General features: G+C 46.5%; 1 protein-coding gene and 1 long non-coding RNA gene across 5 annotated transcripts in view; one reads left to right on the plus strand and one right to left on the minus strand.

The window, feature by feature from the left end:
* Positions 1-15,512, plus strand: part of LOC117889523 — a 29,835-nt gene extending 14,323 nt beyond the window's left edge. Inside the window, exon 2 of the long non-coding RNA XR_004648504.1 lies at positions 13,276-15,512. This is a non-coding gene — a long non-coding RNA (uncharacterized LOC117889523). The remainder of the gene's footprint in view (positions 1-13,275) is intronic.
* Positions 15,513-20,604: 5,092 nt separating this feature from the next.
* Positions 20,605-48,435, minus strand: AKAP8 (A-kinase anchoring protein 8). 4 transcript variants are annotated; one of them, XR_004648456.1, is made up of 15 exons: positions 48,294-48,435; positions 42,376-42,414; positions 41,217-41,249; positions 39,324-39,627; positions 37,518-38,103; positions 36,017-36,158; positions 35,557-35,603; positions 34,793-34,829; positions 32,050-32,146; positions 31,230-31,371; positions 30,307-30,400; positions 28,546-28,676; positions 25,411-25,506; positions 23,722-23,916; positions 21,916-22,050 (listed from the first exon to the last, which is right to left on the minus strand). XR_004648456.1 is itself a non-coding variant. In XM_034793387.1 (14 exons), exons 1-14 carry the CDS (start codon positions 48,310-48,312, stop codon positions 21,532-21,534), a joined length of 2,250 nt encoding a protein of 749 aa, XP_034649278.1. In that variant the 5' UTR covers positions 48,313-48,434; the 3' UTR covers positions 20,605-21,531. The 4 variants fall into 4 exon arrangements, 3 of the variants coding, with proteins under 3 accessions (XP_034649278.1, XP_034649277.1, XP_034649279.1); XM_034793387.1 differs by lacking the exon at positions 23,722-23,916 and having other exon boundaries at positions 20,605-22,050; positions 37,554-38,103; positions 48,294-48,434; XM_034793386.1 differs by lacking the exon at positions 23,722-23,916 and having other exon boundaries at positions 20,605-22,050; positions 48,294-48,434.
* Between the last annotated feature and the right edge of the window lie 10,226 nt (positions 48,436-58,661).

The raw sequence follows: 58,661 nt of genomic DNA on the forward strand, positions 1-58,661 counted from the left end.
TCATAGAATCATAGAAGATCAGGGTTGGAAGAGACCTCAGGAGGTCATCTAGTTCAACCCGCTGCTCAAAGCAGGACCAATTCCCAACTAAATCATCCCAGCCGGGGCTTTGTCAAGCCGGGCCTTAAAAACCTCCAAGGAAGGAGATTCCACCACCTCCCTAGGTAACGCATTCCAGTGCTTCACCACCCTCCTAGTGAAATAGTGTTTCCTAATATCCAACCTAGACCTCCGCCACTGCAACTTGAGACCATTGCTCCTTGTTCTGTCATCTGCCACCACTGAGAACAGCCGAGCTCCATCCTCTTTGGAACCCCCCTTCAGGTAGTTGAAGGCTGCTATCAAATCCCCCCTCACTCTTCTCTTCTGCAGACTAAATAACCCCAGTTCCCTCAGCCTCTCCTCATAAGTCATGTGCCCCAGCTCCCTAATCATTTTCGTTGCCCTCCGCTGGACTCTCTCCAATTTGTCCACATCCTTTCTGTAGTGGGGGGCCTCAAAACTGGACGCAATACTCCAGATGTGGCCTAACCGGTGCCGAATACAGGGGAATAATCACTTCCCTCGATCTGCTGGCAATGCTCCTACGAATGCAGCCCAATATGCTGTTAGCCTTCTTGGCAACAAGGACACACTGCTGACTCATATCCAGCTTCTCATCCACTATAATCCCCAGGTCCTTTTCTGCAGAACTGCTGCTTAGGCAGTCGGTCCCCATTCTTCCATCCCAAGTGCAGGACTCCGTACTTGTCCTTGTTGAACCTCATCAGATTTCTTTTGGCCCAATCCTCTAATTTGTCTAGGTCACTCTGGACCCTATCCCTACCCTCCAGCAAATCTACCTCTTCCCCCAGCTTAGTGTTATCCGCGAACTTGCTGAGGGTGCCATCTATCCCATCATCCAGATTATTAATAAAGATGTTGAACAAAACCAGCCCCAGGACCGACCTCTGGGGCAAGCCGTTTGATACCAGCTGCCAAACTAGACATGGAGCCATTGATCACTACCTGTTGAGTCCAACAATCTAGCCAGCTTTCTATCCACCTTATAGTCCATTCATCCAATCCATACTTTTTTAACTTGCTGGCAAGAACACTGTGGGAGACCGTATCAAAAGCTCTGCTAAAATCAAGGTATATCACGTCTACCGCTTTCCCCATATCCACAGAGACAATTATCTCATCATAGAAGGCAATCAGGTTGGTCAGACATGACTTGCCCTTGGTGAATCCATTTGACTGTTCCTGATCACCTTCCTCTCCTCCAAGTGCTTTAAAATGGTTTCCTTGTGGACCTGCTCCTTGATTTTTCCAGGGACGGAGGTGAGGCTGACCAGTCTGTAGTCCCCCGGGTTCTCCTTCTTCCCTTTTTTAAAGATGGGCACTATATTTGCCTTTTTCCAGTCATCCGGGACCTCCCCCGATCACCAGGAGTTTTCAAAGATAATGGCCAATGGCTCTGCAATCACATCAGCCAATTCCCTCAGCACCCTTGGATGCATTAGATCTGGACCCATGGACTTGTGCCTGTTCAGCTTTTCTAAATAGTCCTTAACCTGTTCTTTCACCACTGAGGGCTCCTCACCTCCTCCCCAGACTGTGTGTCCCAGGCGAGCAGTGTGGGAGCTGCCCTTGTCTGTGAAGATCGAGGCAAAAAAAGCATTGACTACGTCAGCTCTTTCCACATCATCTGTCACTAGGTTGCCTCCCCCATTCATTAAGAGTCCCACACTTTCCCTGACCTTTTTCTTGTTGCTAACTGTAGAAACCCTTTTTGTTACCCTTCACATCCCTTGCTAGCTGGAATTCCTGTTGTGTTTTGGCCTTCATGCTCTCTGAGCTGTTCTGTCCTTGTTATATCACTTAGTCTCATATTAATTTAAGTGAAAGTCTTCAAGTTAGAGCAGGTGAATATTCCGGAGAACTTCCCATCTGATGCAGAATTTGGGACCTTGGATGAGCATTTAGACCCCCACCAGCCACAGAATTCAATGTGCTTGGAATCTGGTCACATTGTCTGAAGATTGGGGAAATTAATCCATTTCCTTTGGGTTGTGGAATTCAAACTCTGCTCCAGTGAAGACAATGAGTCTACATAAGTGTTAGAGTCTGGTTGATTCATAGATTTATAGGGCAAGAAGGAACCATTGTGATCAGCCAGTCTGATCTCCTGCACAGCTCAGGCCATCACTTCTAGCTGAACTGGAGCATTTCCTTGAGAAAGAGACAGCCAATCATGATTTAAAGACTCCGGCTGACCGAAGAATCACCACATCCCTGGGTCAGTTGTTCCAATGGTTAATTACTCTAGCTGTGAAATAAACATTGGCATTTTTCTTTCCACTTCAGATATGTCTCGCTTCACCTTCAGTTAAAAGAGGTCAGATGGTCTAGGCCATAGTGCATTAGCCTGGGGCTGAAGAGACCCAGATTTCCTTCCCTGCTCTGCCCCTGGCTTCCTGTGTGACCATAGGCAAGCAACAGATTTTCCAAGATTCCCATCTGAAAGCAATGGGAGGCAGGCAGGCAGAGACTTTTCTGAAAAATCCCTGTAGGCTTCTAGCTGCATCATTTGGCACTTAAATACCTTTGAAAATCTGAGTCTCTGTGTGCCTCAGTTCCCAATTTGTACACTGGGGATAACAGCCCTTCCCTGCCTCCCACAGGGTGGGTGTGAAGATAGGTACATTAACGATTGTGAGGTGCTCAGACACTACGGTAATGGGGCCAAATAAGTACCTAGGATAGATGGCCACTGGATCTTGTTCTGCCTTTGTCTGCTAAATTAAAAAGCCCTCTAGCATCTGCTATCTTCTCCTAAATGAAGCTACTTCTAGACCAGGACCAAGTCACTTTTTAATCTTCACTTGGATGAACACAAGAGACTGAACACTCTAAAATAGCTTTTCCTCAAGTCTTTTCTTGTGGCTCCTTTCGGACCCCTTTCCAATTTGTCAACCTCCTTTTTGAAGTATGACCACCACAACTGGACCTGGTATCAAGGACTGGCCGCTCTACATAGCACGATTAGGTCATTCTTCCTCTCTACTCTAAGCAGCTATTCCCATTTATAAATCCAATGGTCACATTCACTCCCGTAGCTATAGCACTGCACGGGGAGCTCATAGAATCATAGGATTAGAAGGAACCACACGTGGCATCTAGTCTAACCCCCTGCCAAGATACAGGATTTGTTGTGTCTAAACCATCCCAGACAGGAGGCTCTTCAGCCTCCTTTTGAAAACCTCCAATGAAGAAGCTTCCACAACTTCCCAAGGCGTTTGTGCCATTGTCCTACTGTTCTTACAATTAGGAAGTTTTCCCTGAGATTTAATCTAAATCTGCTGTGCTGTAGTTTGAACCCATTGTCTCTTGTCCTGCCTTCTGTGGCAAAAGAGAACTTTTCTCCATCTTTTTTATGGCAGTCTTTCAAGTATCTAACATATACCGCCTTAATCTTCTCTTTTCCAAATGAAACATACCCAGTTCCTTCCGTTTGTGCTCAGATGGCTTCTGTTTCATCCCTCTGATCATCTTTGTCGCTCACCTCTGGATCCTTTCCAGTTTCTCTACATCCTTACTACACACAGGTGACCAAAACTGGACCCAGTACTCCAGCTGAAGCAAACCAGCGCCGAGTAGAGCAGTACTATCACCTCCCATGAATTGCATGCTATATCTCTGTTAATGCAACCAAAAACTGCATTTGCTTTTTTTGCAACAGCAGCGCATTGCTGACTCATGTTGAGGATGTGAGCCACCACAACTCCCAGATCCTTCTCAGCAGTGCGGCTGCCAAACCAGTTTTCCTCATTCTGTATTTGCGCGTTTGGTTTTTCTTCCTTAAGGGTAGCACCTTACCTTTGTTTTTGTTGAATTTCAGTTTGGTGCCTATAGCCCCATTCTTCAATTTATCAAGAGCCCTCTGAATTTTAGCTTTATCCTCCGAAGTATTGGCCCCGCCCCACCCCCAGCTTTGTGTCATCTGCACACTTGATCAGTATGCTCTCTATTCCTACAGCCAGATGATTAATAAAGATGTTGGCCACCACCAGATCCCTGTGGAACCCTGACTTGAGACCTCTGTGACATTCTGTACCTCATGGGAACACCCTACACCCCCATGTTCATCCTTATAATATGATTGTGTGGTATCTAATGCAAAGTTTGTCATGTCGGATGTCTTCAGAAGGCTCATGATATACTGAGCATTGTTGTTCTAGTAATCGTTGTTCTAGTAATGTTTGTTATAGGTTGTAATTTCATGTATACTTATGAGGCTGAAAATGTTTCCTCGTGGCTTAAAGCAAGCCCAGGCAAAAACTCTCCAGAAGCAGAGGGGAAGTTCACACCTCATCAGGGCACGTATGGGACAAACCCAGCCCAGCCTCATAGAAACAAAGGACACTGGCTTAGGCAACAAAGGATCTATTGGACTCGCCAGTAAGTCACCCCCCTGGTCTGTTTGGGACTGCGATGAGGTAATGCTCACCTGACTCTGAAGAGGGGGGGGGCAAAGCCAAGAGGGAAGAAAGGACATGATAAAAGGGAGAGACACCTTTGCCTGCTCTTCCTCTCTCTTCCACCTACATCTACAGACACCACACCAAGCAACTGAAGCACTAAACAAAGGGGAGAGCCTGATTGAAGGGCAAGCAGCCAGCTTGTGGTGAGAAGCATCTAAGTTTGTAAGGGCATTGAAAGTGTTAAGAGCAGCTTAGAATGCGCGTTGCTTTTATTTCATTTGACCAAATCTGACTTGTTATGCTTTGACTTATAATCACTTAAAATCTACAGTTAATAAATCACTCTAAAGTTAATAAATAAAGCAGTGTGTTTGGTTTGAAGCATGTCAGACTCCACTTGGGATAACAAGCCTGGTACATATCAATTTCTTTGTTAAATTGACAAACTCATTTAGCTTGCAACGTCCAATGGGCATAACTGGACACTGCAAGACAGCGGTTCCTAGGGCTGCATCTGGGACCAGAGATATTGGCTAGTGTCATTCCATTGCAAGTAGCTAGGAGCAGCTTACATGCCAGAGGCTGTGGGTGAACAGCCCCGGAGTGGGGGTTCTCACAGCAGAGCAGGGTGAGGCTGGCTCCCAGAGTCTAAGATTGGAGTGACCTAGCAGAGCACCAGTCTGGATAACACCAGAGGGGAACATCACAACCTCCCTCCAATCTGACATCATTCCATTAATAGTTACTCTTTGTTTGCAGTTAACTAATGGTTTTAAGGTATCAGCGGGGTAGCCGTGTTAGTCTGGATCTGTAAAAAGCAATAGAGTCTCCTGTGGCACCTCTGTTCCGTTAGTCTTAAAGGTGCCACAGGACTCTCTATTGCTTTTAACTAATGGTTGTTCTGTTTAGCCTGCATTTCTCCAGCTTACTTATGAGAATGTCAGTTGGGACTGTGGCAAAAGCCTTGCTGAAGTCCAGGTATATTTTGTCCACCACATTCCCCTGATCCACCGAATCAGTTACCCTGTCAAAGGAGGAAATTAATCCGGTTTGGCATGATTTGTTCTTGGTAAATCCACACTGACTGCTAATGATTGCCCCTTTATCCTCCAGGTCTTCTCAAACTGAATGTTTTATACATTGCTCTAGTGACTTTCCAGGTGTCAAAGTCAGGCTGACTAGTCTATAGTTCCCCAGCTCATCCTTTCCCCCCTTTTTAAAGCTGGGCACTACACTAGCCCATCTCCGCTCTTCTGGGACCTCTCCCGTCATCCATGAGTTTGAAAATATTATTGCCAGTGGCTCCAAGATTTTTTCAGCTAATTCCTTCAGCACCCTCAGGTGAATAGCATCCAGCCCCACTGATTTGAATTAATTCAAGTTGGTCAGAAAATTTCTGACATGTTCATACTTATCCCAATCTGCATAGGGGGAGGGATAGCTCAGTGGTTTGAGCATTGGCCTGCTAAACCAGGGGTCTCAAACACGCGGGCCGCAGGCCGCATGCAGCCCATGGGGTGATTTTCTGCGGCCCGCGAGCCCCTCGCAGCCCCCCCCCCCCCGCTCCCCCAGTGTTTACCAGAGCTCCCTGCCTGCCTACCCTGCACAGCTCCGGGAAGAAGCTGGAACCTGGGGAAGCTGGGGCGGAGGGACTGTGTGTGGCTGTTACTTCAGGCAGCGCCCCCAGCAGCTCCCATTGGCCGGAAACAGGGAACCACGGCCAATGGGAGCTGCTGGAGGCAGTGCCTCAAGCAACAGAAATGCACAACCCCTCCGCCCCCCCTTCCCCACGTTCCAGCCTCTTGTGGGGGCAGGGCAGGCTCCCTGCCTGCCTGTCTGCCCTGCCCCCGGTACGTGCCGGGCCAGATCCTGCTTGCCAAACCCCCTGCCCTGAGCCCCCTGCCGCACCCTGCACCCCAACCCCCTGCCTCACCCCGCACCCCTCCTGCATCCCAACCCACTGCCCTGAGCCCCATGCCACACCCCTCCTGTGCCCCGACCCCCTGCCGTACCCTGCACCCCTCCTGCACTCTGACCCCTGCCCTGAGCCCCTTGCCGCACCCTGCACCCCGACCCCCTGCCTCACCCCGCACGCCTACTGCACCCTGACCCCCTGCCCTGAACCCCCTGCCACACCCTGCACCCCTCTTGCATCGCAACCCACTGCCCTGAGCCCCATGCCACAGCCCCCCTGCCCCCTCCCTCACCCCCCTCCTGCACCCCACACCCCAACTCCCTGCCCTGAGCCCCCACCACACCCCACCTGCATCCCCTGGGGGGGCAGAGTTGGGGTGGAGATTTTGGGGAAGGAGTGGGGCCTCATGGAAGGGGTGGAGTGGGGGCGGGGGGGAGGTGTCAGTAATGCGGCCCTTGGGCCAATGTACTAGTCCTCACATGGCCCTCATGGTCATTTGAGTTTGAGACCCCTGTGCTAAGCCCATGGTTGCGAGTTCAATCCTTGAGGGGGCCTTTAGGGATCTGGTGCAAAAATCCTGTCTGGGGATTGGTCCTGCTTTGAGCAGGTGGTTGGACTAGATGACCTCCTAAGGTCTCTTCCAACCCGGATATTCTATGATATAGTCCCCTTTATTGTCTATAGTAACTTCACTAGTCATTCAGTAGTGTTATATTTTGTGAGCAGACTGAAGCAAAGTAGGCATTGAACAGTTCTGCCTTCCTATCATCTTCGGTTACCAGTTCACCTTCTCCATTGAGCAGAGGACTCACAGTATCCTTGATCTTTCTTTTTTGTCTGACATAGTTGAAGAACCCCTTCATGTTATTTCTAACATTTCTTACCAGCTGTAACTCATTCTTTGCCTTGGCTTTCCTGATTTTGACCCTACATGCTCGCACTATTCCAGGGGTGGGCAAACTTTTTGGCCCAAGGGCCATCTCTGGGTGTAGAAATTATATGGCGGGCCATGAATGCTCACAAAATTGGGGTTGGAGTGTGGGAGGGGGTGCAGGCTCCGGGGTGGGGCCAGAAATGAGGAGTTCAGGGTGCAGGAGGGGGCTTCAGGATGGGGCAGGGGTGGTTGGGGTGCGAGGATGGTATGTGAGGGCTCCGGCTGAGGGTGTAGGCTGTGGGGTGGGGCTTGGGATGATGAGTTTGGGGTGTAGGCGGGTGCTCTGGGCTGGGAGCCAGGGGTAGGGAGGGGGATCAGGGCTAGGGCAGGGGTGAGGGCTCCGGCTGAGGAGGAGGGGTTTGGGGTGTAGGAGAGGGCTCTGGGCTGGGATCTAGGAGTTTAGAGGGCAGGAGGAGGATCAGGGCTGGGCAGGGGGTTGGGGCATGGGGGGAGGCTCAGGGGTGCAGGTTCCAGGCAGTGCTTACCTTGAGCGATTCCCAGAAGCAGCCGCATCTCCCCCCTCCAGCTCCTACGCAGGTGTAATTGCTAGGTGTAAATTAATTAGGGTAGTGGGATATAATTGGTTAGAGAATTATGTTACAATATGTTAGGATTGGTTAGTTAAATTTCAGTAAAATGATTGGTTAAGATATAGCTGAAAATATTACTATATAAACTGGAGGCAAACAGGAAGTGGGAGGAAGGGAAATTGGAATCACGTTTGCTACGTGTGGGGGGGGACGGGGAACAGGGACAGAGGCAAGGCTCTGCGGAGTCAGAGCTGGGAAGAGGGACAGGGGTAAATGCTCTGTGGCATCAGAGCTGGGAAGGGAACACTGGGGAACAGACTATCATTGTATAGGGATAAGCCTGACTGATGTGAAGGGCTTTGGAAGATGCTTGCTTGGAAACCAACCCCAATAAACATCACATTGTCTGCACTTCGGCCTTCTGCTGTCTGTGTGACAAGAACCAGGGAAGTGGGAGGGTTGAGGGAAAGCCCTCTAACAATGCCCCTCCTTCCATTTCCTATATGTATCCCTTTTGGTTTTTAGATCGATAAAAAGTTCCTTGTGCAGCCACATTGACCACCAGTGGCTCTTATCTTTCCTCTGCATTGGAATAACTTGATGTTGAGTCTCCAGTATTACATCTTTTAAGAACGGCCAGTCCCCTTCAACTCCTTTTCTTCCTAATTGGTCTTTCCCTGGGACCTTGTCTACTGTTTCTCTGGCCTGGTCCCCACTAAGTCCCTACTTTGGACTAAGGTACGCAAATTCAGCTACGTTAATAACGTAGCTGAATTCGAAGTACCTTAGTCCGAACTTACCGCGGTCCAGACGCGTCAGGGAGGCTCCCCCCGTCGATGCCGCGTACTCCTCTCGGCGAGCTGGAGTACCGGCGCCGACTACGAGCACTTCCGGGATCGATCCCAGAACATCGATTGCGTGCCGCCGGACCCTCCGGTAAGTGAAGACAAGGCCTCTGAGTCAGCTGAAATCTGCCTTTCTGAAGTCTAGTGTCCTTGTTTTGCTGTCCTCCTTTCCATAGGATCTTGAATTCTATCATGGTCAGTTGGTTTCCATCACAACCTCCAGGTCTGTTTCAGAGTCACTACTTTCCAGTATACAGTTCCCCCTCCCATAAGAATGACCTAGTTTTTGTTCCTAGATGTATAACCATGCATGTAGGTGTATTTAAATGTATACTGTTTGTACCCAAGCTTACCCACTCTGTATTGATGACTTGTTCTTATTTGCCTAATTCACCAGTTTGGCACATGCAAACTTTACCAGCAATGACTTTATGCTTTCTTTCAGTTCACTGATGATTGATCAAGAGAGTCACTTTGATGAAGATTATTAACAGTTACATTTTGAAATTCATTCTGACACAATAAAAGTAGTCATCTTAATTTCCTCTCTTGAACTTGTGTATGATGTACAATAGCTGCTCTGCTCTACTACAAGGGTGGCTGGATTGGTCCCTCTGTGTATACCAGCTTGTTAGATTTGTAAAAGCTCTGGGGGAAGAAAGCAGCTACAGAAAGTGCATACCTGAAGTATCTGATTCTGTAATGATTGGCAATGATTGTTCAGAGCTGTAGCCTTTGAAACCTTCACGTACACACACTGCAATAGCTTGGTGCTTGAAAGCAATTAAAATAATGTCAGGAGAGGAATGCAGCCTGCCTGGTCCCTTGGAAAAGCGGGAGCTGTGTGAATTTTAAGGAATAAAGGTAGTACAGGTAGAAAAATGGGACTGACTGTACCACTGAGCTAACTCCCCTCCGCAGAGTTGAATGCATTCCACCTGTCTGGAGAAAGCATTCCTCTGAGGGCAGAGAACTGCTATTATGAATACAACTACAAACATTTGCTCTGTACAGGCAACAGGCCGAGAGTTTTGGACTTCTATGCACCAGTACAAATGCTTTGGCAGTTTATGGATTTACTCAAGCCATTCACATAACATATGAGAGAGAGACAGAGAGAGAAAGTGCGTGTCATCCTGTGAGCCAAAGTGACCCTACTCCTGCCTAGGTAAAGTCTGCTCTTTAGGCAAGTCAGATGAAAGCTCAGGCCTTTTGCCAGGTCAATAAATCAAGTAATTCAACCAGGAGCACCAGGGAACCTGTTGCTCAGCATTGGTGGTGTCCAGGCAGCCAGAAAGGCAGGCCCCAGTTCCACCAAGAACTCGCAATGCCGGACTAGATTCATTTAAACTAAATAAGTTTTAAACAGACTGCTTGCTAATTATAGCCCTAGTTCAAACAGGAATTAATTGTTATGCAGGTCAGATTAGATGATCACAATGGTCCCTTCTGGCTTTATAACAGGAAGTATCCCAGGAGCAGGTAGAAGGGTCTCATTTTAAGAACAGTTTACAGATTAATTTGCTAATGGGGATCTAAATGAAATGGGGCCGTTTCCTTGAATTGATGCCCCAAGTAAAAGCATGGTGGGCATGTATGACTAGTGCAGAATCTAGGAACAACTGAGGATTGAGCACCAAGCCCTAATAGTTGTCACCTAAATGAAGAGAAGACTATCATTCTGAACAACTAATATTAACTACAAAGGGGAAGGGACATAGACTGGAATCTAGAAAGAACAGGTTAAAGAATATTTACAGAAGTTAGATGTATTCAAGCCGGCAGGGCCTGATGAAATTCATCACAGGGTACTTAAGAAATTAGATGAAGGAGTCACTGAACCATTAGCAATTATTTTCGAGAACTGATGGAGCACAGATGAGGGTCCAGAGGACTAAAGAAGAACAAACGTAGCACCTGTCGTTTAAAAGGAGGAAAGACAGACTTGGGAAATTATAGATCAACCAGCCTAACTTCTAGACCTGAAAAGATACTAGAACAAATTATTACAGAATCAATTTATCAGACACTGCAGTGTGAAAAGCCAGAGCTCCTGAAACCAAGCAACTACTACTCTGTTCTACAAATATTCCTGTTCAACAACACAGCACCCTCATCAGCCCAACTAAGCAGACCCCCCTTTTAGAGATAACAGCAAGAAAGAACATCTGAAGATAAATAAAATATTGCCCTGCAATATTCAAAGCCTAGTGACTCTTGTTTAGTGTGGAAGAAAGAGCAGAGTTGAAAAAGCATTCACCTACTCATATCTTCAGGTTGGCCGGTTGTGACAATCAGGATAAAATAAGAACCATGACCAACCAATTTGATTTCCTTCTTTGACAGGGTAACTTGCCTACTGGATAGAAGGGAAACGACAGACATGATATATCTTGACTTTAGTAAGGCTTTTGACATGGTCCCACATTACCTTATTTAGCTTGACAAAGAAAAGGTTAAAGAGAGACTTGATTATAGTCTGCAATTACCTACATGGGGAACAAATATCTAATAATGGGCTCTTTGATCTAGCAGAGAAAGGTATCACATTCTCATAAGAAAACTAGACAAATATGGTCTAGATTAAATTATTGTAACGTGGGAGCAGAACTGGTTGAAAAACCATACTCAAGGAGTCAACTTTACACTATCAAACTGGGGAGATGTATCTAGTAGGTCCCACAGGGGTCTATCTGAATCTGGTACTATTCAAGATTTTTTATTGAAGACTTGGATGATGGAGTGGAGAATAGAGTTATGAAATNGGCTCTAAATCCGAAGGAATAAGTAATTGAAGCAACTGGTTGTATACAATATTGTTGTGTATAAAAATACATCACATAAGGTCTTTTATGAATGCTTGTCATGTTCTGAACTTGGTCATTATGAGCTGTGTACAAGAAGTTACTCACCTTGTGCAATAACAATGGTTCTTCGAGATGTGTTCCCCTATGAGTGCTCCACTAGAAGTGTGTGTGCAGACTCGTGCTGCTGATTGGAGAATTTCAATAGCAGTCCGTCCCGCCGGCGCATGCAGGACTCCCACCTGCCATGAGGCAAGCCGGTGTGTACAGGGACTTCCTCCTCAGTTCCTTCTCTATCGTAGAGTCAACCAATGAAACTCCGAAGTAGAGGTGAGGAGGGTGGGTCGTGGAGCACCCATAGGGACACACATCTCGAAGAACCATCATTACTGCACAAGGTAACTTCTTTGAGTAGTGTCCCTATGGTGCTCCACTGTACGTGACTACTGAGCAGTACCAACTGCTGGAGGCTGGGACTTCGGAGTCAAGTCTGATAGAGGTGACAGTACTGTGGCACCGAATTGAGCGTCTGTAGTCGAATCCCCCAGGATGGCATAATATTCTGCAAAGATATACACAGATGCCCAGATAGCGCTCTGCAGATCTCTGATATAGGGATACCCTTGGGGGGAAGACGAGGAGGCTGACCTTGTGGAATGCATGCGTACTGAAGACGGGGGTGCTACCCCATGCAATTGGTAGCAGAGTTTAATACAGCCAGCAACTTACGTGGAAAGCCACTTAGCTGAGATAGCTGCCCCTTTCGATCTATCCACAATGGAGAGGCAGCGTCTCAGAGATTTTCTATAGGTCTTTGTTCTGTCCAAATAGAAGGCCAAGGCTATTCTCACATCGACTGTATGAAGGGTGGCTTCCCTGTTGTCCTCAAGTGGTTTGGGATAAAATGTTGGAAGCTGAATAAGTTGATTCATGTGAAATGCAGAAGTCACTTTAGGGGTGAATTTTGGATGTGGTCTGAGTGTGACCTTGTCAGGGAAGAACATAGTAAAAGGGGGATGCACTATCAAAACTCTCTCTCCCCTATCCTTCTGGCTGAAGTGATGGCGATGAGGAACGGAGTCTTCATGGAATCGTTAGTGAACAAGAGGCCATGGGTTCAGATGGTGGTCTAGTCCATAGCTTCAGTTCTTAGACGCACAGGGAATAAGATCTGGTGCCTCCCTGTCAGTTTATGTAGTACATGCAGGCCATGTTGTCCATTTTATCACTATATTGAGGTCCCACTGGAGAGTGGGAGGCCTGGGTTGTGGGAAGAGGTTTGCTATGCCTTTAAGAAACCTCTTCATAATTGGGTGCTTGAAGATTGAGTAGTCTTCTACCTGCTGGTGGGAGGCTGCAACTGCTGCTAAATGAACCTTCAACAAGCTAATAGAGCGACCCGATTTCTTTAAGGTTAACAGGTACTCTAGGACCACCTGTGGCTGAATTAGGGGTGATGTCCTTGGTCTGGCACCAGATCTGGAACCTCTTCCATTTTTGAAGGTAGATATGATGAGTAGTGCCCTTTCTATTATGTAATAGCACCTCCTCAGAGCAAGATGTTTCTATGTGCTGGAACCATGAAGGAGACATGCTTTGAGTTGAAGGACTTGCAGATTGGTGTGGAGGGTGTGACCCTTGTTCTGCGACAGGAGGTAAGAAGTGATTGGCAGAGTCATCGGTGGACATGCCAGCTGTGACAGGTAAGGGTACCAAATCTGCCTAGGCCAGGTGGGGGCAATCAGAGTGATATTTGCTTTTTCCCTTTCTATCTTCAACAGGACTTTCAGCAATAGGAGGAAACAGGGGGAAAGGCGTAAAGAAGACCCTTATCCCAAGGAAGGAAGAAGAGCAGCTCCCATGGAGCATTGTCCAGGCCCTGCCCTGGAGCAGTCTTGTGGACACGTCTTGTTCTGATGAGTAGCAAACAAGTCAATTACTGGTGTATCCCATTGTCAGAATATGTTGTATAGAATCGCCGACTATTTCCCATTCATGGTCTTGCAGGAATTTGTGGCTGCATGTAAGCTGTCAGGTTGTGTATTCCCGGTAGGTAGGCCACTGATATTAGGACACTGTGGGAGATGCACCAGTTCCATAGCTTCAGTGCTTAGACGCACAGGGAATAAGATCTGGTGCCTCCCTGTCAGTTTATGTAGTACATGCAGGTCATGTTGTCCGTCATGACCTTTGTACGCATGATCAGCGGGAGGAAGTGAGCGCACGTGTTTCGACTGCTCTGAGCTTGAGCAAGTTGATGTGGTGGCACGTCTCTGCTGGAGACCATTTGCCATGTATTGTGTGACCATTGAGATGCACTCCCCATCCTATGAGGGATGTGTCGGTGGTCAGAAGGGATGGGGAAGACTGAGCAAATGGGATTCCATACAGATGTTTATTGGGAAACAAATTCTTCTGTTTTCTTTATTACCATTACACAAGCACTTAGAGGCTGCAATTGGGATCAGGGCCCCATTGCTTGACCCTGGTGGGCATTGATAAAAGCTTGCCCATGTTGTCTCTATTCGGCCTGTAAACTGAACCGAACCATGCTTGGAGGCATCTCATATGTAATCTGGCATGAGCAATAATAAGTGATGTGCCCACGGCCATGTGCCCCAGAAGCTAAAGACAATGTCCGGCCAAGATTTGGGAACTGGATTGTATTGTCTCTATCAACGAGGAGAGACTGAAAAATCTGTGATATAAAAGGAGTGCCCTCGACTGAATGAAGTCAAGTTCAGCTGCGATGAATTCTAGTCTTTGAACCTGTGTTAAGGTCAATTTTTGTTCATTGATCTGTAGGCCCAGATTCAGAAACAGGTGACTTGTTGGGCCTCTGTGCAAGACCGTGCCCTGAGAAGGCAATCATCTAGGTAGGGATAAATCATCACGACCTGAGAGTATAAGTGGGCCACTACTACGGGAGGATCTTGGAGAACACTCTGGGAGCCAATGAGAGGCCGAAAGGGAGTACTCTGTACTGGTAGTGGTCCTGGCCCAGCATGAATCTGAGCTAACGCCTGTGACTTGGTATGATAGAAATGTGGAAGTATGAGTCTTGAAGGTCGAGGACCGAAAACCAATTGGGATGATCACTGATAGGGTGACCATCTTGAATTTCTGTGCTTTGACATATTTGTTGAGCACTCTGAGGTTCAGTATAGGTCTCCAAACTCCCCTTTTCTTTGGTATCAGGAAGTAACAAGAGTAGAAGCCTTTGCCTCTGAGATGTACGGGCACAGGTTCTATAGCTCCTATGCTGAGGAGACTGTTTACCTCTTGACATAGTAGACTTATGAGATGGATACCTGAAGAGGGACAGGGAAGGGTGTTTGGGAAGGGAAAGGGAGGAGGTGAATGGCATATCCATTCTGGATGATTTCCAACACCTACTTGTTGGAGCTTATCTGTTCCCAGATGCTGTGGAAAGGGGTAAAGCGGTCTCCAAAAGGAGGAGTGGGGTTTCCCATCATAAGGTGGCAAGGACAGTGTTTTACAGGCACCTCAACCAACCCATCAAAACTGCTGCTTCAAGGTTGAGGGCTGAGATGAAGTCAGTTGTAGCCCTGATTCCTTTTGCTTGATTTCTTACTCTGTGGCTCATAAGATCTCTGTGACAAGTACTGAGGCATGTACTGCAATGACTGGGGCTTAAACGGTGGCTGAGGGCTGTATTTTCTCTCATAGGCCAGCACGTATATCCCTAGGAAACAAAGGGTCACCCAAGAATTCTTCTACACGTGAACGGACGCATCTGTCTTTTCGGCAAACAGATTCATTCCCTCAAAGGGAAGGTCCTCCACTATGGTTTGGACCTCTTTAAGGAAGCAGAACAACTGCAGCCACGACGCCCTTCTCATAACCACGGCCGTAGAAATAGACATGGCAGACACGGTGACACGTTCAAATGCGGACTGGAGAGATTGTTTTGCCACCAGCTGGCCCTTGTTAATTACTGCCATAAATTGGTCTTTGTGGGAGTTCAGGAGCTGATCAATAAAAGAAGCTAGTTTCACATAGTTCTGGTAGTCATATTTGGCCAACAGGAGCTGGTAATTAGTCACCTGGAACTGAAGAGTGGCTGATGAATATGCTTTTCTGCCAAACAGATCCAAGTGTTTCCAGTTTTGGTCATACAGGGTGGATTTAAACTGGTTGACCACATCCACAGTGATGGAATTTGGAGGTGGGGTAGGAAAATAAAAATTCCATTAATAATACTTTTTGCTCGCCCGCTTGCATGTCGGCAGATCGACGCAGGGATCTGCCATATAACTCTGGCAGGATCCAGAAGCACCTCATTAACAGGAAGGACCACTCTGGCAGAGGTGGAAGAGTGCAGAATGTCTACCAGTTTGTGGTAAGGCTCAGTAACTTGGTGCAGCTGTATTTGTGGGGCTTCTGCCACCTTCTGAGCTAAGTCCTAGAATGATTTAAAATTATCTACCATGGATGGCAGAGGGGGCATCACTGCCTCATCAGGTGAGGACAAGAGATGAGCTTGAGGGGTGTCTTCCTTTTCTGCCTCAGCCTCATCTTCCTCCCCCAGGTGCTCGGGTGGTTTCAATCCTACTGACACCACAGCTGAAGGAGGATACCTCCTTGCCTGTTGGTATATCACTCTAAGGGCCTGGAAGGTTTGTTGCCTCAGCCTGCCAGAGCCATTGAGGGCAGGAGCCTGGTACCATAGCTGCCTAAACCATAGAGGCTGAGGGTTGGGTGCCAGGTGTCCATGATGAAATTGAGACCCGTAGGGCAGGTAGAACGAGCGGAGGGAACCCAAGTCCTCTTGCTCACTGTCTGACTCTGATGAGGAGAAAGATGATGCGCAGCATGGAGAGGTCATTGAGTTGAATGGTCTGGGAGAGCCTGGCACTGAATAGGGGCGAGTCTGGTGCATCAGACACCAAGAGATCCGTTGCACACCAGAAATCTGCCAGTGCGGATGCTGGTGCTGGTGGTTGTCAGTGCAGAGAAGCTTGTACCAATGGAATCAAAGACATGGACCTAATCATATGGTCTGTTAGTGCCACGTGCACCAGGTCGGTGGCGATGACCATGTCAATGTAGCCTTCCCCAGGGCAGATCTTTCATGCTTTTCATGCCCCTGCAGTGCCGGTACTATTTTTCCTGTGCCCATTGGGACTTTGGGCAAATAGACTTGCTCTGTCAGTTTGGTACCACACATGCCCTGGGTACCAGCTCTAGACGGCTTCACTGCCGTCGGTATCAATGGAGCCGGAGATAGTTTCTGGCTTGATCAGGGCTTGCTATGGGGACTCTGAGCTTTTCTTATTGGTCTCAAGTGAGGGGCTCGTCTCCTTGGAATCACCTGCCTTCGACATAGAAGGTTGCCGGGACTCTGGAGGTTGAAGGGCCGACTCCATGAGCTGGAGTTTAAGTCTTAACTCTCTATCCTTCCAGGACCTGGATTTAACTGCTGGCACCAACCACACTTTTGTGGATTGTGCCTTTCCCCGGAGCAGCGAATGCACTGTGAATGTCTCTATCCATCACTGGGATGGATTCTTTGCAGATAAGGTACTTTTTGAATCCTGGTGAGCCAAGCATACCCTTGCCCAGGGGTGTCATCTCCCCCTTTCCCCCAACCGTAGTTGGCAGAAGGCAAACCCTTTCTTCTTTTTCTTTGGCACAGCCAACTAAACACAAACAAGGTACTAAAAGAAAAAGGCTTCAAAGGAAGCTAAAATTTGCAGAACTATAGGGGTTCAACGATCTGTGAACAGAGAGCTCTTAGCTCCATCTCTAGGCAGGGGGGAACTGTGTGTGCACTGGTGGGATGGATTGCTATTGAAATTCTCCAATAAGCAGCACAGGGGTGCACATGCACACACCTACACTGAACCACCCATAGGGACTGTACTCAAAGAAACTATGGTTATGAATACACATATTTATGTATATAGAAAAATGTGCTCATAACCTGTACTACAATTTCAACTACATCTCACAGCAGGGAGGGGGCACCTCCCATCCCAGGTGTTTATACAAAACTAAACACAAGTAACCATCTATTGTACAACTCCAGAAAATGCAACAATGAGCCATTAAAGATAATGGAACAACATGGGCATTTCACAATTTTGAATATCTGTAGTGACTGAAGAAAAAACCCTTTTAAAATGGAAAGAGTTTGAAATGAAAGCATGTAGAAATTGAGGGACAGTCTCCAAGCAGGAAGTGGTCTCTGAAACTCTGGAGGCCCCTACGGTCAGGGGGTACACTAGGAAATTGTTCAAAGACCAAAGGTAACTTGTATTAGAAAAGGGATTTTATCACCTCTAAAAGCATAGAGCTTGAGGCTGCAATTTTGTTTGCTTCCATTACTACTTCATCTTTGAATCTGTGGTTTTTCTATTAAATAAATCTTTGTTTATTGTTTTTACCCCAAGCAAATCTCCAGAGTGCAAACTGCGTGAAGTGTATGTGCCAAAGTAAGCTCGGGGGGAGGACTGGTTTCATTCCTTTAGCGGTGATGAACCAGAGGGGAATGGTCCAACAGCTGGGCAATTATGAACTCAGACAGTGCTAGAAGGGCTGTTGGTGTCACCCTGAAAGGAGTAACTAGGCTTGTAAAAGCCAGGCTGAGACATTCTGCTTGTAGACAGGCCACCGGCATCAGATTCTGAGCCATAGCAGCACAGCATAAACGTACTCCAAGATTACAGGGCAGGCGGTTTCAGAATCCCTTATTGGTCTGCATGATCCCCAAGACACCACACCAGTACTAGAAGAGATGTAAATACCCTACTCCCACAGATGCGTACAGCAAATTTGCACTCATTTGAAGCACTACTTGTATGTACATTATTGTACTCATTTGATACTCAAAAATGGCTTCCCAAATAAACTTCTCTATCAGAAATAAGAGCAATCGATGTATTAGCATCTGCTAGCTGGCAAGTAAACAGAAATTCAACCAATCCCCATTTCTCTAAAACAGGGGTGGGCAAACTTTTTGGCCCAAGGGCCACATTTGGGTATAGAAATTCTATGACGGGCCATGAAAACTCACAAAATTGGGGTTGGGGTGCAGGAGGGGGGTGAGGGCTCTGACTGGGGGTGCAGGCTCCAGGGTGGGGCTAGAAATGAGAAGTTCAGAGTGCAGGAGGGGGCTCCGGGCTGGGGGTGTGGGCAGGGGATTGGGACATAGGTGCGGGGATGACGTTCAGGGGTGGAGGCTCCAAGCGACGCTTACCTCAAGCGGCTCCTGGAAGCAGCAGCATGTCCCCCCTCCAGCTCCTATGCAGAGGCATGGCCAGGCAGCTCCGCTGCACTCTGCCCTGTCCGCAGGCACTGCCCCTGCAGCTCCCATTGGCCACGGTTCCTGGCCACTGAGAGCTGTGGAGGCAGCGCGCATAGTCCCTGGCTATCCCTACGCATAAGAGCTGGAGGGGGACATGCTGCTGCTTTTGGGAGCAGCATGAAGCAGCCCCCAACCCTACTACCTGGCTGGAGCGGGGAAAGCTCCAGATCCCACTCCCCAGCGGGAGCTCGAGGGCCGGATTAAAACAGCTGTTGGGCCAGATCTGGCCTGCAGTTTGCACACCCCTGGTCTAAAGCCTCTCTCGTCTAATTCAGTGTTTTGTGCCCTTCTCTTCCCCAGGAGCTATCTTGCATTCAGCACACTGTCAGCACATGAAATTTACTAACTATGCATGGGCACAGTTCAGTTATTGGGAAAGCAGAGGGAGAGGCCCAGGCTGCAGCTTTATAGGACCCACAAGGCAATCTCCTTGCTGCTCTCAGTTCTATAGGGGCCTTAGCATTTCAGGAAATGTAGTGATTACTGAAGATCAGATCTTAGCAACAAAGATATCAACACTTCCTGAGATAATCTCATGCAGTTCGTGGAAGCCTCCCATATTTATAGCTATTACAACAGAAGCATTACTGGCTTTGAAAATAATTCAAAGTTACATTTTAATTTAGTTTAGCAACTAAAATGCTTCCTTTCTTGTGTGGCAAGAACAAAGAGAAAGCAAATCTTTTCACCCAGCCACAACACAGAGCTAAGAGAGGAGAGGTGGTGCAAAAAATATTGCATTCGGGGAAACCAAGCTACCTTGCTATTTGTAAGTTGCATTTCCCACCTTCCTGACTTGGATTTCCCCGAAAAGCCTCTTTAGTTTAGGTGTACCAACCAGTTGCACTAGTGTTCAAGCGCGTGTGTTCTTTTTTCTCTCTGTAATGTAGTCTCACTGCCTCCCTCCCACCTCCACAGCATCCTGATACAATCTCACAGCTGGCAGAAGTTTATGGACAAGTAGAAAGGGAATCCGCAAACAAGACTGTTCCCTCTTCCCTATTTCAACCTCCAAGATAGAGTTTGTTCTTTGTCCACATTACAGTTGTTCTATAAGAAATCAGTTGGGTTTGGGTGTGCACATGATCAGCACTAATATAGTGAACTTTAACTAGAAGACCGTCACCATTTGGTACTTTGAACTATAAATTTTGGGCTCAGCCAAACAACAAGAGATTGGAAAACCCAAATGCTATGTGGACATGCAGAGTGATGGATTTTCTATGAAGTGTGGCAATGACTATCAGGAAAAGGCTTGCCAATGGTCTTTGTATGCAACATCTTTAACCTCTTGATGCCCTGAGAATCAGACCAACGTGTTGTTACCAAGATCTTTGGTGCCAGGGATTTTAGCAGTTACAAAGTGCTATTTATAACAAAACTTAGCTGCCACTCCAGGCAAATATCTCAGCTACTCTCAGCCAGGCAGACAATCATGTTTGATACCTCGGTTTTCCCTTTGCATGTACAAATGTTACATCAGAGTGTATTGGTACAAGGGATCGGAGGCAGAAATGGATGCAATTCTTACTGCAGCCTCCCAACCTTCCACACACTGTGGAAGAGAGAATCTTTAAAAAAAGCACCACCTGCATTCGGTCTTTGGTAAAAAGCATGTGATATCGTCCCAGAACCCAAGACCCAGAGATAGAGCTGGTGGTTCTCATTTTACAAATATTTAACGATTGCTCAAAATGCAGACATTTCATAGGCAGCTCAATTACAATTAGAGGTGGTTGTTGGTTTTTTTTCCAGATTCAGAAGTTTATTTAGACTTTAAGACCAAAAACTCTGGGTTTATTCAAAATTATAGCGGGTCTATATCAGACTTAAACATTTTATACCACAAGCATAGATAATAACACTTAACAAGTCAGCAGTTCCTATCGTTTGCTGATCTTGGTACTGTTTGAATAACCTGTGACAGCATTTGGCAATCAGTTTTATACTGTGAATGAGACTATTGTGACCTTATTAAAATTTAGGAGGAAGGAAAAAACGGTTTTCAAGGGAGGTGCAATTCCCCCCCCCCCCTCCTCAAAGTAGGTCTCTAAATCAGTGCACTATACAAAGAGTGGCCTGATTTCTAGACATAAACCAGCTTGGTGCTTAAAAACTGTAAAACTAAGTATCCTAATTCTCATGCAGTACTGAGTTTTGACAGATGAAGCCAGTGGATCTCTTGACAAAAAATCCTCTCCTTTCTAGGGAGTATTTAAAATGGTAAAGTATTCCCTAAAGGTAGGGATAAAAAATGCTGAAGATATTTATTGGCTCCCAATTAGTAAAAGGACCAAGTCTCTGTTGCAAAAGAAACCATACTGCTTTAGTGCTGCACTTAAAAACCAAACAGCTGTCAGAATCTAATCATCATGTTTTTATTTTGCAAATCCTGCTTTCCATTCTAAAATTCAAAAAGATGATGCACCTCAAGTGTTTCTTGGGGAATGTACAGCTTTCTGCAGTCTTCAACCTAAAAAATTATGTAGAAAGCAGAACTAAGCAAGTCTACAGAACAAGACAGTTAAGCACAAGACTGCTCCCATAACAGAACAGTTGGGTCCCTCCCCTCAAACAAAAACAAAGCCAGCCGTATTTCTGGCAATGCACATTCAGGTACTGCGTTTGAATAAGACAGGAAAAAAATCAAAATAATGGATTATACAATTGTGCAGGACACGTCACCTTCACACAAACATTCACAGAGTTATTCTTGCTGCAGCTCCACTTCTACAGGCGGTGCCTCCTCCTCTACCTTTGCATCACTGGTTCCAGACTCTGTTACCTCACTTGGTTTTTCCTCTTCCTTTTCAATCTGGTGCACCTCAGCTTCACCCCCTGCAGAAGCCGCTGTCTCCCCGATGTTTCCTTGAGGAGGGGATGGTTCTTCTGTTGCAACCACTGCTGCCTCTGCTGCTGCTTCTATTCCAGCCTCTGCCTCAACCTCGGCTTCTTCCTGTGGCGGCGGCAGTGGCTGCTGCTCTGCCTCATTTTCAGGCAACTCCGCATTTTCAGGCAATTCCTCAGAGGCTCTCTCTATTTCTTCTCCTTCTGCTTTAGTGGCTTCAGGGGCTTCTGTGGCTTCACCTGCATCTCCAGTACCTTCCTCTTTCATCTCTGCAGTAGCACTTTCATTAGCCCCTTCTCCACCCCCATCAGCTCCTTCCAAGGCTTCAGTTTCGTCAACATCCTGGTCAACAATTTCATCTGTAAATGGATCATCGCCCTGACAAAGAGAGGGGAAAAGGACAGCAGTCATTTGCCTGTAGTATGGTTTAAGTGTCTCCTAGAGAAAACCTCAGATGTGAAATTCAGAGGTTTGCAACGGAGATCAAGTGGAAACGACAGATCCTCAATTTCAGGAAAGAACTGTGAAAATTGATCAAGTCCAGCCCCAAAGCTCCTATAAAAATTGTGCACTCTAAACTTTTATCATGAAAAGCACCCCAGGAAAGTGTTTCTCAAAGCCCCACATCAATAGGCAATGTTACTTATTGCTGGGAAAGCCTCTACCTTGCAGGAATGGAAATTGTATGCGACTCTCATGTACTGCAACCTGTTCAGGGTGCAGTCACCCAGGGGCTAGGGGAGGGAGGGTGTAGTCTTATGAATTGTGTGTGCTGCAACACCTAGGCAAACCAGGGGTGTCCAATCTCAAGTGGGAGGAACTCATCTTCTAGAAAGCAATTATATCATTTTTTTCACCTTCTGTCCAGTCCCACTTGAGCATACAACCCAGTGGGAAAGAAATCTCTCCCACTGGGAGAGGTTCAGGCAGATCAACAACTGAAGTAACAGTTTTCATACCACCCTATCTTTGGGAGCCAAGAAATCCAGGTATTTTTTGAAGTGTTGGTATAACTAATGGTTTCAAGTGAAAACCGTCTTGGTAGTCTCAGGAATTGGTTCCTGCTCTCTCCATCCCACACTAAGTGATAACTAATTAGGTTTTGTTATTTCAGTAGGAGTTATTCACATTTTTCAAAAGAGGTCAAGGCCCTAAGGGTTTTGGCCTCGTTCAGCCTGAATAAGGCTGAGATCAGAGCTCACTTCTACTCTTGTTGGAACAGGGGACCTATTTTTATTATTTGGCTTAGACTGGGTTTCAGAGTTATCTGAGGGAGAATATTGTACAGCCAGCAGATGGACCCCCTGCATGGTTTGTTCTGGATTATGGTATGGTGGCTCCTAAACTCTCCTTCCCTTCCTCACAGATCACCTTGGTATGCAGGCAGCCTGCAACAGATGAAGTGTGAATGAGGAAGGTAACATGCCAGTGGCAGAAATCTTGCCCGGAATCTAATAGAGTGTGACTAAGAGCTTTTGAACTCATGTCATGGTTGCGATGGAGGCGAGGAGAGAGTTCTCCTGCCCCACCAGTATCCCTGAAATCCTGCCCAGTGAAACTGTGCTGGGTGACAGACAGCCTAGTAAAACTGGGCCATCTTTGCCTAGCAACAGTCAAGTGTTTCTTGTGAGGAGTTTTCTACTTCACGGACCAGAATGATCAGATTCAGACCAGTCTGGCTGCCTCCACAAGAGTAGATCCATGCAGGTGGAGGACAAACATAATGTCGTCTTCTCTGGCTGGATTTCAGCCAGCCAATCTTATCTATTGAGGTTCTGGAGGAACTCCAGGCTATACCCTGCGATCTGGACCCATGTCCATAATCGCCAGTAAAATCTAAAGGGGAATATGGAGTCCACTATTGGTGGAGACTGTCACAGCCTCCCTTTGTAAGGGCAAGGTGCCAGCATCCCTCAGAGGAGGAATCATTAGGCCCACGTTCAAGAAACCATCTCTTGACGCTGACAGTCTTGGCAATTATCACCCTGTCTCCAGCCTTCCTTGGGGAAGGTTGCTGAGAAGGTTTTGGCGAGGCAGCTCTGGCATTACCTGGAATCCTCAGATTTCCTTCACCCCTTTCAGTCTGGTTTTGCACCTGGGTATGGTACGGAGACCGTGCTGGGATCGGTCGAAGATCTCCTCCTGCTGATGGACAAAGGTCAGGTGCCCATGCTGATTCTTTTAGATCTGCCGGCAGCCTTTGATACCGTTGATCATGAGGTGTTGTTGATGTGCCTGCGGACCCTGGCAGGGGTAGACGGAGTTGCACTTGAGTGGTTCCGTTCTTTCCTCTGAGAGATCCCAGAGGGTAGCACTGGGCAATTGCTCATCTGCCCCGAGGGCTCTCTCGTGTGGGGTACCGCAGGGTTTATTGTCACCCCTCCTGTTCAACGTGTATGAGAGGCCGCTAGGGGAGACAGCCTCGCTATCTGGGCTGCAGTGCCATCAATGTGCTGATAACTCTCAGCTCATAGTCTCTTTCACTGGACCCAGAGGGTGGAGTCTCAGTTTTGCTAGTGTCTAGCAGAGACTGGGGCTTGGATGAGAGCTAGTTGGCAGAGGCTCAATCCAGATAAGACCAAAGTGATGCCGGTGGAACAGGGGAAACAGCTGCTCCCCCCATTTGAGGGGTTTTGCCTGCCCTGTTAGCCAAGTTTGCAAATCAGGGGTCCTGTTGGATCCTTGGCTGCTCCTGGATTCCCAGGTACCAGCAGTAGCCAAAAGTGCTTCTTTTCATCTTCGCATGGCAAGGAGGTTGCGACCTTTCCTCTCAGATGTGGACCTCGCCAGTTACCCATGCCCATGCCACCGCCAGATTGCATTACTGCAATGTGCTCTAAATGGGCATACCCTTGAAGGCAACTTGGAAATGTCAGTGCAGGACGCAACTGCCTGCTTACTCAGCGGCGCTTCCGCATGGAGCATATTACACCCATACTCTGAAGATTGCACTGGCTTCCAGCTTCTTTCTGGATGCAATTCAAAGTGCTGATTTGACCTAAGAACCCTACCTGTTGTGGCCCTTTGTCCTCATACTCCATCCTGACAGTGAGGATCGGCTAGGGTGCTCTCACTGATACTCCCCTGCTTTGATCTCGAGGGACATGGATAGGGCCTACAGGGAATGTGTTTCGACTCTGGAATTTGATTCCCCTGTTGGTCTGTTAGAGTTTGTTAACCTGCTGGGAAAGTTTGAGAGCCTAACTGTTCATGCAGGGTGAAATTCACCCCAGGCAGGTAGCCTAAGCACCACTTCAGTCCAACTTACGCCCTGTGGGACTTAGATGGTACCTACGCCTTGTGCCTCCTTTTGGCACCAGGGTGAATGCCCCCTCAGGCCACTGCCTGAGGGCTGACTTTAGGGCACTGAAGTTCCTTTTGATATTTTGTTCCTTTAATTATGTTTTGGTTTGGGTGATTTCATAACTAATCTACATGCGCGGGGATTGCAATAAGGTACAATATGTAAATTTTTAAAAATACATGAAAAGTGATAAACTGCCTAAAAAGAAAATAAAGACACCAGACCCAAGGCTCAGCCTATGCATAAGAAAGCAGAGTGGTATCTATGCTTCTCCCCATTGTATATAGAAGCAAGCTTTGTGACCAACATGCAGCACACACAGTGATACTCAGCTCTGTGCTCTGTACCAGTTCAGTGTTCAGGACCAAGTCAGCGTGTATCCCCACTGCTCTGTGGAAAAGCAAGACTAGCTGGTGACTTTCTTACTCACTCACCTTGAGATACTTTTCCAGCATTTTTACAATGTGCTTGTTATTTAGGACACTCTTGGCAACATGGAGACTAGTTTTCTTGAACTGCTCAGCTGCCATCTGAAAAGGAAACCGGACACTGGGGTTACTCTGTGGGTCAAGTCAAGGAAGAGCTTAACAGAGACCAGTCACAAGATGTTGGTTCCTGCTCAGCTATGCTATCAAGGAGAAATTCCAGATTCCAGCCCTGTTCTGCAGTGGCTGCTCTGCATAGGGTGCATGTTTTGGCCTTGGGGAAGGGCATGCCCAATCTGGCAATACAAGCCCTGAAGGAAAGTCCATTTAAGGACCCTCAACTGCAATGGTCACCCAAATGCAAAGGCTGCTGGGCAAGGAAGGAGCAATGTAGCAATCCCTAGTTAAAGAAGCAGATTATTAGGTCTTTTCACTACCAAAGTAAGTTTATTTCAGAAAACAAGACAGCTAAACAATTTCTGCTATGCTGTGCATGCATTTACATCCAAATACCATCAAGCAATGAGTGACTTCATTCCTTGACTTAATTCTGACTGAAACTGCTCCCAAATTGAGGTGATCCCAAATCAGACATGAGCATATCCCTCAAATACCTTACAGTAAAATCAGATGTAACCAAGTTTTAGGACTTTAAAATGAACGCTATTCAGTAACAGATTAAGCTGTCTGCACAAATATCAGTGTGCGATCTCCAGATTGGCTAGCACCAAATGAGCAGGTGCATCATACTTAGGCTTGGTAGGATTTGATTTTACACTGATAGATGTCAGAAAATGTTGATTTCAGCTGACAAGGAAACTGATGAAAACAACAGTCAGTGGGATTGCATCCACCCCGCACCTTGCCCTGTAGAGCCCGAGTGTCAGCAGCCCTGCAGCAGCGCACAGCCCCCTCTGCAGCCCTGCTCCTTCACTCCTGTGACAGCAGGGCTGCAGAGGGCTTCCTGCATGGCCGCAGGGACACTGACCCCTGGTCCCTGCAGGTGCAACATACAGGGAAAGCTGTGGTCCTGGTGGAATGAGCGGAGACCCCCCACAGCCAGGGCTGCAAGAACAACGACAAACCCCCGACACAGGGAAGGCCACCCGCTGCTGAATGCCTCCTGCCAGGAATGGAGCCATATAGTAGTGGGATGGCTTCCCCATGGGCAGGGGCTCATCTTCATCATAGTCCTAGCCAGAGGTCTCTGCCTTGCCCCCCCCCCCCCCAAGACCGCAGCCTTCTCTGGACCTTGCGCCTGCAAGGGATTGGGTGTCACCAGCCCTGCAGCTGTGCAGGGAGCCCTCTGCAGCTGTGCTGCCTTGGCCCCACTCATCCATCAATTGGGATTGTGGAAACTATCCTGGGCAGGAATAGTTCAGCAGCACCTAGTGGTTGAGGGCTTGTCCTCCTTGCAGCAGCCCTGACTGGGCCAGGACCACAGCCTCCCTGCACCTTGTACCCCAGTGTCTTGGACCTCTCAGACATGCAGGGAGCCCAACCCCCCCACCCCTAATTTCCAGCCACTGTAAAAATAAAAGTTGTTGTTGTTAGGAAAAAAAAAAAATCAGTATCAACTGTCAAAATTAGAAAAATAAAAATCAAATTCTGCCAAGCTTAACCATACTCAGTAGCAACAAACTGTGAAGAGCAGGAAGTAAAGGAATAATGGACAGATAGGATTAAATGCCACTGGCATTTAACACTTCTGGAAGGGTTTCAAAGGATCTCTCATATTTTCCCCAACTGAACAACGAACCAACAAAAGCTGGGTGCTGAAGAGCTGTATTTAACTTGCATAGAGAGAAGTGATTGCAGCCTCTCTCTTTTTATGAAAGAGCAGTCTTTGAAGACTATAGATCTCATCATTAAGGCTACAATTTTGTCACAGTTACTTTTACTAAAAGTCACAGACAGGTCACGGGCAATAAACAAAAATTCACAGAGCCTCTGACCTGTCTGTGACTTTTACTAAAAATAACCGTTGACGCTGCGGGGCGGGGGCACACGGTGGGCTGCAGCCCTTGCCGCAAGCTGTGGGGCAGGATGCTTGGCCCCATCAGCAGCCCCTGCCGTGGGGTGGGGGAGCATAGCCCCGGCCCCAACTGAAGAAGTCATGAAGGTCTGAGAAAGTCACAGAATCCGTGATTGCCATGACTAAATTGTAGCTCTACTCATCATGCATTGCTCCATTTCGAACTGAGATGAAGAACTGCTGGAAGATATATTGTAAAGCTCCAAGCTCCACTGTGGCCAATGCTATTTAGATGCTCATCTAACATTATGCCTTCTGTTAGAATTATTATTGTGCCTGCCTCAAGTGTTCTGACAAGGCAGGCTTTTGAATTTTTTATTAAGCAGCATTATAAAACAGTGCAACCTCAAAAAGAACACTTGGTGTGTAATTTATACAGCATTCCTGAGTCAGAGCAGTTTAATCCCAAGAGAACAGGAAGGAAAAGCCAGACCCTCATAGAAATTACTGGGGTGGGGGGGGATGTCCTCTAACCCTGTGTTAGGCAGGTCAGACTAGATGATCACAATCCTGCCTTCTGGCCTTAAAACGTATGAATTCTATCCAAAATCTAATTCCTGGCCCAATAAAAGATGTGCCCTTAAGGGTCTGGCTCCCTATGTATCACAGTCAGCATATGGAAACTTCAGCTCCTATCAATGATTCCATGGTTCTCAAATTCATTGACATACTATAGGATGGCAGATTACAAAAGGCAAGACCAGGTCTCACTTTCTTTGTAACCACTTCTATTCATCTCTCTTTCACTCCCAACATGTACTACAACCCCTTCCAGCTCAGCTGCCAATACGTACCTACCTACCTACTTGCCAATACCTGCAGGAGAACAAAATCCACAGGGCCAGTTCCTTCATCTTCCCACAATCGCCAGTGACCACAATGTTACAAATTGGTTTTGCATTCCATCAGGTTGGGAACAATAAGCCAGAAGATGAGAAGCGTTTCTAGCAGGTGGAAAGCAAGTTAGCATTCCTCCAGGCAAGAGCCCTCAGCGGTCAGAAACCCTCAGCCCTTTACCTGTCCATTCAGCCAGTTCTCTGAGTTAAAGATGAAAAGTTACTTTAAATTATCGAATGAATAGTTGGCCAGAAGCGAGTATGCTTGCTTACTCTGCGGTTCCTGTTGTGGTCTGCTGACCTCAGGTGTCTTTGAAGGAGGTGGTTCTGTGCAGGAATTAACATGTCACAAGCCATACAGTGAGCTGCCTCGATCTTCTTGAAAAAGTGTTCCTGGCCAATACCTGGGGTGACACAGACAGGTTAGCCAACGTTCAGAGTAGCTATTACCTCGAAAAATGTTCTGAGTGTCCCATCAACACCCTCTCACCACTCCCATAAATAAATATCACAAAAATCCCTCTGGGATGTAACTGACGGTAAATTGACGGTATCTCATCTCCTTTTAATTCTGCCTTGCTTTCTGAGAACCATCCATGCATGTCATTCTAAGGATCTGAGAAGCCAGTTATCTCAACAATCTAGGTTCTTACACATGCCCCACTCCTGTTGTATCAGAGCACATCACAAATATCACCACTTATCCTAATGTCAGACAAGCACAAAAATCACTGACTTTCCCTAAGCAGAGCAGGGAATGGAACCCAGATTTCCTCAGTCCCAGGTAAGCGCCTTCGCCACAAGGCCAGCCTGCCTCAAAAGTGGCTTCAATGAGACTCTTGCAAAGACTCAAAGGCAGGACAGCACAAAAATTTCCTAGATTTTTGAATATTTCACTCTTCCGTTACCCAATTTTCAGAGGTCAACAGCAAAAACCTGTTAGCTGGCTTAATGTTGGCCAATGCACAACTTAATTCAAGTGTATCACAGGACCCAAGCTCTCTACATTAGTTCAAATGCCTTTTCATTAACTGGCTGTGTCTAAAGAGACCCTGGCCTGTAGGAAAACATGTTGGGAATTGTGTGCTAAGCAAGACCTTGTAGGTTCTGTGGCAATGTGCTATTGCAGAAATGGAGGCAAGAACAAAACAGGAAAAAAAACAACCCAACAGCTTTTAATGGAGTTAAATAGTAAAATGAACATGGGATCTGTTCTGTTCAACTGATTATTTACAAAGTCAATAAAACCCTTTGCTTTTGAACATTTCCCCATCTCCTACTGCCACACATCTTCACTGGCCACAGAATTCAGCATCAGTAACACTGCAATGGATTCTCACTAAACCATGCACAGAATCTGCAGTCTCTCCCCACCTGACAGTGAGGCCTCTTATTTTTATAAAATCTGCCATGGCATTCATGTGTACTGTGATATAGCATCTGGAAGCAAGGCTAAACTACAACTGCCTACAAAAATGAATAGAGCACAGAGTGACTCAGCCCTTTAAAAATGGCACTTGTTCACTTTCTTTCTAACTTTCAAAATGCAGTCATCTTTAGCAGGTCTCCCAGTCACTGGGATAAGATGGCAAGATTAAACTGGGTGGCAAGTTTAACTTCTGTCTTACCCCAGCCCTTTCAGATAAGAAGTTTGGCCTGAGAAAGGAAAAGCAAATGTGGCTCCTTTTTCCAACCCCTCATCCAGCAGCATCCACACTGCCAAGCTTTTTCCTTCAGCACTTGCTACTCCAGGGCTACTGGATTTCCACTGATCATCTAAGCCACATCATAGAGTAATAACTGTTTTCTGCTAGGGAAGTCGGATAGTTTGTGGCATCTTGGGCCTAATTAAGAGCTGACTGATGAAGCATTACTGAACGGGCAATACTTAATTGTAAAATCTATAGGGCAAGGACTGTCTTTTTGTTCTGTGTTTGTACAGGACCTTGCACAAAGTGGTCCTGGTTTATTACTGGTGCTCCTATGTGCCACTGCAAAACAAATAGTCTCCAGGCATACACAGACATCACTTACCCTTGAAAGGGTCTGGTTTCTGCTTTGTACCCTCCTTTTCAGTCAGCTCCTGACGACGCTTTTCAATTTTCTTATTCCTGTTCACAATATACTCCTGGGGGCGGTGGGAGAGGGGAGAAGAAGAGAGAATGAAACTCTCCACCACTTGTACAAGCCAATGGCATCAATAAGCATCAAAATCTATAGCATGCCATTCAGAAGGGAAATGAGAGCTCTGTAAGAAAACCCATGGGGAGGGGAAGAGAGCACAACTAAATAATTGAGACATGCCAAGCACTCCCACCCCACCCTGCCTATACCTTCAGGAGCTCAGACAGATCTATTCAGTCAGAGCCACGCTCCATATAGCTCAGCATGCTACAGTAGTCAATAGTGCCATGACAGTGGTTAACTGTCTCTTTAAACCATTCAGGTGACCTTTGTGTTCCTGAAAGATGCCTATTGACAGCCTGGAGACTTAAACACTGATCATCTAGAGAAGGATGCAACGTAGGCTGCAGAAGCACAAGCTGCCTGACATCTCACCTGAAAGACATGCTTTTAGAGCTATGGGGAGGGGAGAGTCGGTCTCTATGGCTTATTCATTTCTTGGCTTCTCTGATGAGCCAGCTAACTTGAGGCTTAAACTGTGCCAACTGAGTGTTATTTGTGTCACATGCATAGGTGATCCACTGGGAACTAGGCAAACCTAACACCACATTTCACATGAGTCAGTAAAGAGCCATCAATTGATAACTCTTAGTGAATGCTGGCATGAGCTGGAAAGGAGCCAGAGGGCTCTGTACCCCATTACCAATCCCTGGGCAATGCAATCAGCAGATGTGACAGACAGTAACAGAATTCCTCAATTATCCTATGCCTTCTCCCACACCATTCTAGGAATTTTATATAAGGGTTAAAAAAAGGCTGAGCCGTCCACATACCTGCAGGAATTCAACTGTTTTATCAGGGAGTTTGGTGCCAATGTATCGCAGGGTATCTTTGTGAAACTTGCTTTGCAGATGTTTCTGAATTTCTTCATCTTCAAAGCTACGGAACTTACACACAGAACAGGCGAACTGGATTCTGAAGAAAGTAATGTGTGGTACAATAATCTATTTATACAGTGAAACTTTTCACAAGAGCACCCTGACAAAATTCCAGTTTGAGGATTTTTCTGCTTACCAAACTTTCCTCTCCAGTTTCAGTTGATGCGGTACTATTATATTCCTGTCCTAAATTGTGTAATTTTGCTTTGTAGCATGTACATGCATGTTGAAAGAATACAGATGTATTTTACGGAGTCAGCATTAAGCCTAATGTTGGAATATACAAAATGAATTTTCATTTGACAATACTATTGTTAATTTGTACATATGTACTGAATGGGTAAGTTATCTTAATCGGTCATTTAGTCTTTAAAATGCTTACTTTTTAAAATGGCAATGCCCTGTATTTAGCATAAGAGCTATAATGAATTACTCATACAACTGTAACTATTAGACAATACCTACATTCCCCTTTCTTTAATGGGAGTTACAAAGCACAAAGAGAAGAGAAGAGTAGATTGGCTGGAATTGAAATGCTGATTCCACTGTGCCGGCTTCAAACGGAAACTTATATCTGTGTTGTGTGAACAGGAGAGAGTTCAGATCTCCTGCAGAGATCCAAAGAGAATTCTGTGCCAGGTGGGTTAGGGATGATGAGTCATAGCACTGCCCTTGGGAGACTGATTTATTGATTGCTCCCTTTATAGTCACTTACCTGTCCATAGCACGATCACGCATTCTATCCCTTCTCCTCTGTTTCTCCCTCTTCTTTTTCACCTCATCATCATCATCATCACCGCCATCTCCAGATGCTACAGAGAATCACATGTAAAGTTTCTATATAAAACCTAATGTCAACATTTTTAGTTGGCAGAAATTTAATTCTTTGGGTTTTATTAGGATGTGAGCTACTGTGCTTCCCTCCCGTGCTAGGCTTCAAGAAATCCCTATCCTTCCTAATCTCTGACAGCGCCTCTGTCTGATTTGTCTTTTCAGGCCGCTTCTCTATCAGGTGTTTGTTTCTGGGAAACTACTCGGCTTCCAGCCTAAATGTCCTTGGCATTAAGAGTTCTCAGTTCTCGAGTGGTACCAATTGTAACAGACCCCACTCCTGACTCTTGATGCCCAGAAGGGAACTCCCATCACTTAACTTCAGAAGTTGCTGGTTTCTGTGAAGACAGAGCAACCACAAATGGAACCAGCTCTTACTGTTGACAGTGAAGGCCCTCTCCTGGGGTAGCTGTATTGGGTGACACACGTTTACCCAACTTCCCCTGCATAACTAGTGTCTGTCCCTCCCTCCTACCCTTGGTTTCCTTGGGTGGTCGAGTGCTGGTAATGCACATTCTCAGTGACTCATTTACCTGAGAACTGAAGCACAGACTCCATTTTGTATTGGGTATTGTCCTTTCACTTTTTTCACCTTCTATTTTTCAGGATGCTAGCAAAGCACCCCAAAGGGTTCAAAACACCTCACATGCCATTCCAGAATGTCTATCACAGATAAACATGACTGCTGTTTGGTTTCTCAGAGGAGCTTTGAAGCCACTGGAGTGCTGCTTCTCCAAAATCCTTAATGAGAAAAGGAATAATTGGGGTTTTAAGGCCCCTGCAAGCAGGACAACAAAGTGTGAGCCAGGGAAGGGAGAATTGGACAGAACCTCAGTCTAAGTCTCCAACTGAATTAGATATCCACGTCTTTTTATCTTCGCTGTACAGCCTGCTGTCTTCAAACTACATGGTTCTAGGGCTTTGCCAATACACAGCCATGTATTTTGCGAGGTCTCCAAATGCCTGGGAGAACACAGGATTTTAATGGAGCAACTAGCCAGAACCCAGCAGAGAGAGCAACCCTATCCCCACTGCCTGTACTGTGGTAACACCAAAGATAGGGGACCCTCTGTGGGTCAGGATCTGGTTATCAAAGAGGAAGGTTTGGATAAACATCCGAACAACAAACTAGATCCCAACGTCAGCCATGAGAATGTCCTATGTGTGGCTAGAGCAGAGCACTAATTCCCCATAAAGAAAACGTGTGGCTCCCCCCAATAATCATGTGCTGCATAGCAGCTAACATGCAAAGCCATCTTGTTCTAAGTGTCTGCTTTGCTACAACATTTAATAAGCCACAAACACGGTTGGCAGCTTTCTACATTCCCACAACTATGCAGATCATAATTTCAAACAAGCAGTGGCTTGTGAATCTCAAAAAGATTCATATACATCCTGAAAGCATAAGAGAAGGTGAGTCTAGAATTGACTAATTTAGGACTGCCAACTGCAGAATTGTGAAAGTGCAGGCCATAAGTGAAAATTGTGACAAGTATATTAGCAGCTAAAATTCTTTCCACAAATACAGACAAGGGGTGTAATTTTCTGAATTGCTCAGCACTGGTCTAACTGCTTTCACTGAAGTCAATAGTAAAACTGCTACTGAGTTAAGCCAACGCTGAGCACTTTTGAAAATCCCAGCCAAGGGCAATAAAAGGGGCAGTCTCAATGTTTAGTCTCTGCCTTCCTACGTTTGTGGTTTTGCTATCTAAGGGTTTACCCCTCAAACTGATCTCACAGATTAGCCAGCTCTGTTTTATAAATCCCTTCAGTGACATTTCCCTCATTCTGAAATTAATGAATATGCTTTATGACTTGATGTCAGTAAGACTCAAGTCCCTCTTCGCAATCAGCAAGTGACCAAGTGAAAAGGAGACATCATCCCCTTAGGGTGTAGGCCCAACAGCCTGCCAGACATGCATAGCACAAATACAAGAAACATACGGAGGCAAGAGGAGATGGTTCTGGCTACGGGGACCCAATAAGACACCTCCATCTATAATTTCTAAGATAAAACTCTTTGCATAACAGGCCCTTTCCCCCAGATAGGGTGCAGGCACATCTGGGCTTTCTGTTCTCCATTCAACTCAAAGGAATTCAGTTCAAAAGGAATGACAAGAGTTGTTTTCACATGAGATAATAAGGCTTTCAAACTAACCCTTGATCTAATATGCTTCCACCTGCTCTGGACAAAGACATATTTAATTTAGAGTGTCACTGTTAAACCACCACCCAAGATGTGTGTCATTATTAGAGAAAATCCTGCTTTATCCATTTACTGGACTATTGGTGTTTTGTTTTTCCATCTTAGATTGTAAGCTTGGACAGGCACTGTGACTGGCTTTTCGGTACAGCAGTGAGCACAGTGTCAGAGCTCTGATATGAGTGACGCCCCTCATAGGCAAGCAGCATTATCCCACCAGGCTGCAAAAGACTACACTAAAGCAGCAGCTTAGGCACCCGGACCTGTGTGTGTTGTACTTGACATGACATAGCACACTCCTGAGTTTTATAAGCCTTTGATTGAAAGCTGAACTCAAGATAGCTCCAAGTGAAAAAGAGGGAAAACGCGCCAGTTGGGTACGTTAAGTCCACAGGAATCATGTGACGTGAACAAATTACCCTACCTTTCTTCTCCCAATCTTCATCACAACCCTCATTCTCCTTTAAAACAAAAAAAAAGAAAGCCATCAACTACTACTTTAAAAATCCACATAAACTGTATCTGCTCTAATCGGTCAGTGACTGACAGAGTACACAGTGTAGAGTCATTTTTAGATCAAACCATCATATTTAACCAAAATTTGCAAAATTGTTTTGCTAAGGCTATTTCAAAATATGACAGTAAGATCCTATTTTGACAGTCTTAACATTTTATATGTTGCTAAAACAATGAGTCATAGCCATGGACAGAATTTGGTGTTTGTACAGTGTCTAGAAAAATGGGGCTCCACCCCTATTTAGCCCTTAGGCACTACTGTAATAAACATAATTAATAAGGAGTTTAATCCCACTGTCCCAATTACTAGATCATACTCCCTCCGAAATCATAGAACAATAATGGAGCATTGTGCTGGTCTAGAAAGCAGAGTTCATAGCACCCCAACATTAGGAACAGTCATACGTATCCTATATTGCAGTAGGAGGGAACTTTTGGGTACTCAGCATTTTTGAAAAAAAGATGTCTACGTAGATTTAGAAGCCTAACTTTAGGCTATTTTAGAAATTCTGGCTCTGGTGTGTGGGAGCAAAGTAAAGGACACTAGCTACAATATTCTCACATCTTCACTCTCAGGTGAGGCTAATCTAATAAAGGTAGCTAAGAAAGAATCTAGCAGACACGTTCAGAACATTCACATTCATTCTATAGAGGCTCTAGAAAGTTACTTACACCTTTGTCTCCTTCATCTCCAGATTTGTCCTCTCCTTCACCATCATCTGCCAGATATACAAGATAGATCATTTAACTAGGGTGGGGAAAGCCTGTCCTCCCCCTCCTACTGCAAGTTACTAGGCAGCAGCACTATAGCATTGCCTATTTACTCACAGAGCACTGGTTCATAACCACCAATACAAAACTCAGTTTACTGACTATTCTGTGTTGTGTGAATTTAGAGCACCAACTTCTCTGATGAGTCCCCAGAGCATCAAGGTAAAGCCTGAATGCTATTAGGCATCTCACAGCATACCACAGTAACAGTGACAGACTATAACCTCAGATTAAGGACCACGAAGTTTTAAGATCTAACAGCCAATATCTATAGTGCTGGTTGTCAGTCAGTGAAGAGAGGAAGCACTTAATCAGTGATGTTAGCTGCGAGCCTTATTAGTTTCAAAAAACAGGACTGTACCGTTCTCAGTGTCGTCTCCTTCGCTGTCAGTCTTTGCCTGTTTGCTGTCTGGCTCATCTCCGCTTTGGGATTGTTTCCGCTTGCGCCCTCCTTCACTATCTGATCGACCCCCTGAGCGGTTGCGGAAACTTCTCCTCTTGGGCTAGAAACACAAATTGGGTGAAGTATCTTATTGTCCAGCTTTTCAGGATCAACCAAGAAGCTCCAGCTCTTCTAACCCTTCTGCAGCTTAAATGAAATGAGCTTCTAAAAGCACGTGTGACCCTGTAACCGTCTGTCTAGATCATCGGTTCTCAAACTTTATCAACCCGTGGACCTTCACTGATTTAAAAATTTTTGGGAACCCCCAAGCCCCCCCCCCCCCCAACTCAGCCCTTCCCCGCTCCTTCTCCGAGGCCTCACCCTCACTCACTCCATCCCCCCTCCCTCTGTCGCTCTCTCTCCCCCACCCTCACTCACTTTCACCAGGCTAGGTTGCAGGAGGGGGTATGGGCTTTGAGAGGGAGTTTGGGTGCAAGGTACAAGCTCTGGGTGGGACAGAGGGTTGGGATGTGGGAGGGGGTGAAAGATGCAGGCTCCAGCCAGGTGGTGCTTAGCTCAGTCGGCTCCTGAAAGCAACTGGCACGTTTCTGGCAGTGGCTCCTACGCGGAGGGGGGGGGGGGGGGGGAAGGTCGGGTCGAAGGGGTTTCCATGCACTACCCCTGCCCGCAGGCACCACCCTCTCAGCTCCCACTGGCCACAGTTCCCAGCCAATGGGAGCTGCAGAGTTGAGGCTCAGGGTGGGGGGAGCATACGGAGACCCCCAACTCCCCATGGGCCGCTGGGCTGAGACAGACGCTTCCGGGAGTGGCGCGGAGCCAGGGAAGGTGGGAAGCCTGCCTTAGATCCGTGGCGGTGCTGGACTTTTAGCGTGCAGAAGGTGCTGGGAGGGAGGGGGAGAAGTTGATTAGTTGGGCCCATTGGCCCCTTGGGTTACCCTCGGGGAGCCCCAGGTGTCTGCGGACCCCAGTTTGAGAAATGTTGAGTAGCTGTACTTAATGCAGTAAATCCTTTTATAAACTGAGCAGACGAGCTGTGCCGAAGGTATCCAAAATACTGTACATGGTTCCCTGCCTCCCAAATAGTTAATTTTTTCTAAAGAAAAAGTCTGCTCAGAAACTATATCCTATTTGTACAGAGAAACAGCACATCAACCTGTTGACTCTTTGAAAAGTGACACTGAAATCTGGCAATTATCAGAAGAAAATGTACCCTTCTAACAGGAGGAGCGTACTTCACAGCTAATCCCAGTGCCCCTGGATTAACAATGCGCTGCCTGTCTTTTAAGGAAAAACAAGGAGGAGTTCTTGTGGCACCTTAAGGACTCTTAGTTGTTTTCGCTGATTCAGCCTAACATGGCTTCCACTCTGAAACCTGTCTTGTCTTTTAAGGGTAACTACATGAGTAAAAGCAAAGTAGCAAAGGTTTTACACCAAGAACAAGTGGTTTGACGGGTCTTACCATAAGAACGTTCAGATGCCACGGCACTGTACTCACTCTGTTTCGTTGCCTGCCGACTCCATATGGCATGTTACCATACCTTCCCATTCCTGGCATTCCCATCATGCCATAGTCATAGTCCCCATAGTCACCGTAGTCTCCGTAGTCACCATAGTCGCCATAATCTCCATAATCCCCGTAATCGCCATAGTCCCCATAATCACAATAGTCAGGGACAAGGGCTTGGGAGAAGAGGGAAGGGAGCCTGTTGGGGCAGGGACCACCCATGCTCCGCCCACCCATATAGTTCAACTCATTCCAGCGTGCAGACAGTCGCTCAGTACTTGAAGATGGCATGAAGCGGTCGGTGCGGTTGAAAGCATTTAGACGCCCCCGATTTTGAATCCGATTCTGGCCCCTCCCTCTAATGAGACCATAGCTGTTTCCTCTGTTGCTGGACTGATTCCTGCGGCTGTCAAACTGGCTTCCAAAGGAATCATTCCGATCAGTTGCAACTTCGCCATAATCGTAGCCAGCTCTGTACAGATCACGGTCGTTCATTGAAGCCCTTGAGTCATAAGATTCAAAAGACTCAAACCTGAAAGAGCTGCACAGCAAGCAAGGAATCAAATCAGTAGCTAATAAAGCACAGAGCCATGCTCTGCCAAACATAAAAGCCACAGAGAAAGTTACATCCAGATTTAATTTGGGTTAAAACCAGAATCAGGACACAAAGAATGAAGATGCAAAGAATACAAAAAAATACTGTGGTCCCTGCTGAGTGACACCTTTGCACAGGAACTCACTTCACCCTGTCCTTAGTCTTAGGGCGATTTGAGAATTTAACCAAAAATTGTTAATCTGCTGCACAAATGTCTAATCAGAAATACAGCTGAAAAAGCTTCTCACTTTTGTTACCCTCTCTGAGTGGGGGTACCTGCTGATCTGTTAATCAAAAAACTGATGGGTTTCTATCCACCTTAATCCCACATTGAGGTATAGCCAAGAGATCCCTTTCCTCACTGCCAGCTAGCTCATTAGGAGAACTACAAGCACACAGGAAGCCTGGCACAGTACACAGCTGCAGAAATAGGAAATAACTGGAGAATTAATTAGATACAGAAGGACAAAAGAGCAAAAATCCCTGCCTGAAGTAGAAGCCCTGAGGAGAAATGAGAAATACCTCTGCTTTGCAGGGTAGAGGCAGTACACACAGGGGTTCCAATGTACTTGCAATATTCCTAACATAGCAGCAGGGGCAATAACAAGGAATCCAAAAGAGAAAACTTTTGGTTTTACCACTGGGTGTGGAATTAAGGCAGATAAATCCATCAGCATCTTGGCTGATGAAGTAGCAGATACCAATGCCACAGAAAGGTTATGTATTTCATTTCTTCCTTCCTACAACTGATGTCAGGATGCATATTACTGCCTGCACAATAGAGCAAGCATCTGGTATTTTTCTTCATTCTGACTGGTCTAGCAGTACAAACAATTTAGATTACAAGGCATTATCAGAAAAGGTAAGAAAAATACAGTTGCAGATTAAACATCTCACTTCAGCATTTCATCATTAATAAAAGTAAGTTTCGGTACAACTAAGGGTGAACAGAGAAACCAGCTTTGAAAATACATTGTTATGCTGAATAGGGGTTGATAACATAATTTGGGACCAAGAGATCAAGGCTGCATTTTGTACCAACGTGTCTGTTTAAGAGGAATTAATATTGGACCATTCCCTCAGCAGTAAAATGTTTCAATTTAATTTGAAATTACAGTGATTTAAGATTTAAAAATCTCTGTGAAAAGTAAGAAGCGATACGTTACCTTTCCTGGTCTTCCATTCCTTCCCCACCTCCACCACTGCCTTCCTTTGACAGCATATCCAGACGCTGGTTTATTTTGGCTATGATGGAGTCGGAGTTCTCATTCGCCACAGCTTCTGTACTATAAGTTGCCACTGGCATACTGGTGTTGACATCAGCAGTCATGGTCATGTCGGTAGTTTTGGGAGTCTCCCAGGTATTCGTGGTAGCAGCAGCAGCAGCTGCTGCAGCTGCAGCATAATTGTACGAGGCAGCTGTGGTAGAGCCAGTGGTTTGGGTGCCATAATAGTCATAGCCTTCATAGCCTTGCAGAAATGGAAAGTTAAATTGAATACACTGTCAAAGAAATGTAGGCTCATGTAGGAAGGAGTTTAGATGCTAATGAACTCACTCTACCAGTCAAGGTTGCAGCTGATCTTTACTATTTGATGAAAACTTTTAAACTTTTCGAACAAGTATGGTCAGGTTCTCTGTAAAGGAAAATTCAGGTTTCCTAAAGTTACAAAAATCAGAGATAGAAAAATCTCTGTTGCACTCAGCCAATGATCATGAACCAGTGTGGGATTATTCCAGTGATTGGTCCATCTTGGTTTTAACTGATACGACCGAGATCCTGTACTACCATAAAGATTTGTTGTTATTATAATGTTCAGTATCTATAGCGTAATACATTGCCAGCATGCATGCTGAAATTTGAGAGACCTGTGTTGCTGGGCTTGTAACCACGTATGCAAGAATAAATACAGCGTTGACATACATTTAATAGACGAACCAGAAAATCTGAAGTGATGAGCCATATTCTAGCTCTGACAACAACAAACTGCCTTATGGCAAGAGAATAGAATGGTGAGGGGCAAAGGCACTGCACTACAGCTATGTTCATGCCACTACTGGACACTGCTTATGTAAATCCAGAGATTGGGAATTTGGGAAGTGTATGACCGTACAGAGAATCCTTGTAATAGCACTACACATACACAACCTGCCAGTGTGCTACAAGCAGTGCACCGACTCACCAAGCCAGGGCTGTACTGGTTCTGAAGAGAAAATGCATTTCTGAGCCCTGTACTAAAAAACAAGCTTCCTCTCAGAGCGCTTCCACAGCTACTTCTAACCTGCAATACCCTCTGCTATGCCAATCCTAGGGCTCTAGTTAAGTGGCTACCAAATCATGATCGAGAACCCTCCTCAAAACTCCCTCCATTCTATTATGCCCACATTACACTTGACACCCTCAGGCCACTGGTGCACCGATGCCATTGTCTATCCTGAGGACCAATACTGTCTCATTTCCTTGTACATTTTGTTCTGTGCTTGTACAGCGCCTAGCATAATAATCCATAATTAGGGCTCCTAGGCACTAACACAACACAAATAAGAGAAACTCATTTTTCCCTACCGACTTGACCAGAGGTCTATTGCCCTCTGTGCTACACAATACCCAGTTTTTTTTAAAGTAAAAACTAGAGAAAAAGACTAAAAGTAATAATAATCAGTTCTTCTCAAATTAAGGCACAAAACACAGCTTTAAAAATACTTCAAATCAAGGCCAATTACACGCCAGAGTGAAAAGCTAAATTCTAAACCCAACACAAGGATTTATTATGGAAACACAGACAAACCCTTTAGCAGTACCAGCAGGCAGGTACAGCTGTGTTTACTGCATACAATCAAGGTGTCATTTAAATGTCAAGAGCATAATCCTAGCTTTTGAGGGGAAAGGTTTGTACCCAGGCTCATCACTATTCTGGCCTGAAGCCCAGCATAGTGCAGAATGATGAAGCAAGGTACAAATAAGTGAGTTGGAGAATAGACCTAGGTATTGCAGTCAACTCAAGAAGTTGAACAGAGTATAGAGGACTTAACACAAAAACAATGTATATATAACACATACCTTGCCAATTTGCTGCGTTTGCTGCATATGTACCTATGGGATGGAAAGACAAACGCATTATTTCAACATTAGAAGAATCACCCAATGGTATTCAGTTTACAAAGGCTACGTGAATGTCACTCAATTTAATGCCAGCAAAAAATATTATCCTTTCACATAAGCAGAAAAGAAAAGGCTCTCAGAAGTACTGTCTTATGAAAATGTAACAAGCAATGGAGAATTAAATGGAAAATTGCATTATGTGGGAAACATTTCTGATTTATTTCAAGAGAAAGCTGGAGATACAGAAATACTGTACCAGAACCTCAGGGTCCAATACACTCAGACTATCCAGTAACAAAAACAAATATTATATTCTTCCCAGTTTATGGTTCAAAAAGAAAATCTTTGTTGCATTTCAATAAATATTGAAATATTATTTAGCGCTGTTATCTTTAGCCCATGTTCACCATCAGCAGACCCAAGATTATTAGCTGACTCCAGTTCTATTAACACTACTTCAAGGTAGGAAATCCCACAAAGAGGAACTGTAAAAAAGTGTAGTATTGCTTCATAAATCAGTTCTCAAGTTTCTCAGTGGAGGCCACAGGGCATAAGCAACTGCAGAAATTAGACTCCAACTCTTTATTAAGAACCCCAGTTTCAACAAACACTTACTGGCAAAACCATAGTGAAAAAGCTTCAAAGTCAACATTTAATAAGATCAAAACACGCTTGGAAATGTAGAGGAGGGGTATAAAGAGATCAAGTAGTAGGACCTGATCCAGCAAATACCTGGGCACATGTTTAACTTTACTACCATAAGTTGCTCACTGAATAAAAGTTAAAAATGGGCCCATGCATTTGCTGGATCAGTGCCTAGGTCTGGAAATCAACCTTCCAATATGAGAGCCCAGGAAAATGTTTGTCTGCCCTTCCATCACCCCATCAACACCACAGCACAGAAGTGAGTATTCCTTCCTATAGTCTCCAAAAGTTGGACTAAACATTTACAAAAAGCTTACTCAGTGTGATTATAGAGGAGGGTAAAAGCAATAAGCCAAAAAATGAGGAATGCTACACTTTGTTACAGAACATTAGAAAGGAAAAGGCATAAAACAAATTATTTTTTAAAAATGCAATTCCCTATGTCAGCTTGAAATATAACTGTGAAACTTACCTTGAGCATTGGTGGCAGCAGTGCTCCAGGTGCCATAACCTGTAGAAATAAACAAACATATTAAGCTACTTTAAGGACATGCTACTCTTTCCCCAGCTCTTGTGGAATGAAGACTACCCTAGAAACTAGCATTAGTGGCGAGAGTGGTTTTTGTTTCTTTCCTTACTGGTTTGAGGGAGGGAGCTGAGTTTACTTTTGTTTGCATGAGTATTTTTACCATTTGGCATCTGGAGCCCTGTGTCCCTGCTTTTAAAAAACACATTGCTAAACACAAAGATAAATAAATAGTCTCCAAGTGAAAATAGAAACATTGAGAAATTTAAGAGAATCCACATTTTATAGGAAAATTCTTTTCAAAATAAGCACCATTTTTTCCTGTTATAAACCTACCTAAGCCGAGACGGCGAACCTGTAACTATTCTGATTTCCAAGTCAGTCAAGTAAGTCTCTTATGAAAAACTGGGTGACTGGACTACTACCCAAATTCAAGAACTGCTGGCCAGAATGCTCCAAATGCACTGGAGTGACCATGTGCGCTCAGGTAATACATATGTTGTTACCCTGGTGGAGAAGAGATAGGAGGCGGAGGACTGGTTTTATTTCTCAATTTCTTTTTGGCTACCAATCCTATTATTAATTGAAAAGAAGCCAATGTAATTTTCACCCTAGTAATCAAATAATTCATTTCTCTCTTTCCTCAATTCTGGCCTCCACTCCTATTCCAAAGCATCTAAGTATGCTTCAGCAGCATACAGGGCCATAAACACCACAGAGCTGGCTGGATGAGGATTCCCTTTGCCCTCTTTCCCTCTGGGCTATAAATTCTGCTTCGCCTTGTAGAGACTCTTGCCCCTAATTTAGTTTCACCTCTAAGTGAGGAGAATTTAGTCTTGAATTTAATTTATATATTTTTAAAATAAAGGATTCTGTACATTTACTTACTGAATTCTCTATTCCAAAATTCCATTTAGAACAGGAATCCTGAGAATTTAGAAGACAGCATGCTGGATATTTCCCTACCATAATTAAAGTTAACTTAGCAACTAAATCTGCATCTTCATAAGAACAAATCCACACCGATATTACTGAACAAAGAAGAAGCCTTCAGTCTCTAAAATGTATCCCCCAAGAGGAGCTCAGCAAGGATTACTTTCATATAACAATTAGACTAGGAGCATGTAAGAAAGTACATCTCTAAAGGCTACTGTAGTGCTCATGACAGCAAATGCAACAGCAAAATAGGAATTGTAAGGTTAGAAGTCACAGATAAAACATGTTTTTAAAATGGGCCCTCGCTTTACAAAGTCTACAAGTTTTGATGTTTACTTTTCAACATTTAGGCTGTTCACATTATGCATTTCTCTCAGGATGAACATTAGTTACTTTCACTTCTGTTCAGCAGTTTCACTTTCCAGTTTTTACATACCGGTACTAGAATTAGGCTGCTATGTTTGGGCTGCCCAGGGGACACTGCAGGGAAGGTTTAAACCCAGTCAAAACACGCAAGTGCATTTTTTAAAGTTAATGATAAAGTCTCAAACCTATAAACACTATGTGTACACAGACACCTACAACCACAGAGCCCTAGTTTTAAAGTCCATCACTTGAGTGAACGGAAAATAATCCTCTTATAAATATGAAAAAAATAAAAGGGGAAGCAGAGAAGAGCAAATATTTGTATTACAATGAAACTTGGAGAGCCCAAATCAGATCAGTGTCCCACTGTTCTAGGCACTGTCCCTATCCAGACTGGAAGGCAAGGAGTGGGAAGGGAAACAGAGCCAGAGGAGAAAGTAACTTGCCCACAGCAAGCTCACAGCAGGTCAATGGCGGAGCCAAGAAAAGACCTCAAGTCTGGAGTCCCAGGCATTGCTCTAGTCACTGGACTGCAACACCGGAACACATAGAAAATTAGCTCATGTGAAAAATCCCCAGCATGGGTTTTTTTAAATACAAATTATATCAATCTAAAGCTTACTTAGTATATACAAAAAGTGGAAGACCACAAAAGGCCCAAGTAGCTCTACAATATACCCTACAGCCATCCTCAGTTTTGATACAGTTACAGTCTGCAGAGGCTACTTGGCCTAGCATGACACATCTATCTTGGTCCATGGCCAGACTGCTCTGAATGCTGGAACGTGGAGTATTCACAGACTGCACCTCAATATCTTGACAAGTCGTTAACGCAAACCCCAACCAGGCATTCCTTATAGACATAACATCATGAATCTAATGTTCTTGTTACACAACTGGAGAAATCTGGATTAGATAAAGCCATTATAAAATTGATTTTCTAACCTGTTTTAAACCCAAGTTAAGAGGACAACGATTAACAGTTCAGCATCAGCTTTGGAAGCATTTGTCTAGCGGGGTCAGAAGATCAAGCACTAACACATTTATTAATGACTTAGTAAGAAGGAACAGAGAACAAATTGGTCAAAGCTGTGATAAATACAAAACTGAGACTAACCATTCCAGAGAGGAGAGCAGAAATTCAACACAAGATGGAAAGTCCAGAGAGACAGGCTAAGTTTAACAAAACAAATGCAAACTTCATTTGAGAAGTGAGGACCAAGAGCCACAAATATAGACTGTGAAAACACCCGCTCAAGAATAGTACTGCAAAAAGAGCTTGGGGCGCAGTCAAGTCTCAAAAATGCCCTTGTCGGTGGTGAGACAAATTGGTGCAGTGACTGGAGCCTTGCCTTACGGATTCACGCTTTTGGTACTCTTTTCCCGAAGTAGGGTGCTGAGCGCCTGTCACAGGAGTGTCTCTGTACTCTACTCCAATATTAAATCACTAATGAAAAGCTGTTTTTCTAAGTGGGGATGAAAAACAGGATTTAATGGAAAACTAGTTATAGCTTCAGATGTGGAGAAATACTCTCTCCCCATAGTAAAAATAATGACTAAAACCTATATTTACCCAACTTACTAAAAGATAAATATGCCTATTTTACAGAAGGACAAACAACTTTCCAAGGGTCAGAAGCCAGAAATAAGTCTCCAGGTGTTGAGGCTCCCATTGGACCATTTATTTAGCTTGTTATTTATCTTAAAGAGAAGATTAGGGGGTGACTTGATTACACTGTGTTCCCCATGTGGATGCTTACAAATATTGAATAATGGACTCTAGCAGACAAAGGTACAACACGATCCAATGGCTAGAAGTTGAAATTAGACAAATTCAGATTACTCATTTCCAAATTTCCGAACAGTGAAGGTGATTAATCATTGGAACAATTTACAAAGGGTTGTGGTGGATTCTCCATTATTGACGCTTCTTTAATCCAGACTGAATGTTTCTCTAAAAGATCTGCTCTAGGAATAATTTTGGGCAAATTCTGTGGCCTGTGTTATGCAGAGGCAATGGTACCTTCCAGCCTTGGAATCTACGAATCTGTGACAAAGCAACTTCTAACATTCAGCCTCCTGGTTCCATATAAAACAGAGATGCTGCAACTGTAAATCACATTCATCACTGGCTTTGGTTTTATGATTGAAACAGTCTGCTAAGTGAACTGCAATCAGCTTTTGTTGCCTTCTTTGCCAGCTACAAGGGGAAATGGTTTCCACCAGGACTTTGGAGACATTAAAAGAAAGCAATACATGTTTTGGACAGAGCAGCATTCAGAACTGTCCCATAGTCAGCAGCGTTTCAATCTAGGTATAATAGACAATAGTACTGAAAATTACCTTTTGATTAATCCTCTTATGTACAAACTATTTTCCTCACCAAAAAGGCACATTGATAATTAAGAGAAGCAAAAGGATGACAAGTTATGTACAGTTTTAATCCTTTGTTCCAAGTCTGTGGCAGAATATAACTGCACAAAGATATGTAGAAGATAATTCAAGATGGGGGAATTATATGCAATGGCTTAAAAAGAAACAATTTAGAATTAAAATAAGAAATGCCTAGATTAGTGGGCAAGAAAAACTTAAGTGGCCAACCAGAGATTCGAATGACACACCTAGGGTAGGGGTGGTTTGGGGTGGTTGTTTTTTAAACCATACCATCATCTAAGAACATACATGCCACCTACTGGCATCTACCATCATGATGACAAGTGACAATGCTTAGCATCTACATACCACTGTCCTAACATCAAAGTGGACTCACAGCAAGACAGCCTAATATCAATAAACTGGTATTCTTTGGAATAAAATGAAAAGGTATTTTCTCATAGTTTTAACAATCTTCATACAATCTTTTGGCAGTCAAATCAGCTGTCTTCATAAATTCCACCCATTACTCTCTACTGCATACATACACAGATTTGTTACTGTACTCATAAGGAGGAAAGTGTTTTAGCTTATAAATATACTCAAATAAATATACATTAAAATGTGTTATCTAAAGAGCCCAGCACTGAAATTATCATTTAAGAAAATGTGCTAGAGTTCCATTAGGCATATGTGTAGCTTTCATACAAGATCTCAGAACATACAAATGTTGACACAGCTGAGAACCAAAACCATCAGAAACCTAAATAATTCCCTTTTCTGGGCCACATCTGGCATTGATTTTGTTCCTTTCAAGCACAGCCTTGTTTTCACAGTTGGCGGTGGGTAGCTGTCATAACAAACACCAAGTTTGAAACATTTAAACCGCCAACGTCAAGTACTAGCAGGTCCACGGACTATGATGTTACTGAGCTACTTTAAGGTGGCAGTAGCGTTGGAGGAGAGCACTGACACTATGTTAGTATGGCATATAGGGGATAACAGGATTGCACTGGACTGCTCTGCTTGGTAGTGGTGGAACCACGGGTGAGGGCTAGAGCTGTTCTGGTCTGAGTAGAAACTGTGTGTATATCGATGGTTTAAGAGATCTGCCCCACCACTGGTCTGCTCTGGAAAATAGGAATCGCCAGACTGGTTACTGGACTAGATGGACCACTAGCCTGATCTAATTTCTGACAACGACTGGCAAGTTCCAGCTGCTATTCCCAAGCCAGGGAAAGCTCCCTCCCACCAGTCAGCTTGTAACTTAAAGTTTGAGGATTTTTCTGGGTATTTGTTCAATGTTTACTATTACAATTCCAGACACGCTTGTCCATGCAACAGGAAGATATTCGGGGTGGCATCACAGGGCTGCGCTGGGGGGCAGCTGAGGGGAGGCCGGCGGGCTAGAGCGCTACCCTGTGGGCGGCTGCTGGGATGAGGCGGAGAGCTGCACTGGAAGGGGGGAGCTGTAGCAGTGGAGACAGATGGGGAGAGAGCCAGAGCCCTGCACAGGGGTACGGCGGTAGGGGACGGCCGGAGACCGGGGCTGCGAAAGGAGATGGCGCCCCTGGGCCTGGCCTGAGCTACGGGGCTGGGCGGAGGAGGCTCCCCCAGGCAGCCCGGTGAGTGTCGAGCCCGGTCCCCCACCTCTGGGGGCGGGGCGGCAGCACAGCACGTAGGGCTCCGCGGGAACGAGAGGCGGCGGCAGCTTCCCACGGCGCAGGGGGCCGCGCACGGGGCCGCAGAGACCGCGGGGCCGCGCACACGCGGCGAGGGGCGGGCGGGCGGGCAGCCGCCATTTTGTGTCGTCTTCAGAAATGGGACTCGCTCCATTTCCAGTCCCCGGAGAGGGAGAGGTGGTTCCGCCCCCTTTCCCCTCCCCCTCACGGGGGTCCCGCTCCCCACCGCGCCACTCCTCACGGTGAAAGGGGGGATGGACAAACTCCCTCACAACGCCGTCCCCCGCTGCACCAATCCGCAGGGGTACCTCGCTGAAAGGCGGGTCTGACAGCCAATCGGGGCCGCCATCTCCACACGGTAGGCGGGGTTAACTTCGCCAGGGGGTAGGTTGCCCCCCCCCAGGTAAACGGGGTTCGCGGCGGCGGCCGGGAGGGGCCCACTACGCTGTCCCAGCGCCCTCCGTAGGGCTCAGGCCTCGTTCCGCCCCGCTCGCTCTCTTTACTTACTGCCGTATCCCTGATCCATGTCTCCCTCCGCCTTCGGCCAAGTCCAACGGCTCCTCCGCACTAACTGCACGCCCTTCCGCTCACTACGCAAGCGCCACACGCCCGTCGCCCATTGGCCATCCCCGCGATCGGGCACCACCCCCAAAACACCCTATTGGGCGTACTCCCGAGTTCCGCCCCGCCTCGCACCCATTCGTCGGGTCTCCCACAAAGCACCGCCCCCGCCCAATTGCCATTGGTTAGTGTGTCTTCGCCACCCGGACGTTCGAGAGATCCCATTGGACTAGACGACTTTTTCGTGGGTGACCTCGAGCGTTCTCCTTGGCCCGTTTCTGTGCTATTAACCGTCAATCAAAACGATTGGCTGGCAAAGGAAAGGCCGCCATATTGGAAATCCTAGAGGAGGTTCAGGGAGCAGTGGGTTGTGGGCCTGGTGTGCCCCACAGCCCCCCCCCACTTCTCCAAGGTGGGGGTAGCTCCTGCCTGGAGGGTGGGCGAGACGTGGTGGGGCAAGGAGACGGCAGGACCCCTCCTACACTGGGTATCCCCTCAGGCTGAGGCTGGAGAGGGCTGGTGATTCCGTGGTACTGCCCCAAGGGCGCACAGCTGGGGGAAGGAGAGGATGGGCACGCGTGGCTCTCACAGGCTGTGGTCGTAGTGCCCAGGGAGTCCAGCTGGGCCTGCGGCTGAGGGCTTACACCCACATTCCCAAGCCCGTTGTGTAGCCCCAGAGCTTGCTTGGTGGTAGGGGGCAGCTCGGAGCCTGTTGCCTCATGGTGATTTCATCACAAGTTAATAATAATTATATGCCCTGGGGACCTCACCTGGACAGGGTGAGAAGGCTTGCACGTTCCCATGACCAGGAGCGCTCTACCGGTAGGAGTTTAAACTCCTGGTAGGGCCACCCAAGACAGGTCAAAGGATGGGGCCAGAGAAAAAGCAGTTCACTGGTTCTGGAGGGTGGGGGTTGAGCAACAGGCCAGCAACCTATGGTGACCCTAAGCAAATCCCAATGCCAGAGGGCAAGGGGCTCACTGGTATCTGGTAGCGAGTTTCAACTGGCCTGACTAGTGTATCCCAATTCACTTATAGCATAATCTGAATCTAATACCAGTCATGTAGGGCAAAGGTGCAGAATCCGTGGGGGCTGCAGGGCTGAAGCAACCATGGAAAAAAATAGCGGGTGGTCAGCAGCCACCAGCCAATCAGCTGTTCGATGGCAGGAAGGCAGCGCTGTGGGGGGAGGGTGTGGAGTGAGGATGGGGCCTTGGGGGAAGGAATGGAGTGGGGGCAGGGCCTCTGGGTGGAGCACCCACCCAGAAAAATGAAAGTTGGCACCTGTGATGTAGGGTATCACTGGAAAACCAATAATATACACTGATCATTAGTATTTTTGTGTGGTGTATGAACAGTGAATGCTCAGAGGACTGTACAAATGTGAAGGAAATAAAGGACTAAAATGTATCTGAACCAGATAAGTCTGGAGAGTGGGTAAACAGGTTTTTTTCCAGACAAAGGAAAGGCTGATGCCTCCATCCAGGTGTAATCACAGGTAATTGGCAATCACTATCAAGTGGCCATTCACAAGCATATGAGAAGTTGCAGAGACAGATCAATTTTTATTGTAGAAAACACTAAGGGAGAAGGAACCAGCATGAACCTTTTCCATCAGACTCCATGGCACTTTCCTCACAGCAGGGTACTGAACTTTGAGAAGAATACATTTCAAAAAGTCACTGGATTAGAAAAGAGAGGAGCAAAGGACCCTAAGTGATCTTTCACCTGAGGCCTTGGCTACACTGGCGCTGTACAGCGCTGCAACTTGCTGCGCTCAGGGGTGTGAAAACACACTCCCCCGAGTGCAGCGCTGTAAAGCGCCAGTGGAATCAGTGCCAGCAGCGCTGCACGTTCGCTCGCAGTGCTGCAAGCTATTCCCCTCGGAGAGGTGGAGTACTTGCAGCGCTGCGAGAGAGCTCTCGCAGCGCTGGCAGCGCAACTACACTCGCGCTTCACAGCGCTGCCGCGGCAGCGCTGTGAATCCCCGAGTGTAGCCAAGGCCTAAGACAAAGGAGCTGAGCACGTTGAACTTTGTGGGAGATCTTGACCCCGAGGTGGCCAGCCACATCTTGCAGGAAAGAGGGGTGGGAAGAATCTTACCTTGAACCAAGACTAGTTTTGTTAAGTCTTGGTCACTAGATAGCATTTTTCACTTCTGTTTTTAACCATTTCTGACTTTATCCCTTAAATTTGATACTCCTGAGGGAATTCTGCACCTAAAAATTAGGTGCACAATATTTTAAAATTTTGCACATTTTATTTGTCAATAAATAAATGTGGCTCCACCATGGGAGTGGGGAGCACAGGCCACTGGCTGCATTGAGGTGGGAGATCACCCTGAAGCCTCCACCTCACCCGATACAGGGACTCGGCAGTGAGGCTGCACCTGACCCTGACGCAATGCCCCCAAAACACCACAGAGCCCTGCCCTTCTGTGGGCAGGCTCAGCCCAGCAGGAGCCAAGTGTGGAAGGGCTTAGTGTGGGGGGATCCAGGTGTGGGGTGAGAGGTTTCTTGGTGGGGCACTCTGGGTGCTGGTGGTTCAGTGGTAGATTGGGGGGGCAGAGTGGCTTGTTGGAGGGTGCAGGGGCAATGGGACTCTGCAGGAGTTCCAGGTGAAGGTGGTTGGGGCTCAGCGGGGGAGAGGGGTCTGGGTGTGGGGAGATGGGGCTTGATGGGGTGGGAGTCCAGGTGCAGCTGGTTGGAGATCAGTGGAGTGGCAGTCTGGGTGTGGGGGGCTCATCGGAGGGGCCCAGGTGTAGTGGGGTAGGCTTGTCAGGGTGAGGGTTCGATGGGCCTACTTAACAGGGCAGCCGCATGCCGGGGCTCCCGCTTGCCCCGCGCGATTCTCCTATCCCCTTTTCTTCTCCATCCCCGTCCCCTCATTCCCACATTCCCCTACCCCTGCCCTATTCCACCTCCTTCCTTCCCCACTGCCTCTTCTCCTCACCCCTATTTCCCCCACCCCACTTACCCAGCCCCACCGCAAGCACTCACTATTGCACAGAAAACAGGAAGGCTCCCAGCACACAGAGGGAGAGCGCGACTAGCACTAGGACCCACGAAGCGGTGTTCAGCTACAGAGTCAGTGGAGCGGAGACACGCATCCTCCTTCAGCCGGGCAGCTCTGCGCTTGCAGAAATGGGGAGGGGGCAGTGGCGGATAACCCTGTGCTCCTCTCACCCCCATGCCTCATCTCTATTTGGAGGGGGGCAATCCTCCCCAAAAAACCTGCACCCATGGTTGTCCGCGCGTGCCTGCTCTGCCCCCCGCGCGGCTTCCCTGCCGTTTTTGGCTGGGAAGCACAGGAATTGTGCAGGGCGTGCTGTTTTCTGCAGCCACGCAGAATCCCCCCAGGAGTAACTTGAGCTCACTTAAAACCTTTCTCTGATTAAATAAACTTGTTTTATTTGTATTCTGAATCAACCCACTGCTGTGTTTGACATGAAGTGATTATGAACACCAGTTAAAGCAACTAGCTGCTGTCTTTTGACTCTTTAAAGAAGCAACGGACCTTATTACTCCTATGAATGTTCCAAGAGAGGGCTGGACGTTTCAGGGCACACAGTTTTGGGGAAATTCAGGTCTAGGGTTGTGTTGGGATTGTAGTAGGAAGAGAGCTTGAGACATAAGCCCTTGTATCAGAGGGCTGGTATGAGGCACAACCTGCTCACAAAATCTGGCAAGAACGGGGCTAATAATGCAAAAATACACATTCCTAAGAAGTGCTAAGCACAGAGTACTCACGCAAACACAAGTGGTACCACAACATCCCAATACCAAGGATGGTACAAAAACATTCCCCAAGGGTAACAGGAACACACTGACGACTCCTAAAAGATAAAGTCAGGATGACAGTACGTAATAGAGATGTTTTGATTGAACCAACATGTACCAGGTGATGGGTAATAACTAGCCACATCAGGGCGCAGTAACTAACTAGGTCAGAGGCAGTACTAACTTGTTTGTATCAGGGTATAAAGATGAATCTCAGAGGGAGTAGCTTTGTCCCGCCAAGGGGGTAATGGAAACTCCCACCATTCACTGAGCTGCGTCCATTGTCACTGTGATGCTGTATAGAATCTGGAGGACACGAGGATATTATGAATGTTAATATTGTAAAATTACAATGAGTTATGCCAGATATGCCATGTAAGATATCTGCAAAAATGTTATAATTTGCCAAATACGATAATTTCATTTATGTGTTTGTATCACCTTTGTATTATGGGTTATAGATATGTATGTATGTCTGTATTTCTAAACTTGTGCTATGCTTCTGGGTGACATCCCCAGACAGTTTCAGCACTGCCTAGCCTGCTTGATGGCCCATTAAGGACCATCAGATATACAACTGACCCATTGAGAGAAGGCAAGGGATGCACCTTATGACTCAGCAAGGTATGGACAGATCTCTAAGGCAGGGGTGGCCAACCTGAGCCTGAGAAGGAGCCACAGTAATACAGCAGCAACGCCCATCAGCTCCCCGCTCCTCCCGCCCACTGGCAGCCCTGCCGATCAGTGCCTCCCCCTCACTCCCCACACCTCCTGATCAGCTGTTTCATGGTGTGTAGGAGGCTCTGGGGGAGGGGGAGAAGTGAGGGCATGGCAAGCTCAAGGGAGGGGATGGGAAGGGATGGAGTGGGGGCAGGGCCTGTGGCAGAGCCAGAGGTTGAGCAGTGAGCACCTCCTGGCACATTGGAAAATTTGCCCCTGTAGCTCCAGCCCCGGAGTTGGTGCCTATACAAGGAGCCACATATTAACTTCTGAAGAGCCACAGGTTGGCCACCCCTGCTCTAAGGCTTTCAAGCCATGTGCTGGGCAGCTTGTGTTTGGGACAAAAGAAGCACAAGCCACATGGCAAAAGACTATAAAAGGCAGCTTCATCTTCTCCATTTTGTCTTCAATCCTGCTTCTTACCTCTGGAGGAACTTTGCTACAAACTGAAGCTCTGAACAAAGGACTGAATGACCCATCCAAGCTGTGGATGTATTCCACAGATGACTTTCAAGCCAGCAAACTCACCAATACTGCTAGGAACCTGGTATATAGACTCTGAAGTCTTTGTATGTATGTGACGGCTTTACCATTTAACATCTCTCTTCTTGTTTCTTTATAATAAACCTTTAGTTTTAGACACTAAAGGATTGGCTGGCATCATGGTATTTTGGGTAAGATCCAAATCTATACTGACCTGGTAACATGGCTGACCCTTTGGGGTCAGAAGAACATTTTGTATATGTGAGCAGAGTTTTTAAATAACTTCTCACTGTACTGGATCTATGTGCTGATTGGGAGCCAGAGAACTGGAATGGAATAAAGGGGGCTGTGTGATTTCTTTTTTGCTTCTTGATAACCAGTGTGGGGATCAGAAGCACAGTTTGTGACTGGTTGGGGAGTTTAAACTTCAGTGTTACCCACCAGTCTTGGTAGTATCTGCTCTCCCTTTTGCAACTCATCAGTGAGAAGAGAATGGCATTTTGTGCTTGGCAGAACGACATAAATTGTAATATAAAGAGAGAAGCCCATGCCAAGGCGAGGGCGGAAGTACAATGTAAAACCAGAGAACTCAAGAACAAATGGTGGACTGAGAAAGTGCAAGAACTTCAACATCTCGCGGACATGCACAATACGTGTGGTTTCTTTAGTGCCATCAAGGCTGTTTATGGGCCAATTTGTCATGGTCTGAATCCTCTTCGCTCTAAGGACGGAACCACATTTTTGAAGGACAACGAAGCCATCAATTCTCGCTGGAAAGAACATTTTGAAGATCTCTTTAACCATAATTCTATGGTTGCAGATGAAGTCCTTGAGCAAATCCCTCAACAACCATTTAGGGATGAGCTCGGAGACCCTCCCAATTTGTATGAGGTACACAATGCCAATAGCAAATGAAGAGCAACAAGGCAGCAGGTCTAGATGGGATCCCCGCTGAAATCTTTAAAAACGGGTGGACCAGAGCTCATAGGTGCCGACTCCAGCCCTGGAGCACCCACAGAAAAAAAAGCTCCCACCGGCAGCTTCCTGTGGCCCTGCCCCCCTGCTCCAGCTCACCTCCGCCTCCTCCATGATCGCACTGCCACATCCTGCTTCTCCCCCCTCCCTCCCAGCGCTTGTGCCGTGAAACAGCTGATTCGCGGGGCAGGGAGGGAGAGGGAGGAGGGGGAACACGGTGCACTGGGGGAAGAGGTGGAGCTGGGGCGGGGATTTGGGGAAGGGATCCAATAGGGGCAGGGAGGGGACGGAATTAGGGTGGGGACTTTGGGAATGGGGTTAGAACGGGGGCGGGGCCAGGGGGCGGGGATGGGGTGGAGTCAGGGTGGGGAAAGGCGCGGGAGCACGGGCACCTACTGGCACCGGAGAAAGTTGGCGCCTATGCCAGAGCTAATTCAGCAGCTTTACTTGTCCTTAAAATCTGAATAAAGGGGGAGATACTCAGTGAAATGAGGGATACCCTGATTGGCACCCTCTTCAAGAAAGGGGATAAAGTGGATTGTGGAAATTATTGTGGTATCTCCCTCTTAGCCATTGCAGGCAAAGTTCTGGCATGGATCCTTGCAACCCACCTTCTGCCCCGTCAGAAAAAATTTTACCGGATCACAGAGTGGTTTCCGACTATGTCATGGAACTGCGAATAAGATCTTCACAGCACGGCAGCTGCAAGAAAAGTGTCGGGAGCAAAACCGACCACTGTACATGGCTTTTATTGATCTAACTAAAGCCTTTGATTCAGTGAATCGCTGTGCCCTTTGGACTGTACTTTCTAAGATTGGATGTCCTGATAAATACATCAATGTCCTAAAATTGCTTCATGATACCATGAAAGCGACTGTTCTGAGAGGCACTGGCTCCCAGAGTGAACCTTTCAAAGTACAACCAGGAGTCAAACAGGGCTGTATCATCGCTCCAACCATGTTTGAGGTTTTTATTGCCGTCATTCTTTACCTAATTGCTGGACAGGTGACAGCTGGCGTTGAAATCATTTACAGAATGGACGGAAAGCTGTTCCGGCGTAGCAGGCTGAAAGCCAAGAGTAAGATTTCCACAACATCTATGGTGGAACTTCAGTCTGCTGATGACAACGCAATCTTCGCCCACTCTGAGAAAGATCTTGAATGTGTTTGCCGATGCTTACTCATGTCTTGGTTTCACTCTTAATATCAAGAAGACTAAAGTGCTCTATCAGCCCTCTCCAAATGAGGTATTACATGCCCCATCTATCAAAATCAGTGGAGTGGCACTGGAGAAGGTCAATAATTTCCTCTACCGTGGAAGTCATCTTTCATCCAAGGCAGATATTGATGCAGAAATTCAACGTCGCCTGAGCTGTGCCAGTGTAGCTTTTTCTCATTTACAGCACAGGGTTTTTGAAGATCACAACATTCGAACAGACACCAAGCTTCTTGTTTATCAAGCCGTTATTCTCCCAACACTGTTGTCTGGGTCTGAAACTTGGACAACCTATAGACACCACTTGAAAGTCCTTGAGAGGCACCATCAACGCTGCCTTTGTAAGATTCTGAAGATCAAATGGGAAGACAGGCGCACCAATATTAGTGTTCTGGAAGAGGCAAAGACCACCAGTTTCGAGGCAATGATCATCCATCAGCAATTCCACTGGACTGGTCACATTATCTGGATGCCAGACCATCGCCTCTCAAAACAGGTCCTGTTCTCTCAGCTGAAAGAAGGGCACCGTAACGTGAGTGGACAACGGAAGCGTTATAAGGACTTGCTAAAGGACAATCTATAAAAGTGTAATATTGACATTGACACTTGGGAGACACTTGCCCAGGATCGCATAAAATGGAGTGAAGTCCTACATGATGGTCCCCTGCATTTTGAACTTGCTCGCTGACAAGCCGAAGAGGACCAGAGAGATCTGTACTCTCCCCCATGGTGGAGTGGTAGGGGTAGCGCAGTGGCCCCAGACATGACGTGGAATGTGTGGTGGTGGGGTGAAGGGAAGTGCCAGAATGCAGTTCTCTATGGGCTGCAGAAGGAGGCAAGCACAAGTCTGTTGAACCTGAAGGTCAACAAGAGTCTCCAGCATGTCTGTTTGCAGCTAGAGAAGCGCTATCATCTCGCGCTGCACGGCTCTCTCCTTTTCCTGTGCCTGTCTCCTCTCCACACGATCCCTGTCCATTCTGTCCACGAGGGTGATCCTCCAAGACCTGTGATCGGTAACTGAAGCAGCAGAGGCTTGCAGGATCTCTTGGGACATGTCATTCCACATAGAATCATAGACTATCAGGGTTGGAAGGGACCTCAGGAGGTCATCTAGTCCAACCCCCTGCTCAAAGCAGGACCAATTCCCAACTAAATCATCCCAGCCAGGGCTTTGTCAAGCCGGGCCTTAAAAACCTCCAAGGAAGGAGACTCCACCACCTCCTTAGGTAAGCCATTCCAATGCTTCACCACCCTCCTAGTGAAATAATGTTTCCTAATATCCAACCTAGACCTCCCCCACTGCAACTTGAAACCATTGCTCCTTGTTCTGTCATCTGCCACCACTGAGAACAGCCGAGCTCCATCCTCTTTGGAACCCCTCTTCAGGTACCTGAAGGCTGCTATCAATTCCCCCCCTCACTCTTCTCTTCTGCAGACCAAATAACCCCAGTTCCCTCAGCCTCTCCTCATAAGGCATGTGCCCCAGCTCCCTAATCATTTTCGTTGCCTCTGCTGGACTCTCTCCAATTTGTCCCCATCCTTTCTGTAGTGGGGGCCCCAAAACGGGACACAGTACTCCAGATGTGGCCTCACCAGTGCCGAATAGAGGGGAATAATCACTTTTGGGGAGGGATAGCTCAGTGGTTTCAACGTTGGCCTGCTAAACCCAGGGTTGTGAGTTCAATCTTTGAGGGGGCCACTTAGGGATCTGGGGCAAAATCAGTACTTGGTCCTGCTAGTGAAGGCAGGGGGCTGGACTCAATGACCTTTCAGGGTCCCTTCCAGTTCTATGAGATAGGTATATCTCCATATATATAATTATTTCTCTCCATCTGTGGGCAATGCTCCTACTAATGCAGCCCAATATGCCGTTAGCCATTTTGGCAACAAGGGCACACTGCTGGCTCATATCCAGCGCCCCATCCACTGTAATCCCCAGGTCCTTTTCTGCAGAACTGCTGCTTAGCCAGTCAGTCTCCAGCCTGTAGCAGTGCATCCTCTTCCTTCTCCTCCTCATCTGGCTGAGCCGCTCTGTTGGTGTAGATGGAGAGACTCTCAAGGCCGCATTTCCAGATGAAAAAGATACAAAGCACTGAGGTACTATTGAGAGCGTATTCACAAGATAGATGGAAGCTTGGTATGCTGAACTCCCTCCCCTTGATTCATACAAGTTACAAGCACTACATTCTCACTTCTCCTTGGGATTCATAGAGCATGGGAATTGCCCCAGCCATGGTGATACAGCTGGGGGAGGGGAGACGCGAGTTGGGACATAATAGGGGGTAGCTCGTGGGAATGAGTGTATACGGAATAGGGAAACTGAACTGAATACTGGCACCATTTTCCACGGGTGGTGGTGATTTTAGCTGATAACTCACTCCTAAAGGTAACAGAGGCTAAAATGGAATAGCTCCTGCATCTGTCCGGCTGCAGACTGGATCTGTATGCTGCTAGCCAGTGTGCTGCAATGGTGCCTGCTAAAGTAATTGCAGAGTGGCATGGGAAAGTGTCCTACCACAGCANTGCAATGGTGCCTGCTAAAGTAATTGCAGAGTGGCATGGGAAAGTGTCCTACCACAGCAGAAGAAATAAGGCAGCTCTTCCCAGAAACCTTTGGCAGAGGATTGCAGACAACCTCCAGGAAAGTTTCAATGAGATCTCTATGAATGATTCACGGGACATCCTGGTGCATCTAAACAAATTGTTCTGCAGGGCCCCCTCTGCCTAACTGTACAGGGGAATGAGAAACAGATAGTGACTTTATCTCTATTGGCTATTTCACTACTACTTCTAGCATGTAAATGAACAGATGTGTCCCTGCAATATCAAACTCTATCTTCCTTCTCCTGCATCAGGCTCACCTGTGCTGGACTGCAGGGACTGGCTTGACTGCTCTGGAGTCAAAAACAGGTCCTGGCTTGCTACACCTACAGTATCTCCCTGTCACCTGTCCCCCATACTCCCTCTCTTCCTCCTCTGACACCTCCTCCTCACTGTTCACTCCATGGGCCTGGATGGGACTCTTGGGGGTGGTGGGGGGGGTCTCTGCTAAGGATGGCATGCAGCACCTTGTAAAAGCGACATATCTGCAGCTCCATACCAGAACAACCATTAGCCTCCCTTCTATTCTGGTATGCCTGCC

Source organism: Trachemys scripta, chromosome 17, assembly GCF_013100865.1.
Source record: "Trachemys scripta elegans isolate TJP31775 chromosome 17, CAS_Tse_1.0, whole genome shotgun sequence".
Lineage (NCBI taxonomy): Eukaryota > Metazoa > Chordata > Testudines > Emydidae > Trachemys > Trachemys scripta.

Excerpts from the sequence above, each read along its gene's own strand:
- AKAP8 (XM_034793386.1), bottom strand. Across the intron at positions 36,159-37,517 it reads GGCATCTGAACGTTCTTATG|CCCAAGAGGAGAAGTTTCCG; the intron begins GTAAGACCCGTC and ends TTGTGTTTCTAG. Across the intron at positions 32,147-34,792 it reads TGAAGATTGGGAGAAGAAAG|CATCTGGAGATGGCGGTGAT; the intron begins GTAGGGTAATTT and ends GATTCTCTGTAG.